This window comes from Blennius ocellaris, assembly GCF_963422515.1.
Source record: "Blennius ocellaris genome assembly, contig: SCAFFOLD_133, whole genome shotgun sequence".
Classification (NCBI taxonomy): Eukaryota; Metazoa; Chordata; class Actinopteri; order Blenniiformes; family Blenniidae; genus Blennius; species Blennius ocellaris.
In genome coordinates, this window is record NW_027662229.1 from 1 (window position 1) to 57,500 (window position 57,500).

Genomic DNA, 57,500 nt, shown 5'->3' on the forward strand with positions numbered 1-57,500 from the left:
ACCAGGACCAGATCCAGAGACCAGGACCAGATCGAGAGAACAGGACCAGATCGAGAGAACAGGACCAGGACCAGATCTACAGACCAGGACCAGATCCAGAGCCCAGGACCAGAGCCCCCCCCCCCCCCCAGTAATGGACCGGGGGGTCCTGCTGGAGGCCGTGTCGGCCCTGACGGGCTGCCGGGTGGAGTCCACCTCGGGCCGGTCCCAGCTCAGTCCTCAGGACCTGGTCAACATCGTGGCTCTGCGGGAGTTCTACAAGCAGGAGGGCTTCCGGGAGCTGGACTACCCCAGTGTCGGGAACCATGTCCCTGCAGGACCCGGACCAGGGAGACCAGGACCTGTACGGCCTGGCCCCCGGCCCTGACCGCCGGTCCCGGTCCCGGTCCCCGGTCCCGGTCCCGCGCCGCCGGAACGGAACCCGCGTGACGCTGAACCCGGAGGACTTCTTCCACCCGCAGTACGACTACGACTTCAGCCGGGTCCAGGTGAGTCCAGACCGGGACCGGGGGACCGGGACCGGGACCGGACCGGGACCGGGACGTTACGTTCACCCGAGTCAGAGTAGCGTTACTTCTACTCGAGTACAGTGCAGACGAAAGCCATTACTTCAGTCAGTGGCTGTGTTGACCAATCAGATGAAGGCTGAGGCTCCACGTCACTCCTTCCTCTGATCACTTCAACTGATCCTCACTGGGTGAGAGGGGTGAACTCTGGGTGAGAGGGTGAACTCTGGGTGAGAGGGGTGACTGTGACTCTGGTGAGAGGGTGAACTCTGGGTGAGAGGGTGACTGTGACTCTGGGTGAGAGGGTGAGTGACTGTGACTCTGGGTGAGAGGGTGACTCTGGGTGAGAGGGTGAGTGACTGTGACTCTGGGTGAGAGGGTGACTGTGACTCTGGTGAGAGGGTGAACTCTGGGTGAGAGGGTGACTGTGACTCTGGTGAGAGGGTGAACTCTGGGTGAGAGGGTGACTGTGACTCTGGGTGAGAGGGTGAGTGACTGTGACTCTGGGTGAGAGGGTGACTCTGGGTGAGAGGGTGAGTGACTGTGACTCTGGGTGAGAGGGTGACTGTGACTCTGGTGAGAGGGTGAACTCTGGGTGAGAGGGTGACTGTGACTCTGGTGAGAGGGTGAACTCTGGGTGAGAGGGTGACTGTGACTCTGGGTGAGAGGGTGAGTGACTGTGACTCTGGGTGAGAGGGTGACTCTGGGTGAGAGGGTGAGTGACTGTGACTCTGGGTGAGAGGGTGACTCTGGGTGAGAGGGTGACTGTGACTCTGGGTGAGAGGGTGAGTGACTGTGACTCTGGGTGAGAGGGTGACTCTGGGTGAGAGGGTGAGTGACTGTGACTCTGGGTGAGAGGGTGACTCTGGGTGAGAGGGTGAGTGACTGTGACTCTGGGTGAAAGGGTGACTCTGGGTGAGACGGTGACTGTAACTCTGGGTGAGACGGTGACTCTGGGTGAGAGGGTGAGTTACTGTGACTCTGGTGAGAGGGTGAACTCTGGGTGAGAGGGTGACTGACTCTAGGTGAGAGGGTGAACTCTGGGTGAGAGGGTGACTGTGACTCTGGGTGAGAGGGTGAGTGACTGTGACTCTGGGTGAGAGGGTGACTCTGGGTGAGAGGGTGAGTGACTGTGACTCTGGGTGAGAGGGTGACTCTGGGTGAGAGGGTGAGTGACTGTGACTCTGGGTGAAAGGGTGACTCTGGGTGAGACGGTGACTGTAACTCTGGGTGAGACGGTGACTCTGGGTGAGAGGGTGAGTTACTGTGACTCTGGGTGAGAGGGTGACTCTGGGTGAGACGGTGACTGTGACTCTGGGTGAGAGGGTGACTCTGGGTGAGAGGGTGAACTCTGGGTGAGAGGGTGACTGTGACTCTAGGTGAGAGGGTGAACTCTGGGTGAGAGACTGTGACTCTGGGTGAGAAGGTGACTCTGGGTGAGAGGGTGACTCTGGGTGAGAGGGTGACTGTGACTCTGGGTGAGAGGGTGACTGTGACTCTGGGTGAGAGGGTGAACTCTGGATGAGAGGGTGACTGTGACTCTGGGTGAGAGGGTGAACTCTGGGTGAGAGACTGTGGCTCTGGGTGAGAGGGTGAACTCTGGGTGAGAGGGTGACTCTGGGTGAGAGGGTGACTGTGACTCTGGGTGAGAGGGTGAACTCTGGGTGAGACGGTGACTGTGACTCTGGGTGAGAGGGTGACTCTGGGTGAGAAGGTGACTCTGGGTGAGAGGGTGAGTGACTATGACTCTGGGTGAGAGGGTGAACTCTGGGTGAGAGGGTGACTCTGGGTGAGAGGGTGACTGTGACTCTGGGTGAGAGGGTGAACTCTGGGTGAGAGGGTGACTCAGGTTGAGAGGGTGAGTGACTGTGACTCTGGGTGAGAGGGTGACTGGGTGAGAGGGTGAGTGACTGTGACTCTGGGTGAGAGGGTGACTCTGGGTGAGACGGTGACTGACTCTGGGTGAGAGGGTGAACTCTGGGTGAGAGGGTGACTGTGACTGGGTGAGAGGGTGAACTCTGGGTGAGAGGGTGAGTGACTGTGACTCTGGGTGAGAGGGTGACTCTGGGTGAGAGGGTGAGTGACTGTGACTCTGGGTGAGAGGGTGACTGTGACTCTGGTGAGAGGGTGAACTCTGGGTGAGAGGGTGACTGACTCTAGGTGAGAGGGTGAACTCTGGGTGAGAGGGTGACTGTGACTCTGGGTGAGAGGGTGAGTGACTGTGACTCTGGGTGAGAGGGTGACTCTGGGTGAGAGGGTGAGTGACTGTGACTCTGGGTGAGAGGGTGACTCTGGGTGAGAGGGTGAGTGACTGTGACTCTGGGTGAAAGGGTGACTCTGGGTGAGACGGTGACTGTAACTCTGGGTGAGACGGTGACTCTGGGTGAGAGGGTGAGTTACTGTGACTCTGGTGAGAGGGTGAACTCTGGGTGAGAGGGTGACTGACTCTAGGTGAGAGGGTGAACTCTGGCTGAGAGGGTGACTGTGACTCTGGGTGAGAGGGTGAGTGACTGTGACTCTGGGTGAGAGGGTGACTCTGGGTGAGAGGGTGAGTGACTGTGACTCTGGGTGAGAGGGTGACTCTGGGTGAGAGGGTGAGTGACTGTGACTCTGGGTGAAAGGGTGACTCTGGGTGAGACGGTGACTAACTCTGGGTGAGACGGTGACTCTGGGTGAGAGGGTGAGTTACTGTGACTCTGGGTGAGAGGGTGACTCTGGGTGAGACGGTGACTGTGACTCTGGGTGAGAGGGTGACTCTGGGTGAGAGGGTGAACTCTGGGTGAGAGGGTGACTGTGACTCTAGGTGAGAGGGTGAACTCTGGGTGAGAGACTGTGACTCTGGGTGAGAAGGTGACTGTGACTCTGGGTGAGAGGGTGACTGTGACTCTGGGTGAGAGGGTGAACTCTGGGTGAGAGGGTGACTGTGACTCTGGGTGAGAGGGTGAACTCTGGGTGAGAGACTGTGGCTCTGGGTGAGAGGGTGAACTCTGGGTGAGAGGGTGACTCTGGGTGAGAGGGTGACTGTGACTCTGGGTGAGAGGGTGAACTCTGGGTGAGACGGTGACTGTGACTCTGGGTGAGAGGGTGACTCTGGGTGAGAAGGTGACTCTGGGTGAGAGGGTGAGTGACTATGACTCTGGGTGAGAGGGTGAACTCTGGGTGAGAGGGTGACTGTGACTCTGGGTGAGAGGGTGAACTCTGGGTGAGAGGGTGACTCAGGTTGAGAGGGTGAGTGACTGTGACTCTGGGTGAGAGGGTGACTGGGTGAGAGGGTGAGTGACTGTGACTCTGGGTGAGAGGGTGACTCTGGGTGAGACGGTGACTGACTCTGGGTGAGAGGGTGAACTCTGGGTGAGAGGGTGACTGTGACTGGGTGAGAGGGTGAACTCTGGGTGAGAGGGTGAGTGACTGTGACTCTGGGTGAGAGGGTGACTCTGGGTGAGAGGGTGAGTGACTGTGACTCTGGGTGAGAGGGTGACTGTGACTCTGGGTGAGAGGGTGACTGTGACTGGGTGAGAGGGTGAACTCTGGGTGAGAGGGTGAGTGACTGTGACTCTGGGTGAGAGGGTGACTCTGGGTGAGAGGGTGAGTGACTGTGACTCTGGGTGAGAGGGTGACTGTGACTCTGGGTGAGAGGGTGACTCTGGGTGAGAGGGTGACTGTGACTCTGGGTGAGAGGGTGATGGTGTGGTCAGTGAATCAGTAATTTCTGAACTGAGGCCAAAATGCTTATGTTTTGTGCATGTGTGTGTGTGCGTGTGTGTGTGTGTGTGTGTGTGTGTGTGTGTGTGTGTGTGTGTGTGTGTGTGTGTGTGTGTGTGTGTGTGTGTGTGTGTGTGTGTGTGCAGGATGGAGACAAGCGGTTCCTGCGGGGTAAGGAGCCATACGTCCGTCCCTGCGGGTGGAACCGCGCAGCCCCTGCGCGTGGCGCAGCGCTACGAGGGGGGGGGACGGCTGGCTGGGGACGGGGGAGGGGTCGTGGCCCGTGTCGTACCAGGGCCACGGTATGGACGGCTCTCTGGGCATCATACTGGTGCGCGGCGCGGCGCAGCAGGACGAGCCGCGCTACCTGGACGCCGCCGCCGCCGCGCTGACGGAGCCGCACACGCAGGGCCGCGGGGTGTACTCCACCCCCGACCCCACCACGGCCCAGAACCACTGCAAGACCTTCAGGTCCCAGCTGGACGGCAAGACCTACCAGGTCCTGCTGCAGAACCGCATCAACCCCGAGGCCAGGACCAGGTGCCAGCGCCAGGACCTGTGGCTGGTCTACATACACCAAGACCTGAACCCCCTCCAGACCAGGGCCACCGTGGAGCAGGCCATCAGGCCCTACGGCCTGCTGCTCAGGCAGCTGTGACTGGGGGGTCCGGGGGGAGGGGGGGGGGAGAATAGGGTGGTGTGGAGGATGATAGGGTGGAGACTAGTGGGGAGGGTTAGGTAGTAGAGACTAGTGAGGGGGTTAGGGGGTTAGGTCGTGGAGACTAGTGGGGGGGTTAGGGGGGTTAGGTAGTGGAGACTAGTGGGGGGGTTAGGTAGTAGAGACTAGTGAGGGGGTTAGGGGGGTTAGGTAGTGGAGACTAGTGGGGGGGTTAGGGAGGTTAGGTAGTGGAGACTAGTGGGGGGTTAGGTAGTAGAGACTAGTGGGGGGGTTAGGGGGGTTAGGTAGTAGAGACTAGTGAGGGGGGTTAGGGGGGTTAGGTAGGGGAGACTAGTGGGGGGGTTAGGTAGTGGAGACTAGTGGGGGGGCCAGGTAGTAGAGACTAGTGAGGGGGTTAGGGGGGTTAGGTAGTGGAGACTAGTGGGGGGGTTAGGTAGTGGAGACTAGTGGGGGGGTTAGGGGGGTTAGGTAGTGGAGACTAGTGGGGGGGTTAGGTAGTAGAGACTAGTGAGGGGGTTAGGGGGGTTAGGTAGTGGAGACTAGTGGGGGGGTTAGGGGGGTTAGGTAGTGGAGACTAGTGAGGGGGTTAGGGGGGTTAGGTAGTGGAGACTAGTGGGGGGGTTAGGGGGGTTAGGTAGTGGAGACTAGTGGGGGGGTTAGGTAGTAGAGACTAGTGGGGGGGATAGGGGGGTTAGGTAGTGGAGACTAGTGGGGGGGTTAGGTAGTAGAGGCTAGTGGGGGGGTTAGGTAGTGGAGACTAGTGGGGGGGTTAGGGGTTGGGTAGTAGAGACTAGTGGGGGGGTTAGGTAGTGGAGACTAGTGGGGGGGTTAGGGGTTGGGTAGTAGAGACTAGTGGGGGGGTTAGGTAGTGGAGACTAGTGGGGGGGTTAGGGGTTAGGTAGTAGAGACTAGTGGGAGGGTTAGGGGTTAGGTAGTAGAGACTAGTGGGGGGGTTAGGGGGGTTAGGTAGTGGAGACTAGTGGGGGGGTTAGGGGGGTTAGGTAGTGGAGACTAGTGGGGGGGGTTAGGTAGTAGAGACTAGTGGGGGGGATAGGGGGGTTAGGTAGTGGAGACTAGTGGGGGGGTTAGGTAGTAGAGACTAGTGGGGGGGTTAGGGGTTGGATAGTAGAGACTAGTGGGGGGGTTAGGTAGTGGAGACTAGTGGGGGGGTTAGGGGTTGGGTAGTAGAGACTAGTGGGGGGGTTAGGTAGTGGAGACTAGTGGGGGGGTTAGGGGTTAGGTAGTAGAGACTAGTGGGGGGGTTAGGTAGTGGAGACTAGTGGGGGGGATTGTATAAAGGAGGATGGGGGGTCGTGGGGTGGGACTGAGTGGGGGTAGGTTGAATGGGGAGTTCAGGCAGGCCCGGGGGGGGCTTCAGATTGAGTTTGAAGAAAAATGTTGGTTAAACACTAAAATGTGAGTTAATGGAAAAAGTTTAGAGAAAAATGTATCTTTTGGGCTGTTTTATATCAGCATTATGGAGACGAGTCATTTTATTAGCTTCTTGCTTTGCTCCATGAAACACACACACACACACACACACACACACACACACACACACACACACACACACACACACACACACACACAGGAAGAGTCGCCCCCTGCTGGCTGATCCCGGGTCATTTCGTCAAGTTTCTGTCTCTTGAACAATCAATTTAAAGTCTATTTCAGTTGAAGACTGTGTGCTGAGTTGATGTATCTGGACTTGTGTCACGCGTTGTGGTCAAACTGCTCCCCCTGTGGCACCAGGAAGAGCTGCAGTCTGTGGTCAAACTGCTCCCCCTGTGGCACCAGGAAGAACTGCAGTCTGTGGTCAAACTGCTCCCCCTGTGGTACCAGGAAGAACTGCAGTCTGTGGTCAAACTGCTCCCCCTGTGGCACCAGGAAGAACTGCAGTCTGTGGTCAAACTGCTCCCCCTGTGGCACCAGGAAGAACTGCAGTCTGTGGTCAAACTGCTCCCCCTGTGGTACCAGGAAGAACTGCAGTCTGTGGTCAAACTGCTCCCCCTGTGGCACCAGGAAGAACTGCAGTCTGTGTGATCAAGATTAAAACTTTACCTTTCTGCTGCCTGACGTTCTGTTTCTTTCAAGTTCTGACAACGAATCCACCAAACGCCAAATCACTGTTTCTGACCTATGTGGTTGTTGACCGGCAAGGTTCCCCTCAAAACCTCCATACTGGCAAGGTTCCCCTCAAAACCTCCATACCGGCAAGGTTCCCCTCAAAACCTCCATACCGGCAAGGTTCCCCTCAAAACCTTCATACTGGCAAGGTTCCCCTCAAAACCTCCATACCGGCAAGGTTCCCCTCAAAACCTCCATACCGGCAAGGTTCCCCTCAAAACCTCCATACTGGCAAGGTTCCCCTCAAAACCTCCATACCGGCAAGGTTCCCCTCAAAACCTCCATACTGGCAAGGTTCCCCTCAAAACCTCCATACTGGCAAGGTTCCCCACAAGGTTCCCCTCAAAACCTCCATACTGGCAAGGTTCCCCACTGGTTCACACTCAGAGGAACATGAGAGCTTCTCTTTCTGCCCTCCAGGGGGCAGAAGAGGCTTGTGGGTAGAAATCAGAGGAAAGTAATCCTACTCAGAGTAAAAGTACAAAGTACAGGAGATAGTGACACACACACACACCTGAGCACAGGTAGACTCCGCCCACACACACCAGGCATCCCAACACGATCCCGGCTGGAAGCACACACACACCCACTGTCCAACATGGCCGCCTCGCCGCCTCAGAGCGTCCTTCAGATCCTGCACACACACACACACACACAGCAGATGATTAGAGGCTCCGCCCACCTTCAACACCTCACACAGGTAACCAATCTTTAATGAGGTGTCAGAGGTCGTCAGTCGGGCTCTGTCAGGGTCAGAGGTCGTCAGTCGGGGTCAGAGGTCGTCAGTTGGGCTCTGTCAAGGTCAGAGGTCGTCGGTCAGGGTCAGAGGTTGTCAGTCAGGCTCTGTCGGGTTCAGAGGTCGCCAGTCGGGGTCAGAGGTCGTCAGTCAGGCTCTGTCGGGTTCAGAGGTCATCAGTCGGGGTCAGAGGTCGTCAGTCGGGCTCTGTCGGAGTCAGAGGTCATCAGTCGGGGTCAGAGGTCGTCAGTCGGGCTCTGTCGGAGTCAGAGATCATCAGTCGGGGTCAGAGGTCGTCAGTCGGGCTCTGTCGGGGTCAGAGGTCGTCAGTCGGGTCAGGAGGTCGTCAGTCGGGCTCTGTCGGGGTCAGAGGTCGTCAGTCGGGGTCAGAGGTCGTCAGTCGGGCTCTGTCGGGGTCAGTGTGACTCACCCTGCACGGCGAGCTTCACCTCATTGTGCTCACAGGAGTTGTCGGTGCAGCGCCCGATGCAGGAGTACAGGCCGCCGTCCTCCTCTTGGACCTCCTGGATGTGCAGCCTCAGCCCTCCGGCCCTCACCTGACCCGTGAAGCTGACCCGGCGGTCGGCGTGGAGGACGTTTACCGTGTCCTCCTGCCCCGCCAGCTTGCTCTGGCGCACCGTCAGCAGCGGTAGCAGCTGGTTGGAGCGCAGCCGCAACCACATCACCTCCTGACTGGAGGTCACGTTACAGTGCAGAGACACGTTGTGACCCGGACGGGCGAGCAGAGTCACCTGACAGCCTGCAGCACCTGGGGGGGGGGGGGGGGGGGGGGGGGGGGGGGCACCTCGTTGATCAGCATCAACTGAACAGGTAAAGCTGATCTAAAAGACTACAAACATGGACAAAATATGAGACTAAAGGACTACAAACATGGACAAAATATGAGACTAAAGGACTACAAACATGGAGATAACATGTGACTACAGGACTACAAACATGGACATAACATGTGACTAAAGGACTCCAAACATGGAGGATAACATGTGACTACAGGACTACAAACATGGAGATAACATGTGACTAAAGGACTACAAACATGGACATAACATGTGACTAAAGGACTCCAAACATGGAGGATAACATGTGACTACAGGACTACAAACATGGAGGATAACATGTGACTAAAGGACTCCAAACATGGACATAACATGTGACTAAAGGACTCCAAACATGGACACAACATGTGACTAAAGGACTCCAAACATGGAGATAACATGTGACTACAGGACTCCAAACATGGAGATAACATGTGACTACAGGACTACAAACATGGAGATAACATGTGACTACAGGACTACAAACATGGACATAACATGTGACTAAAGGACTCCAAACATGGAGATAACATGTGACTAAAGGACTACAAACATGGACATAACATGTGACTAAAGGACTCCAAACATGGAGGATAACATGTGACTACAGGACTACAAACATGGAGGATAACATGTGACTAAAGGACTCCAAACATGGACATAACATGTGACTAAAGGACTCCAAACATGGACACAACATGTGACTAAAGGACTCCAAACATGGAGATAACATGTGACTACAGGACTACAAACATGGAGGATAACATGTGACTAAAGGACTACAAACATGGACATAACATGTGACTAAAGGACTCCAAACATGGAGATAACATGTGACTACAGGACTCCAAACATGGAGGATAACATGTGACTACAGGACTCCAAACATGGACATAACATGTGACTAAAGGACTCCAAACATGGAGGATAACATGTGACTAAAGGACTCCAAACATGGACACAACATGTGACTACAGGACTCCAAACATGGAGATAACATGTGACTACAGGACTCCAAACATGGACACAACATGTGACTAAAGGACTCCAAACATGGAGATAACATGTGACTACAGGACTACAAACATGGAGGATAACATGTGACTAAAGGACTACAAACATGGACATAACATGTGACTAAAGGACTCCAAACATGGACATAACATGTGACTAAAGGACTACAAACATGGACATAACATGTGACTAAAGGACTCCAAACATGGAGATAACATGTGACTGCAGGACTACAAACATGGACATAACATGTGACTAAAGGACTACAAACATGGACATAACATGTGACTAAAGGACTCCAAACATGGACATAACATGTGACTAAAGGACTACAAACATGGAGATAACATGTGACTAAAGGACTACAAACATGGAGATAACATGTGACTAAAGGACTACAAACATGGACATAACATGTGACTAAAGGACTACAAACATGGACATAACATGTGACTAAAGGACTACAAACATGGACATAACATGTGACTAAAGGACTACAAACATGGAGATAACATGTGACTAAAGGACTACAAACATGGAGATAACATGTGACTAAAGGACCACAAACATGGAGATAACATGTGACTAAAGGACTCCAAACATGGAGATAACATGTCACTAAAGGACTACAAACATGGAGGATAACATGTGACTAAAGCACTACAAATGTGGAGGATAACATGAAACTAAAGGACTACAAACATGGACATAACATGTGACTAAAGGACTACAAACATGGAGGATAACATAAAACTAAAGGACTACAAACATGGAGGTAACATGAAACTAAAGGACTACAAACATAAAGGATAACATGAAACTAAAGGACTACAAACATGGAGGATAACATGTGACTAAAGGACTCCAAACATGGAGATAACATGTCACTAAAGGACTACAAACATGGAGGATAACATGTGACTAAAGCACTACAAATGTGGAGGATAACATGAAACTAAAGGACTACAAACATGGAGGGTAACATGTGACTAAAGCACTACAAATGTGGAGGATAACATGAAACTAAAGGACTACAAACATGGAGGATAACATGTGACTAAAGCACTACAAATGTGGAGGATAACATGAAACTAAAGGACTACAAACATGGAGGATAACATGTGACTAAAGGACTACAAACATGGAGGTAACATGAAACTAAAGGACTACAAACATAAAGGATAACATGAAACTAAAGGACTACAAACATAAAGGATAACATGTCACTAAAGGACTACAAACATGGAGGATAACATGTGACTAAAGGACTACAAACATGAAGGCTACATGTAACTAAAGGACTACAAACATGGAGGCAACATGTAACTAAAGGACTACAAAAACGGAGGATACGTGTAACTAAAGGACTACAAACATGGAGGATAACATGGCTAATCAAGTACTCACAGAGGAGGGAGAGCGTCCATGTCAGCTGCAGCATCACAGAGCCGTGAGCTCAGTCACTGGTGGTCTTCAGGGGAGATGAACTGACTGTAGACTGATCAGTTCACTGAGGGTTTCACAGTGTTCTCTGACAGGAAGTGTGTGTGTGTGTGTGTGTGTGTGTGTGGGTGTGTGTGTGTGTGTGTGTGTGTGTGTGAGGTCACTGCAGTGGGAACATTCCCCACCCAGTCAGAATGTTTCACATTCAGAATCTCAAGGTTTCATTTCTGGAGCCAAACCTCAAAAACTCTGAGACTTTAAGTTTTGTTTCCTCAGCAGAGAAACAGGTGAGGCCTGGGTCCAGGTGAGGCCTGGGGTCCAGGTGGGTCCAGGTGAGGCCTGGGTCCAGGTGGGTCCAGGTGAGGCCTGGGGTCCAGGTGAGGCCCTCAGTCTGTCACTGAGGAATCCTGAATCATAGGTTCACCTGTAATAAAGTCCATCATTGAATAATTTGACACAGATCCAGTAAAACGCTCCAACTGGATTATTAGCTGCTAATTAAATAAATAAGTTGCACTTACAACACATTCTACTCTGTGGGCGGGGCCTCTTATATGTGGGCGGGGCCTCTTCTCTGTGGATGGAGCCTCCACTGGTTCTGTTTGGGAGGAAACTGTAAAGAGAAACTTAAGTGTGGACCTGAAGAGGAGCAGAGAGACAAACTTCAGCCTGATGGACTGAGAGCTGCACCAGGACCAGGACCAGGACCAGGACCAGGACCAGGACCAGGACCAGGACCAGGACCAGGACCAGCATCATGAAGAACTCACTGTGGTGAGGACACAAGGATTTTATTCTGAGAGCTTATTTATGTGAAGCTCTTACTGATAGTGATTCATTATTATAACTTGTTTATGTTGTTGTTGTTGTTGTTGTTGTTGTTGTTGTTGTTGTTGTTGTCGTCGTCTGCACTCGCGCTTGATGTCAGTGTTTAGATTGATGCTGCAGAGGATTCTAAGGAGGGTGTTTCTGGATACGAGCGTGTCCGTGCGGGTGCATGTATCTCCGCACGTGTGCATGTGTGCGTGTGCGTGTGTGCACGCGTTTATTTAATATTAGTGACACACACACGCGTGCACACGCGCGCGTGTGTGTGTGTGTGTGCGTGCGTGCGTGCGTGCGTGTGTGTGTGTAAGTTTTGTTTCCCGGGAAGTCGTTTCCACGTCGCGTCTTTTCAGAATAGGAACCGGCGTTGTGACGTCACGCGATAGGTTTCGTTTCCGTTGAAGTGTGTAAAGTTTCAAATTAAAATCTTAATAAAAAACTACGTGAGAGAATTAGAGAAACAGGATCGTGTTTGTAAAAAGGAATTGACAGAGAAATCATTAAATTAGATTTGATTTTGTTATATAGTTTGTTAATATTCACATGTGACTAATAAGCGGTTTTGTTTTCATTCTTTAATTTTTATTTTTGTCATTTTAATTAAAGTTTTTCAGAATTTTGTTAGATTCCTAAAAAAAGAGTAAATCATTAAGAATGAACAGTTTCCTCGCTGATTTCTAGATCCATGCAATGAAATGATTCCAGAAATGTGATTTTAACTGTGATACAAACTTTTTCTGTTAATTTCCTTCCCCCATGCTAATATTAGTGACCTATTTATTTAATATTAGTGACCTGTTTATTTAATATTAGTGACCTATTTATTTAATATTAGTGACCTGTTTATTTAATATTAGTGACCTGTTTATTTAATATTAGTGACCTGTTTACTCCTGTCCTGTACAAACAGTATTCACATCTAACATCCATTCATCTTGTTTAGGTCGTCTCGACCTGCCTGGTTCCCAACACCCAAATAAAACCATTCATGTTTGTCATGAGTGCATGAAAAATGTTCCACTCTCAGACACTCCTGACAAGAAAGAAAGAAAGAAAACAGAGCTGTGAAGTGAAAAATAAAAATAACTGATAGCATAACAGCTGATTTATGATCTCTTTTTAAAAGTTTTTTTCTGATTTATATGACTGAAACAAAGTAAAATTAGATCAGAATGAACAGAATTATGTGGAATCGGTGTAAATTTAATGAAACTTCCTAATGAAACTATTTTTGATTTCAAATAGATATTTTCAGAATTAATCATTTGGTTTTAAGAAAAATGTTGAGATTTTCCTCGTGTGGGTAAAGAAAGGTCTTTAAGGTCAAAGGTTAAGTGGATCAGTCTCAGTGGGCGGCCCCTCAAGGGAAATGGCTTTTTTGCGTCTGGTGTAGAGGAAACTTCATGTTCAAATCTTTGCTTTGCTGCTTCGTCACTTTAGTTTTCTTGTCCTGTCCAGTCAAGTTCATGACGTTTTGACACGAAGACAAAACAAGCAGTCACTTCAGAGCCACGTGGGGCGGCGTCCACAAACGTCCCTCTACAAGTGGGAAAGTCCCAGTGAGACAAGCCTCAGAGGACGTTTTCCCACTGGGACGTGGGACCAGTGTGATGTCATGATGTCATGTGTTTCACAGGACATCCAGACTGACGTGTCACTGTGAGGTGTGACAGTATTTACCTTTGTACGGTCTGTGGCCATCTGATGACGTCAAACAACACGTTGATTCAACTAATTCATTTGAAATGTTTACGGAACCGTATGAATGCAGTTTTGTTTACTTCCATTTGTGATGAGTTTTTGATACTCCTGAGCAGTTGTGTGAGCGCAGCAGCATGAACACAGAGCCACACAGTGCACAGTGGATCATGTGAGAGCAGAAAGTTTCACTAGGAAAAGTTTCCTGACGGCTGATTGACAGTCTGAAAGTCAGTAGTTTTACTTTGAAAAGCAAGTGATTCTTTAGCAAAACAACAGGTTGCCATGTTGGCTGACCAGGAGCCATCAAACTGCTAAAGCTGGAGTATTTATTTCTCCTCTTCCTCTTTTTCCTTGGCTTTCCTGTAGTGTGTGTGTGTGTGTGTGTGTGTGTGTGTGTGTGTGTGTGTGTGTGTGTGTGTGTGTGTGTGTGTGTGTGTGTGTGTGTGTTACAGTATATTTTTGCCACTTTGTTCAACACAATGTTATTAATCACAATTAATTTCAGAAATGTGCACAATGAATTGTATTTTAAGTGACTGAGAGCAGAACTTTAAACTCTCTCTCTCTCTGTCTCTGTCTCTCTCTCTCTCTCTGTCTCTCTCTCTCTCTCTCTCTCTCTGTCTCTCTCTCTCTCTGTCTCTCTCTGTCTCTCTCTCTCTCTGTCTCTCTCTCTCTCTCTCTCTCTCGCTCTCTGTGTCTCTCTCTCTCTGTCTCTCTCTCTCTCTCTCGCTCTCTGTGTCTCTCTCTCTCTCTCTCTCTCTCTCTCTCTCTCTGTGTCTCTGTCTCTCTCTCTCTCTCTCTCTCTCTCTCTCTCTCTGTCTCTATCTCACTCTCTCTCTCTCTGTGTCTCTCTGTCTCTCTGTCTCTCTGTCTCTCTCTGTCTCTCTGTCTCTCTGTCTCTCTCTCTCTCTCCCTCTCTCCCTCTCTCCCTCTCTCCCTCTCTCCCTCTCTCTCTCTCCCTCTCTCCCTCTCTCTCCCTCTCTCTCCCTCCAGGTTCTCAGTCCTCCTCCCCTGGTTCCTGATTGGACAATCAGTTGGTGAGTTTCAATCAGTTCTAATCAAATGTTCCTGGAACTTGTTTCCACTAGAGCAGGGGGGGCAACCCTGGTCCTGGAGAGCCGCAGTCCTGCATGTTTTAGATGTTTCCTGCTCAAACACACCTGTTGTCATGATGAGGCTCTGCAGGAAGCTGGACAAGGAGCCACTCGTTGCTGTATTGATGTGAGGAGACGTCTAAAACCTGCAGGGCTGCGGCTCTCCAGGACCAGGGCTGGCCACCCCTGGTCTAGAAGGTCAATAATGAAATAATGAACCAGGTGGTCATGCCTTCCACCACACATCTGGATCACACACCTGCATGAGGTCCTCTATGAGGTCCTGGAGTCCTCCATGAAGGTCCTCTATGAGGTCCTCCATGAGGTCCTGGAGTCCTCCATGAAGGTCCTCTATGAGGTCCTCCATGAGGCCCTGGAGTCCTCCATGAGGTCCTGGAAGTCCTCCATAAAGTCCTGGAGTCCTCTATGAGGTCCTGGAAGTCCTCCATGAGGTCCTCTATGACGTCCGGGAGTCCTCCATGAGGTCCTGGAAGTCCTCCATGAGGTCCTCTATGAGGTCCTGGAGTCCTCCATGAGGTCCTGGAAGTCCTCCATGAGGTCCTGGAAGTCCTCCATGAAGGTCCTCTATGAGGTCCTGGAGTCCTCCATGAAGGTCCTCTATGAGGTCCTCCATGAGGCCCTGGAGGTCCTCCATGAAGGTTCTCTATGATGACCTCCATCAGGTCCTGAAGGTTCTCTATAAAGGTCCTCCATGAGGTCCTTCATTGAGGTCCTGGAGTCCCCCATGAAGGTCCTCCATGAGGTCCTGGAGTCCTCAGTGGAGTCCTGGAGTCCTCAGGCACTTCCCAGTAGAGTACTAATGGTTCTTCCTCAGGCTCTTCCCAGTAGAGTACTAATGGTTCTTCCTCAGGCTCTTCCCAGTAGAGTACTAATGGTTCTTCCTCAGGCTCTTCCCCAGTAGAGTACTAATGGTTCTTCCTCAGGCTCTTCCCCAGTAGAGTACTAATGGTTCTTCCTCAGGCACTTCCCAGTAGAGTACTAATGGTTCTTCCTCAGGCTCTTCCCAGTAGAGTACTAATGGTTCTTCCTCAGGCTCTTCCCAGTAGAGTACTAATGGTTCTTCCTCAGGCTCTTCCCAGTAGAGTACTAATGGTTCTTCCTCAGGCTCTTCCCAGTAGAGTACTAATGGTTCTTCCTCAGGCTCTTCCCCAGTAGAGTACTAATGGTTCTTCCTCAGGCTCTTCCCAGTAGAGTACTAATGGTTCTTCCTCAGGTTCTTCCCCAGTAGAGCACTAATGGTTCTTCCTCAGGCTCTTCCCAGTAGAGTACTAATGGTTCTTCCTCAGGCTCTTCCCCAGTAGAGTACTAATGGTTCTTCCTCAGGCTCTTCCCCAGTAGAGTACTAATGATTCTTCCTCAGGCTCTTCCTCAGTAGAGTACTAATGGTTCTTCCTCAGGCTCTTCCCAGTAGAGTACTAATGGTTCTTCCTCAGGCTCTTCCCAGTAGAGTACTAATGGTTCTTCCTCAGGCTCTTCCCAGTAGAGTCCTAATGGTTCTTCCTCAGGCTCTTCCCCAGTAGAGTACTAATGGTTCTTCCTCAGGTTCTTCCCCAGTAGAGTACTAATGGTTCTTCCTCAGGCTCTTCCCCAGTAGAGTACTAATGATTCTTCCTCAGGCTCTTCCTCAGTAGAGTACTAATGGTTCTTCCTCAGGCTCTTCCCAGTAGAGTACTAATGGTTCTTCCTCAGGCTCTTCCCAGTAGAGTACTAATGGTTCTTCCTCAGGCTCTTCCCAGTAGAGTACTAATGGTTCTTCCTCAGGCTCTTCCCCAGTAGAGTACTAATGGTTCTTCCTCAGGCTCTTCCCAGTAGAGTACTAATGGTTCTTCCTCAGGTTCTTCCCCAGTAGAGTACTAATGGTTCTTCCTCAGGCTCTTCCCAGTAGAGTACTAATGGTTCTTCCTCAGGCTCTTCCCCAGTAGAGTACTAATGGTTCTTCCTCAGGTTCTTCCCCAGTAGAGTCCTAATGGTTCTTCCTCAGGTTCTTCCCCAGTAGAGTACTAATGGTTCTTCCTCAGGCTCTTCCCAGTAGAGTACTAATGGTTCTTCCTCAGGCTCTTCCCAGTAGAGTACTAACGATGGTTCCTCCCCAGTAGAGTACTAACGATGGTTCCTCCCCAGTAGAGTACTAACGATGGTTCCTCCCCAGTAGAGTACTAACGATGGTTCCTCCCCAGTAGAGTACTAACGTTGGTTCTTCCTGGTACAGTACTAACGATGGTTCCTCCCCAGGCTCTTCCTCCTCCTGGCCTCTCAGCATCTTCTCAGCAGTGGGGAACCAGGTGGTGCTGCCCTGCAGCTGGAGGAACCGGCTGGGGGTCCGGCGCCCGGCCCAGTGCCATGTGCAGTGGGTGAACCCGGCCGACACGGTGTTCGAGCAGCGGGGGGAGGAGCGCTTCGAGGCGGAGGAGTTCAGGGGCCGACTGGAGGTTCCCGAGGACCGGCTGGGGTCCGGGGACTGCTCCTTGATCATCACTGACGTCCAGCTGGGCGACACGGGGAGCTATGAGGGCTTCATGGTGGTGGAGGGGGAGCGGGCCAGACCCACCCGCGTCTTCATCCAGAGCATCAGGCTGTCCGTGCACGGTCAGTGGTTCAATTCCCACTGCCTGCTCACCAGCATATCATGCACACCTCCAGTTACCTCCAGTTCTCACAATTGAGTGATTCCATCAATATTCCCCTCTGTTTGGTCTAAAAAAGTAATTGTTATTGACGACCACAGTTTTTCCTTGATTTCTTTTAGTGTTTCTTAAAGCCAGGAAGTTTCCAGTTTAAATGACTTTAGTTCTGTGGCTTTTATGTCTGTGATCTGCTTTTATTCTGCAAAATCATACTGAATGAAAAACCTCCCAGACTGGTGAGTCCATCATTTTTACCAGAGGTTGTACTTGTTAAATGCTGTAAAGTGTAATTCAGGCTCCGTGTGTAAATGATATGTGAAGGCGATGCGTTCCAGTCAATCTCTTCTACCAGTTGTATCGCAGGGCTTTGTCCAAGTAAGAGTCCTCCGTGCAGTATCAATTAGCCATTAGGGGGCGTGATCTGTTGCGAGTGGGCGTGGCCTGCCGTGAGGGGGCGTGGTCTGCAAGTTGGGCAGCGTCTTACAGAGTAGGAACAGACCTGCTGAACAAACGTTTTTTCCAGCTGCTTGCTGACGTCACTGCCGAACCTTCCTCTTGTTCTTCTGGCTTCCAAAAGGGAGTCAGCAGGGGCCTTCAGCAGGGGCCTTCAGCAGGGGCCTCCAGCAGGGGCCTCCAGCAGGGGCCTTCAGCAGGGGCCTTCAGCAGGGGCCTCCAGTGTAGTTCCACTCCCCTGCTGCAGGCCAGACTCATACCGGGGGCCTTCAGCAGGGGCCTCCAGCAGGGGCCTTCAGCAGGGGCCTTCAGTGTAGTTCCACTCCCCTGCTGCAGGCCAGACTCATACCGGGGGCCTTCAGCAGGGGCCTTCAGCAGGGGCCTCCAGCAGGGGCCTCCAGCAGGGGCCTTCAGTGTAGTTCCACTCCCCTGCTGCAGGCCAGACTCATACCGGGGGCCTTCAGCAGGGGCCTTCAGCAGGGGCCTCCAGCAGGGGCCTTCAGTGTAGTTCCACTCCCCTGCTGCAGGCCAGGTTCATACCGGGGTCCCTCAGCAGGTGGAGACCAGCAGCAGTGTTTGAACATGAAACACACTGTACCTGCCAGGTATTGTCATCTGATTGAAGGTATTGTTGTGGTTTGGCCCTCAGACCATAAGTCCGTCCAGACGGGGCCCCTGGGGGGCGAGGTGGTCCTCCACCTCCACACCCAGCACTCCGTCAGGGTGGTGTTCCAGGGCAGGTGAGACACTCACACCTCCTCAACGCTTCCCTCAGGGGCTGCCGTCCGTCACATGACCTGGTTCTCCACAGGAACAGCTCTGAGTGGTCTGTGCTGTGGGTGAAGGGGGGGGGCCAACAGCCCCCGCCTGGAGAAACCCCCCCTGCTGGAGCAGCTGATTCTCAAGGAACTGAAGCGCTCCGACGAGGGGACGTACAAAGTCCTGGACGAGCAGGGTCTGTCGGTCAGCACCGTGCAGCTCTCGCTGGAAGGTCAGGAGCCTCACCTCAGTAGACGCTCTCTATAACCTCTAGTCTGACCTGATGCTCTCTATACCCTCTAGTCTGACCTGATGCTCTCTATAACCTCTAGTCTGACCTGATGCTCTCTATAACCTCTAGTCTGACCTGATGCTCTCTATACCCTCTAGTCTGACCTGATGCTCTCTATACCCTCTAGTCTGACCTGATGCTCTCTATAGCCTCTAGTCTGACCTGATGCTCTCTATAACCTTTAGTCTGACCTGATGCTCTCTATAACCTTTAGTCTGACCTGATGCTCTCTATAGCCTTTAGTCTGACCTGATGCTCTCTATAACCTTCAGTCTGACCTGATGCTCTCTATAACCTTTAGTCTGACCTGATGCTCTCTATAGCCTTTAGTCTGACCTGATGCTCTCTATAACCTTCAGTCTGACCTGATGCTCTCTATAGCCTTTAGTCTGACCTGATGCTCTCTATAGCCTTTAGTCTGACCTGATTCTCTCTATAACCTCTAGTCTGACCTGATGCTCTCTATAACCTCTAGTCTGACCTGATGCTCTCTATAGCCTTTAGTCTGACCTGATGCTCTCTATAGCCTTTAGTCTGACCTGATGCTCTCTATAACCTCTAGTCTGACCTGATGCTCTCTATAACCTCTAGTCTGACCTGATGCTCTCTATAACCTCTAGTCTGACCTGATGCTCTCTATAGCCTTTAGTCTGACCTGATGCTCTCTATAGCCTTTAGTCTGACCTGATGCTCTCTATAACCTCTAGTCTGACCTGATGCTCTCTATAACCTCTAGTCTGACCTGATGCTCTCTATAACCTTTAGTCTGACCTGATGCTCTCTATAACCTTTAGTCTGACCTGATGCTCTCTATAGCCTTTAGTCTGACCTGATGCTCTCTATAACCTCTAGTCTGACCTGATGCTCTCTATAACCTCTAGTCTGACCTGATGCTCTCTATACCCTCTAGTCTGACCTGATGCTCTCTATACCCTCTAGTCTGACCTGATGCTCTCTATAGCCTCTAGTCTGACCTGATGCTCTCTATAACCTTTAGTCTGACCTGATGCTCTCTATAACCTTTAGTCTGACCTGATGCTCTCTATAGCCTTTAGTCTGACCTGATGCTCTCTATAACCTTCAGTCTGACCTGATGCTCTCTATAACCTTTAGTCTGACCTGATGCTCTCTATAGCCTTTAGTCTGACCTGATGCTCTCTATAACCTTCAGTCTGACCTGATGCTCTCTATAGCCTTTAGTCTGACCTGATGCTCTCTATAGCCTTTAGTCTGACCTGATTCTCTCTATAACCTCTAGTCTGACCTGATGCTCTCTATAACCTCTAGTCTGACCTGATGCTCTCTATAACCTCTAGTCTGACCTGATGCTCTCTATAGCCTTTAGTCTGACCTGATGCTCTCTATAGCCTTTAGTCTGACCTGATGCTCTCTATAACCTCTAGTCTGACCTGATGCTCTCTATAACCTCTAGTCTGACCTGATGCTCTCTATAACCTCTAGTCTGACCTGATGCTCTCTATAACCTCTAGTCTGACCTGATGCTCTCTATAACCTCTAGTCTGACCTGATGCTCTCTATAACCTTTAGTCTGACCTGATGCTCTCTATAACCTCTAGTCTGACCTGATGCTCTCTATAACCTCTAGTCTGACCTGATGCTCTCTATAACCTCTAGTCTGACCTGATGCTCTCTATAACCTTTAGTCTGACCTGATGCTCTCTATAACCTTTAGTCTGACCTGATGCTCTCTATAACCTCTAGTCTGACCTGATGCTCTCTATAACCTCTAGTCTGACCTGATGCTCTCTATAACCTCTAGTCTGACCTGATGCTCTCTATAACCTCTAGTCTGACCTGATGCTCTCTATAACCTCTAGTCTGACCTGATGCTCTCTATAACCTCTAGTCTGACCTGATGCTCTCTATAGCCTTTAGTCTGACCTGATGCTCTCTATAACCTCTAGTCTGACCTGATGCTCTCTATAACCTCTAGTCTGACCTGATGCTCTCTATAACCTCTAGTCTGACCTGATGCTCTCTATAGCCTTTAGTCTGACCTGATGCTCTCTATAACCTCTAGTCTGACCTGATGCTCTCTATAGCCTTTAGTCTGACCTGATGCTCTCTATAACCTTTAGTCTGACCTGATGCTCTCTATAGCCTTTAGTCTGACCTGATGCTCTCTATAGCCTTTAGTCTGACCTGATGCTCTCTATACCCTTTAGTCTGACCTGATGCTCTCTATAGCCTTTAGTCTGACCTGATGCTCTCTATAGCCTTTAGTCTGACCTGATGCTCTCTATACCCTTTAGTCTGACCTGATGCTCTCTATAGCCTTTAGTCTGAACTGATGCTCTCTATAGCCTTTAGTCTGACCTGATGCTCTCTATAGCCTTTAGTCTGACCTGATGCTCTCTATAACCTTTAGTCTGAACTGATGCTCTCTATAGCCTTTAGTCTGACCTGATGCTCTCTATAGCCTTTAGTCTGACCTGATGCTCTCTATAGCCTTTAGTCTGACCTGATGCTCTCTATAGCCTTTAGTCTGACCTGATGCTCTCTATACCCTTTAGTCTGACCTGATGCTCTCTATAGCCTTTAGTCTGAACTGATGCTCTCTATAGCCTTTAGTCTGACCTGATGCTCTCTATAACCTTTAGTCTGACCTGATGCTCTCTATAGCCTTTAGTCTGACCTGATGCTCTCTATAACCTTTAGTCTGACCTGATGCTCTCTATAACCTTTAGTGTGACCTGATGCTCTCTATAGCCTTTAGTCTGACCTGATGCTCTCTATAGCCTTTAGTCTGACCTGATGCTCTCTATAGCCTTTAGTCTGACCTGATGCTCTCTATAGCCTTTAGTCTGACCTGATGCTCTCTATAGCCTTTAGTCTGACCTGATGCTCTCTATAACCTTTAGTCTGAACTGATGCTCTCTATAACCTTTAGTCTGACCTGATGCTCTCTATAGCCTTTAGTCTGACCTGATGCTCTCTATAACCTTTAGTCTGACCTGATGCTCTCTATAGCCTTCAGTCTGACCTGATGCTCTCTATAACCTTCAGTCTGACCTGATGCTCTCTATAACCTTCAGTCTGAACTGATGCTCTCTATAGCCTTTAGTCTGACCTGATGCTCTCTATAGCCTTTAGTCTGACCTGATGCTCTCTATAACCTCTAGTCTGACCTGATGCTCTCTATAGCCTTCAGTCTGACCTGATGCTCTCTATAGCCTTTAGTCTGACCTGATGCTCTCTATAGCCTTTAGTCTGACCTGATGCTCTCTATAACCTCTAGTCTGACCTGATGCTCTCTATAGCCTTCAGTCTGACCTGATGCTCTCTATAACCTTCAGTCTGAACTGGTCCTCTACATAGCTGTACACATTCAGTCTCTCCCCGAAGTCGAGTTTGTCTTTGATACAAATGTTTAATCCAATCAAAATGTTTGTGTCCCACAGAGAAGAAGCTCCAGACTGTCAGTGGAGCTCAGGTGCAGGACAGAGCGCCAGCAGGTGAGGACATGAGCTCTGTGAAGGGTGACTGGATTACAATGAATGAGTTACTCTGGTTCCTTCAGGGTGCTGCTGAGCTCAGTGGGAGCATTACAGTCAAGCTTGTAGCTCCACTTAAAGAACCGCTCGGTTATTTTACACTGACCTCTGAGAATACTAGTAGAATAATACTTGTACAGTAAAGCCTTTGATGTAGGGACACCATAAAATCAAAGAGCATCTGTCCTCAGAAGACACATGTCCTCTCTTCAGAGGGGCAGATCATGAAGACAAATTGTAGGACCAGTTGATAAAGAACAAACACCAAATATGTTATGGAAGAAACATACTTATTTAAAGCACATAGCTGAACCAATGTAAAGATAGATACTATGTAATAGGGGTGTACCCTGGTCCTGGAGGGCCCCTGTCCTGGAGGGCCCCTGGTCCTGGAGGGCCCCTGTCCTGGAGGGCCCCTGTCCTGGAGGGCCCCTGGTCCCGGAGGGCCCCTGTCCTGGAGGGCCCCTGTCCCGGAGGGCCCCTGGTCCCGGAGGGCCCCTGTCCTGGAGGGCCCCTGTCCTGGAGGGCCCCTGGTCCTGGAGGGCCCCTGTCCTGCATATCCTGCATGTTTTAGTTCTTCCCTGCTTCAGCAGACGTGAATGTAATGATGATGTCATCACCAAGGTTGTGAAAAAGCCCAGTAACGAGCTCCTCACTGCAATCAGGTGTGTTGAAGTGGGAGGAGCTAAACCCTGCAGGACAGGGGCCCTGGAGGACCAGGGACCCTGGAGGACCAGGGTCGGACACCCCTGCTATATACAGCAGAACCTCTGAGGAGGGGACCCCCTGTACTGAGTAACCTGCCACTGTGCACCGACACGTGTTTACCTGCTAACACCCCTTCATGAGGACCACCTGCTGAACCAGACCACCTGCTGAACCAGGACCACCTGCTGAACCAGGACCACCTGCTGAACCAGACCACCTGCTGAACCAGGACCACCTGCTGAACCAAACCACCTGCTGAACCAGGACCACCTGCTGAACCAGGACAACCTGCGGAACCAGGACCACCTGCTGAACCAGGACAACCTGCGGAACCAGGACCACCTACTGAACCACGACAACCTGCGGAACCAGGACCACCTGCTGAACAAGGACCACCTGCTGAACCAGGACCACCTGCTGAACAAGGACCACCTGCTGAACCAGACCACCTGCTGAACCAGGACCACCTGCTGAACAAGGACCACCTGCTGAACCAGACCACCTGCTGAACCAGGACCACCTGCTGAACAAGGACAACCTGCGGAACCAGGACCACCTACTGAACCACGACAACCTGCGGAACCAGGACCACCTGCTGAACAAGGACCACCTGCTGAACCAGGACCACCTGCTGAACAAGGACCACCTGCTGAACCAGGACCACCTGCGGAACCAGGACCACCTGCTGAACAAGGACCACCTGCTGAACCAGACCACCTGCTGAACCAGGACCACCTGCTGAACCAGACCACCTGCTGAACCAGGACCACCTGCTGAACCAAACCACCTGCTGAACCAGGACCACCTGCGGAACCAGGACCACCTGCTGAACCAGACCACCTGCTGAACCAGGACCGCCTGCTGAACCAGACCACCTGCTGAACCAGGACCACCTGCGGAACCAGGACCACCTGCTGAACCAGACCACCTGCTGAACCAGGACCACCTGCTGAACCAAACCACCTGCTGAACCAGGACCACCTGCTGAACCAGGACCACCTGCTGAACCAGACCACCTGCTGAACCAGGACCACCTGCTGAACCAAACCACCTGCTGAACCAGGACCACCTGCTGAACCAGGACAACCTGCGGAACCAGGACCACCTGCTGAACCAGGACAACCTGCTGAACCAGGACCACCTGCTGAACCAGGACAACCTGCGGAACGAGGACCACCTGCTGAACCAGGACCACCTGCTGAACCAGGACAACCTGCGGAACCAGGACCACCTGCTGAACCAGGACAACCTGCGGAACCAGGACCACCTACTGAACCACGACAACCTGCGGAACCAGGACCACCTGCGGAACCAGGACCACCTGCTGAACAAGGACCACCTGCTGAACCAGGACCACCTGCTGAACCAGGACCACCTGCTGAACCAGACCACCTGCTGAACCAGACCACCTGCTGAACCAGGACCACCTGCTGAACCACACCACCTGCTGAACCAGGACCACCTGCGGAACCAGGACCACCTGCTGAACCAGACCACCTGCTGAACCAGACCACCTGCTGAACCAGGACCACCTGCTGAACCAAACCACCTGCTGAACCAGACCACCTGCTGAACCAGGACCACCTGCTGAACCACACCACCTGCTGAACCAGACCACCTGCTGAACCAGACCACCTGCTGAACCAGGACCACCTGCTGAACCAGGACCACCTGCTGAACCAGGACCACCTGCTGAACCACACCACCTGCTGAACCAGACCACCTGCTGAACCAGACCACCTGCTGAACCAGGACCACCTGCTGAACCACACCACCTGCTGAACCAGGACGGCCTGCGGAACCAGGACCACCTGCTGAACAAGGGCCACCTGCTGAACCAGGACCACCTGCGGAACCAGGACCACCTGCGGAACCAGGACAAGGGACAGGTTCTCCTGGAACATTTCAAGCTGAGCGACACTGACATGTTCAAAGTACTTGGTCTGGACCAGATGATTAGAATCTTCAAGTCGCGGTGATACATGATGGCCTCCATACTACACTCCTGGTTCTCTGGTTAACGGTCCTGAAGATATCTCCACTTCCGCTGCCCGGCGTTCTCCACCTTTCCTCAAGTACTTTATGTTTCACTGCAGGAGTTCTGAGCCTCTGGCTCTTTATTTCCTATTAAGTTGTGATTGTTCAGACGGGAGACGCAGGATCTGCTCACACCAGCAGCTCTGGAGCATGAGCAGTCAGAATGTACCGATCAACCTCAGAGGGTCAGAGGGTCACAGTGTACCGATCAACCTCAGAGGGTCACAGTGTACCGATCAACCTCAGAGGGTCACAGTGTCCCGATCAACCTCAGAGGGTCAGAGGGTCACAGTGTACCGATCAACCTCAGAGGGTCAGAGGGTCACAGTGTACCGATCAACCTCAGAGGGTCACAGTGTCCCGATCAACCTCAGAGGGTCAGAGGGTCACAGTGTACCGATCAACCTCAGAGGGTCACAGTGTACCGATCAACCTCAGAGGGTCAGAGGGTCACAGTGTCCCGATCAACCTCAGAGGGTCAGAGGGTCACAGTGTACCGATCAACCTCAGAGGGTCAGAGGGTCACAGTGTACCGATCAACCTCAGAGGGTTAGAGGGTCACAGTGTACCGATCAACCTCAGAGTGTCAGAGGGTCACAGTGTCCCGATCAACCTCAGAGGGTCAGAGGGTCACAGTGTACCGATCAACCTCAGAGGGTCACAGTGTCCCGATCAACCTCAGAGGGTCAGAGGGTCACAGTGTACCGATCAACCTCAGAGGGTCAGAGGGTCACAGTGTACCGATCAACCTCAGAGGGTCACAGTGTCCCGATCAACCTCAGAGGGTCAGAGGGTCACAGTGTACCGATCAACCTCAGAGGGTCACAGTGTACCGATCAACCTCAGAGGGTCAGAGGGTCACAGTGTCCCGATCAACCTCAGAGGGTCAGAGGGTCACAGTGTACCGATCAACCTCAGAGGGTCAGAGGGTCACAGTGTACCGATCAACCTCAGAGGGTTAGAGGGTCACAGTGTACCGATCAACCTCAGAGTGTCAGAGGGTCACAGTGTCCCGATCAACCTCAGAGGGTCAGAGGGTCACAGTGTACCGATCAACCTCAGAGGGTCACAGTGTCCCGATCAACCTCAGAGGGTCAGAGGGTCACAGTGTACCGATCAACCTCAGAGGGTCAGAGGGTCACAGTGTACCGATCAACCTCAGAGGGTCAGAGCCCCGACTGATGACGACTTTGATGTTTCACTTGGCCTGAACAGCAGAGAACATGAGGCCCCGGGGCCAAAACCTACCAAGAGGTTCCACTCTGGTCCCACCAAGGAGCTGCTATAGGATTTATACTACTTTATTTGACATTTCATTGATGTATCATTAAAATTGAATATGTTGAGATTGTAATCATTTTCAGTACTTTCACAACTGTTTGATCTTACAAAAATATAGACAGTTTCATTACATACACTTTGGACACAACAAAGAAAAAGTTTGAAGTGTAGATTTAAAGGTTATAGCAATATTTGACCAGTCTGGTCACTCAGGGTGAACCTGGACTGTATGTGGTCCCTGAAGTACATTAATCTTATTTAGTAGTGAGTTTACATAATTCACCCGCGGAACCTAAGTTAGGTAGATGGGTTCCGGGGGGACAGTTGATACTGGTGCACTGGCGGTTGGTGTTTTTACTGTTTAGAAACCGCCAAGTTGAGACTCACTTTCCGTTCCTGTTATTATTACTTTTCTGGATGTCAATAAAACTGCTAACGTTGGCACCGTCTTTTCACACCGCCGACATCGGTGACGTCACGTCAGTCCCGTTGAAGATTCCGAGCCTGAAGTACCGAGCGAAACGTCATGACCAGTGCCGCCATTCTCAGATTGCAGGAGTTTTGGGAAACGTCCGCGGCAACGTGGTTCACACAAGCAGAGGCTCAGTTCGCCCTCCGTGGGATTACAGACGATGCTACGCGCTATTAGCATGTAGTTTCAGCACTGTTAGCTCCACTGCAGCCAGAGCAGGGAGTTTCAGCACTTATCACTTATATAGGTATATACATGTATATACCTATATATATATATATATATATATATATATGTACCTATCTGTGCATATAGGTCCATATATGTGCATAAAATATAGGAAAACGGCCAATTTTATATATGTCACATATATTCAAAACCTATATTAAAACATATATGTTTATATAGGTTCTGTCCATGTGGCACTTTCCATATATGCAGCATATATGCTGCATATATATTCGCATATATATGCAGCCTATATATTGTCATATATGTGCATATATGCAGCATTTCTGTGCATATATGCTGCACATATATGCGAATATATATGCAGCAAATATATTGTCATATGTGCAGCATATATGACAATATATTTGCTGCATATATTGTCATTTATGTGCATATATACAGCACTTATGTGCATATATGCACATATATGCAGCATATATGCACATATATGCTGCATATAGGTTTCATATATGTGCATATATCCTCATATAGGTTCTTTCCATGTGGCTCATTAAGGTGTGTTGAGAGTTAAAACCTGACGATGTGTTCGACCTTCTCTCAACACAGTGTCCATCCGCAACTACACTCCTCACTTCTACTGTCTGTGCTTAGCAGTAGCATGTGTACCCAGTACCTGTGCTTAGCAGTAGCATGTGTACCCAGTACCTGTGCTTAGCAGTAGCATGTGTACCCAGTACCTGTGCTTAGCAGTAGCATGTGTACCCAGTACCTGTGCTTAGCAGTAGCATGTGTACCCAGTACCTGTGCTTAGCAGTAGCCTGTGTACCCAGTACTTGTACTTGTTGGTGTAGTAACGATGTTTCTCTGCTCTCATGTCTTTCAGGAGTCGCAGATCAAAGCAGCAGTTTGGCTCTCCTCCTCCTCCTTCCTGCTCTTGCTGTCACTTGTTTCCTGTGAGGCCGTCCTGCTCTGACCTTTGACCTCTGAGTATCGTTAGCCTGTTTGCTTCTCGGGAGCTGTTGCTAGCTTGCAGTGAAGTTCTTCCCCAGACCTGCAGGTGAGGTCAGACGGGTGAGGCTGCTGAGTGGCAGTGGCCGGTCCGGTTCTGGTGAAGGCACCAGATGACAGAGAATCCTTCACCAGGACTCACCATGGAACAGCTCCAGCTGATCTTCAGACGTTTCCAGACAGATGTTTCAGTACTTCAGAGATTTGAGCGAATATTTAATTCAGGAATTTAAATATTGTAAAACCTTGAAAGAAGATCAAATATTACTAATTCAGCTGAAAAAACTAGCAGCGCTCCCTCATGGTGTTCTTTAGGGTCCCATCTGATCACCGATTACAAGTTACTCCTTTAAAAAGTAACTTACTTACTTTACTGATTCCTTGTTTTAAAAATGAACTAAGGCCCTGTTTACACGACAACGTTTCAGGTGACGACACCTAATCCGTAAAGAAAGACAGAGTGTCTCCACTGCAGCAGAGGACACAGGGACAACCATGTAGTCAGTCTGCCGAGCCACAGGAGGGCGCTGTTGCTTGAATGTGTGATGAAACCACACAGACGTGTGCAGAGAAGAAAACACTATAAAGGTGAAGAAAATGGGAGAAGCCGCCTCCCACACGGACTGATGAGGCATCAGGCGCTATCAGGAGAGTCTCAACTCTAAACTACTGACATGGAGGGTCAAACTAGAATACTGACGGGGAGTCAAACCCCTGCAGGGCGGCCATGTTTGTTTACAAGTGATGAAGAGGAGGGAGGGGAGAGAGCACGCCCAGCAACAGGCTAAATAGCCTCCAGCAGTCTCTGCAGGAGGGATTAAACAATCTTTCCACCTTGGAGCCCATTAAAAACTGGCGGATTCAGAGCATCTGCACACTGGTGCCGCGTCAAAGAACCCAACAGTGAGGAACGTTTTGAGGATAGACTCGTGATCGTTGTGGTGGAACGGGGCCTTAGTGAGAAAACAAGTCACTTTTTAGTTACTTCCAGCAGCTGCAGACAACACCGCCACTGATTTTGCTCAAAGCTGTGAAGAAAGGGGCAGGGCTTCCTGCCAATATGTCATGTGACTCAGAAAAACTGTCATGACGTGTTGGCCAATCATTGGCCTGCTGTCTGGCGCCGTCACGCTGTCTGTACCTCGAGTTGTCTGCACCTCAGTCTGACAGAGTGTGTGTGTGTGTGTGTGTGTGTGTGTGTGTGTGTGTGTGTGTGTGTGTGTGTGTGTGTGTGTGTGTGTGTGTGTGTGTGTGTGTGTGTGTGTGTGTGTGTGTGTGTGTGTTGAATGAGAAGGTAATAAAGTATGGAATGTAAGAGTTGTGTTTGGTTTTGTCCTCATCATCACTAAGGGATCCGGGAGATGGCCTGGTGGCTGGTTGAGTTGGGCTCGTTCACACTCAGGGCTGATGACATCACACTAACACTGATGACATCACACTAACAACAGAGCTTCAGCATCTCTGAAGGTCCATGTTATAGAAACGTAAACATGAAGGCAATTAACTAAAGCTTTCCTGTTTAAATACATAAATGTTTTAATCAATGACCAGAAATAAACCAGATTCATTCAGATGTCTTCGTGTCTCTGCGACTCCTGTTAACCAGCTCAGTTCCAGGCTCTGGTTCAGCAGGATCTCCTCAGGGTCTGTTTAGCAGGTGAGTACATTCACTCAGATCAGAGTCCTGGTCTGGAGGGTCAACCTACAGTGGTCCAGTCCGGTAGTCCAGGTCCTTCATGGTGAGCTCAGAGGACCAGAGGAGTCGGGACCTCCATCCAGACCCTCCTCAGGACAGTCCAGTGTTTGAAGCCACTTCTCTTCCTTCCCGTCACTTTGTACTCGTCAGCTTCTTTATTCCTGTCCGTCTGGGTCCTTCCTGTCTGTCTGGGTCTGTCCCCGTCTGTCTTGGTCTGTCCCCGTCTGTCTTGGTCTGTTCCTGTCTGTCTGGGTCTTTCCTGTCCGTCTGGGTCTGTTCCTGTCCGTCTGGGTCTGTCCCTGTCCGTCTGGGTCCTTCCTGTCTGTCTGGGTCTGTCCCTGTCTGTCTGGGTCTGTCCCTGTCCGTCTGGGTCTGTCCTGTTTGTCTGGGTCCTTCCTGTCTGTCTGGGTCTGTCCTGTCTGTCTGGGTCTGTCCCTGTCTGTCTGGGTCTGTCCCTGTCTGTCTGGGTCCTTCCTGCCTGTCTGGGTCTGTCCCTGTCTGTCTGGGTCTGCAGAGCCTTCGTTCCACACTCACATCCAGGAGAGTTGAAGACAAAACACAGCCTTGGCAACTGGGTGTCTGGGAGTCTGAATGTAGACTAGGTTTGTTTTGGTTCAGGTGCTTCATCTTTATCCGTCGACCTCGAGTGTCTCTGGTCTTCATGCTGCTCCAATTGTGGCCAGATTTTTAGCTTTCCAGCCGAGTTTTAATATCCTCCAAGATGGATCCAATTTCACATAAACGTTCAAGAGTCGTACTCTTGAGTTGGTTTATCACATGAGTCTGAGCATTCAGAGCTCGGCACAGTCCTTCAGTGACGATAGGCAGCCTTCCCAATGCAGCTGCTAGCGTCTTCTACACTTTGATAGATCAGAAAGCCTCCAGCCCCAATCAGCAGCATACCTGCTATCATGAATCCCAATATGTAGAGGTCCTCCACATCCTCCATGGAAAGAATGGCCAAACACAGGGACCTCAGGAACCTCCAGGAACCTCAGGAACCTCCAGGAACCTCCAGGACCTCCAGGAACCTCCAGGGACCTCCAGGAACCTTCAGGGACCTCCAGGAACCTCCAGGACCTCCAGGGACCCCAGGAATCCAGCATGTATCCGGCTGCAAACGTCCCATCAGGACATGCAGACTCTACTTTGCTGATCGTCGTGTCGTGAAGATTTGGTCGATCACATTGAGAGACCAGGTGATCAATTCCATGGTTCTGTTTAAATTCTGATGAGGGTCTGAAGAGATTCTCTTGTTAGATCTGACATGAGACGGTACAGGACGGGAGCAGCAGGCAGGGAAGACGAGGGGGAGAGGAGAGGAGAGGGGAGGAGAGGGGGAGAGGAGAGGAGAGAAGAGGGGAGGAGAGGGGGAGAGGAGAGAAGAGGGGAGGAGAGGGGGAGAGGAGAGGAGAGAAGAGGGGAGGAGAGGGGGAGAGGAGAGAAGAGGGGAGGAGAGGGGGAGAGGAGAGAGAAGGGGGGGAGAGGAGAGGAGAGAGAAGAGGGGAGTAGAGGGGGAGAGGAGAGGAGAGGAGAGGGGGAAAGGAGAGGAGAGAGAAGAGGGGGGATGGAGAGGAGAGAAAAGGGGAGGAGAGGAGAGAAGAGGGGGAGAGGAGAGAAGAGGAGAGGGAGAGAGGGGAGGAGAGAAGAGAGGAGGGGAGAGAGAAGAGAGGAGGGGAGAGAGAAGAGGGAAGAGGGGAGGAGAGAAGAGAGGAAGGGAGAGAGAAGAGGGAAGAGGGGAGGAGAGGGGGAGGAGGGAAGAGAGGAGGGGAGACAGAAGAGGGAAGAGGGGAGGAGAGGGGGAGGAGAGGGGGAGGAGGGAAGAGGGGAGGAGAGGGGGGAGGAGAGAAGAGGGAAGAGGGGAGGAGAGAAGAGAGGAGCGGAGAGAGAAGAGGGGAGAGGGGGAGAGGAGAGAGAAGAGGGGAGGAGAGAAGAGGGAAGAGGGGAGGAGAGGGAGAGAGAAGAGGGGAGGAGAGGGGGAGGAGAGAAGAGAGGAGGGGAGGGGAGAGAGAAGAGGGGAGGAGAGGGGGGAGGAGAGAAGAGAGGAGGGGAGAGAGAGAAGAGAGGAGCAGAGGGGGAGAGGAGAGAGAAGAGGGGAGGAGAGGGGGGAGGAGAGAGGGAAGAGGGGAGGAGAGGGGGAGGAGAGAAGAGGGGAGGAGAGAAGAGAGAAGAGGGGAGGAGAGCCTTTGCTGAGAGCCGGAAGAAGAAATGTGCTCTAATCACCATCAGTCATATTTAGCTTCTAACATCACTACTGTCTGAGCGCCGCAGCTCATTAAAATGTCGTGATGCACCTGAACGCATCACTCAAAGCCGTCAGCTCCTCCAGTTAAAACCAGACCAACATGGCGCTCGTACAAAAACTCTGTTATTACTGAACCAGTTCAGAGAAATGTTTCTGACAGGAGGAGAGAAAGAAACTGGAGTTGAAAAGTGAAAACGAAATGGGTAATAAAGCAAGTAGATTGTTAGCATTTCAGCTAAGGAAAGCTCAATCAAGCCGGGTGGTGCCTAAAATTAAACATCCTGACACAAATAGAATCACTTCCCAACCGAAAGAAATAGCAGAGGCGTTTGCCATATATTATAAGAAACTTTATGAAAGTCAAGAATTAGTAGGGAAGAAGGAGAAGATAACAGAAATTCTGGCTTTGGTCCAACTGAATAGTTTGACACAGGATGAGGCTGAGAGGTTGAGTTCTCCTATAACAACACAGGAAATAATAGATAGTATTAGTAAGTTAAAGAACAGCAAATCCCCAGGTGTCGATGGATACTCTGGAGAATAGTACAAAGTTTTTGTTAAAGACTGAGCCCCAATTTTATGCTGATAAACGATATAACTTGATAACTTTATGCACTAGATGAAAGGGACCCCCAAAAACTTGGTCAGAAGCAATTATCTCGGTCATACACAAAGATGGAAAGGACCCCACTCAATGTATGGGATATCGGCCTATAAGTTTGCTTTGTCAGGATCTAAAAATCTTGACCTCTATATTGGCAAACAGAATACAAACACACATTCGGAACTTAGTTAATTCGGATCAAACAGGGTTTATCACCGGACGGCAAGGCACTAACAATGTTAGATGAGCTCGAAATCTACGATCTATTGCCTCTAATAGACAGACTCCATCATTGCTTCTCAGCTTAGATGCTGAGAAAGCTTTTGATAGACTAGACTGGACTTTTCTAGAGCAAACACGCACTCGTATGGGGTTTAATGAAACTTTTTTGAACTGGATTGGAGTGTTCTATTTGAATCCAGTCAAGAGTCAGAGTCAACGGGCAATGCTCCAAATGTTTTGATGTGAGACGGGGGACAAGACAGGGGGATGCACTTTCACCAGCCCTTTTTGCTCTTAGCATTGAGCCCCTTGCAGAACTGATCAGAAGTAACCCCCTTATAGAGGGAATAAGAGATGAGTGCAGGAACCAACATAAAATAGCCCTATATGCTGATGACATATTGTTGTTTATTGAAAATCCCATTCACTCAATCCCTGCTCTCTTAAAAAATCTTGATGAATATGGTGTAGTGTCTGGCTATAAGGTTATCCCTAACAAATCAGAGGCAATATTGGTGTTGGGGGCGTGGCCTGGCCAGCTGGATAATACAGTGTCTTTTTGCAGAACTAAACAGGGGTTTAAATATTTAGGAATCAAACTCACGCCTCATGTACCTCAATTCTTGTCAGGTTTAGGCTACAGACATTTATTAAATCTGCAAGAAAGAAGAAGACAACAAGAATGAGCTTTGGTTACTCGTGAGGAGAAATGGCTAGGAGAGCGCCCAAGTCCACCTCCTACCCACTCTGGCTCCAGACCATTTCTCCTGTGCTTTTATTTAATTTAACAAAGGGGAGGGTTCACAGCATATACATCATAGAAATAAACATTTTGTATGCTTAGCAGTTTATCAACCATAAGTACAATCTCAGGACATCCCGCGCGCATGGGACGCCGAGACGGCAGCTGTGTGGAAGATGCGGCTTTCTCTGTTTATCAGTCTCGGTTAGGGTTCCCTTATCAAGCTCAGAACATATGATTAGAGAGCAGCGCCTGAGTGACGCTGTTAAATAAGAACACAAGATATAAGACTGAAATTAAGCATGAATATGGTAACTATATATAAAAACATTCTAACATATCCCCCCGTTTATCATATTTGTGCTTAATTTCTCACATCACTTGTAACCAGCCACTTCAATATTGATTTTCAGTTACAAGATCATTTTCGCAAGAACACAAACATTTTTATTGTTACTCGTAATCTCCAGGGTCTGGAAAAAGGTCGGGCAAGGATGGAAAATCATCATCCTCGCTAATTTCAGAGTCATGATCAGCATTCCCCAACAACGGATAAGCCTGCGCCAAGTCCTGTTTCATGGGAGAGATAGCAGTGTTGATTAGGCGGGTGAGAAGTGCGCGGATACATGGGATGCAACAACAGCCACACAGAGTGAGAATGGCGGTGAAGATAGCCAGGGAGACCAAAACAGACATTACAAGAGCTTTGTATCTCCCAAACATGTCAGCCCACCATCCCACATAGATGCGTCGACGCCAGAGTCTTTCATCATTTTATTCAAAGTACGAAGACCCTCCAAGGCTCGTGTGAGTGCTCCATCCGCCGCCGCGCCGCCCGGAACAACAGCACAACACACCGTCACATGCTGACAACGAGACAATGTCCAAAAAGAAATAAAAAAATCAAAAGTACCTCCTATCTAAGGCATCTGTTCCTGTCTCGACAATTATTTTCCCAAAGAATTTAAATTCAAACTAAGTATTTGTTTTTCCTTAAACAGTTATTTAAACTGAATTTATTAATATTAAACAATTTAAGTTGATTTTGTTGGCGGTGCAGCAACATCAGATCAGGATCCACCTGCAACATCTCACATCAGATTAGACAGTTCGACAATTTTATTAATGATCAACCACCAAAGAAATACTGATTTTAAACCTCATTATTGTGATCAGAATTTATTCTATGTGCTCCTTATTATCAAATGTGTCTTTTGGAGATTATCTTTTAACTCTCATCATGATTTTTATTGCTTTTATAGCTATTTATTGCCATTCCCCCTTTTACAAAAGAAATAGAAAACATTAAATAATCTTTTACTTTTAATTTAACAATACTTTTAATTTAAAGTATTTCCCATTTATCCTTTATTCCATGTCAACACATAAAAACATCTCTAGTTGGATCACTGTGCTCCTCCTGTTCTCCTCTGTCAGCGTCTCTCATGAGAACTGTCCTGGACAAAACATCGTCTCGTGAGAAGGTCATGTTTCCACCTCATGCTCCTCGTCTGTGGTGTTTCTGATGTCTCACAACAATCTCTGCAGAGAACCCACGGTCTGTCCTGAACCTTCTTATCAGGCAGGTGGTGTTCCTGATGTCTAGTGTCTCTGCAGAGAACCAGGGTCTGTCCTGAACCTTCTTATCAGGCAGGTGGTGTTCCTGATGTCTAGTGTCTCTGCAGAGAACCAGGGTCTGTCCTGAACCTTCTTATCAGGCAGGTGGTGTTCCTGATGTCTAGTGTCTCTGCAGAGAACCAGGGTCTGTCCTGAACCTTCTTATCAGGCAGGTGGTGTTCCTGATGTCTAGTGTCTCTGCAGAGAACCAGGGTCTGTCCTGAACCTTCTTATCAGGCAGGTGGTGTTCCTGATGTCTAGTGTCTCTGCAGAGAACCAGGGTCTGTCCTGAACCTTCTTATCAGGCAGGTGGTGTTCCTGATGTCTAGTGTCTCTGCAGAGAACCCACGGTCTGTCCTGAACCTTCTTATCAGGCAGGTGGTGTTCCTGATGTCTAGTGTCTCTGCAGAGAACCTGGGTCTGTCCTGAAACTTCTTATCAGGCAGGTGGTGTTCCTGATGTCTAGTGTCTCTGCAGAGAACCAGGGTCTGTCCTGAAACTTCTTATCAGGCAGGTGGTGTTCCTGATGTCTAGTGTCTCTGCAGAGAACCAGGGTCTGTCCTGAACTTCTTATCAGGCAGGTGGTGTTCCTGATGTCTAGTGTCTCTGCAGAGAACCAGGGTCTATCCTGAAACTTCTTATCAGGCAGGAGGTGTTCCTGATGTCTAGTGTCTCTGCAGAGAACCAGGGTCTGTCCTGAACTTCTTATCAGACAGGTGGTGTTCCTAATGTCTAGTGTCTCTGCAGAGAACCAGGGTCTGTCCTGAACTTCTTATCAGGCAGGTGGTGTTCCTGATGTCTAGTGTCTCTGCAGAGAACCAGGGTCTGTCCTGAACCTTCTTATCAGGCAGGTGGTGTTCCTGATGTCTAGTGTCTCTGCAGAGAACCACGGTCTGTCCTGAACTTCTTATCAGGCAGGTGGTGTTCCTGATGTCTAGTGTCTCTGCAGAGAACCAGGGTCTGTCCTGAACCTTCTTATCAGGCAGGTGGTGTTCCTGATGTCTAGTGTCTCTGCAGAGAACCAGGGTCTGTCCTGAACTTCTTATCAGGCAGGTGGTGTTCCTGATGTCTAGTGTCTCTGCAGAGAACCAGGGTCTGTCCTGAACCTTCTTATCAGGCAGGTGGTGTTCCCTTTGTACCACAAACAACGTCTGAGTCTGATGAGGGACTGGACAACGATGGTCGAGAGGACAAGAGGCTGAGGTGACAGTCCCAGGATGCATCAGTAGATTTAAATATCATCATTTGAATTCAAAGGGAATGGCTTTGCCCGTCGCATTAGTTTGACTTTTAACAGGTAAAAAACCGTAAGACTAGTTATTTTCATATCTCCTGGTTGGTTCATTTATTGGTTTATTAACTTTGTTCATACACTTTTTCCTGTAGAAACTTGAATCACTAAATTTGGAGTTTGAAAGTATTGCCCTGGTGGTGGTCTGTTTAAATTACATCTGATGGTTTGTTATTGGACTTTTAGTTCAGTTCTTTGATATAAATTGTTTTGAGACCCACAGGATCTCTTTCTGAAACTTTTACTCCTATTTCCTAAGAATGAACTAAAACCTGTTCTGTTAGTTCTTTTAACTAACCCTGCTGGTTGGAAGTGATAACTTTAATTTAATTTAATCAATTTATATTAACCATGTTTCTTTCATTTGTCTTATTTGTTAAATCAAATCTACATCAGTTAAAAACACTATTTTAGAATAAAGGCTTGGCTCTAATGCAAACTAAGCATGATCCTTTGTCTGGATTTTGTGAAGTTTTTGCTGCTTGTTCTACCATTAACAACCAGTTGTTTTCATCTCCTGAGATTCCTGTGCTAATTTTAAAGTAATCATCAGCTCCCGCATCCTGATCAATCGCCACTATCCCTGCATGTTTTACTGCTGAGGTCATCCAAGCTTTGGTCTGTTTTTTAGTTTGTTTGGGGCAATTATAGTCGCATAGTGTAGCTGGAAAGGCACATCTTTCCCTACTTTGTACTCCCATAAATAGAATCCCCAACATGTCACTGCATTTGCATGTCTTGAATACGTGGGAGGGGTGATCGTCCTGTTTTTTGTTAAGTCTACTGTTATGATTACTGCTGTGCTGGATGCGGTTGGTGCCTGAATCGCGATGATTGACCGGTGATACTTTGCATATGTAGTAGTTGTGTACCCCGACCAGCCTGCCCCCACATCTTCCGCTACTAAAGTTCCCCAGGTGGTGTCTTTTATGTCATTAGTTAAGTACCACCGCGCACCATGACCCCCTTTTGTCCGTTCCACTCTAGGTTTTTTGCTGCAGGATTATGGTGGTCGTTCTGTGTGTTGGTAAATACACTTGCGGTACGTGAAGGTGTGATCCCCAGCTGATATTCCCATCACATCCATCCCTTGTATCTCTAACTGCGGCATGTCTTCTTGGTCTGGTTTGGTTTCTTTCGCTGTGTTGAGGCGGTTCCCACAGGAACCACACTAAGGCAAAAAGCATCATTGTGATTGCTACGACGGTTAGGGTCCGGAGGACTTTGTCATTACTGCTCAGTTCTGCTTCTGCTAAGTCGCTTCACAGCTTGTAACGTCTTCTGCTGACTTTCAGGCCTACCCAGGCTCTAAACGCCTGAGTCCACCGTATTATCAGCCTTTTGCTCGTTAGGCGAGGTCGGTGACTCAGCAGTGATGACTTTTTTACAATGTGATAAAACAAGGTTTCGTATGGTGTTAAACCGTTTGTACTTGTTGTATTTATGTACATTTTTACTAGGTCTAAACATTTAGTCCATGGCCTATTTATTTCTTCCATGCACTTCTTTAGCCCATTCTTTCCACTAGTCCTGCACTTTGTGGGTGATAAGCACAATGAGTTTTTAAATTTTGTTCCTACATTTTCTGTTACCGTCTATATGAATTTGTTTACCGAATAGCTTCCATTATCACAGTAAATTGTTTTTGCTATTCCGTATGTTGGGATTATTATTTGTGCAAAGTGCTTTTGCTACTGTTACAGTATCTGGATGTTTTTGTTGGTATTATCTCTACCCAATTAGAGAATGTGTCTATTATTATTATTATTATTATTATTATGGTTTTGGAATTTCACCTCCTTTTTTGTCTTCTGTTTTAGACAGATTATACATACTGCTCAAAAAAAATCTGTTTTAATTCTTATTATATATATATATATTTTTTTTAGTAAGAATTGATGATGTTATTAGTGTACCATCCCTCCTGTTGAGGCAAGGCGAAGCCCGTGGCTCATTATTGCTCCTATTTATAGAGTGATTTTGGTAGAGTAGGTTTTCCTTCTGGTCAGAAATAGATACTCTCTTTCTGCTGTGCTCCATTTTTTTTTTTTTTATTTATTTATTATTCTATTTTTCTTATCCAATATTGTTTTTCTGTTTTGGAACCGGGTTTTGCACATCTTTTAAAACTTCTTCATCTACTCCTGTATTCTGAAGATTAATATCTCGCTCCTGGTTTAATTTGACCACTTCTTTGGCTGTTTTATCTGCAAATACATTGCTTTTTGACATTTGAACCATCTGTGTTCTTTTTATATGATCTATAAATATTGTTAAATCTGATTTTGTTAGATGCACCTTTTAAATCTGGTCAAGGATGTACGTTTTTGGTAGACAGTCAAACTGTCATGTCTCGCATGATAAGATAGTTTGTTTTGACGTAATATCACAGACAAATACTAGCCAGATTATTTTGTTTCTGCAAAGGTAACAATCTATTATCTTAAAAAATTGAGAATCATTTGATCAGTTTCTTATTTTTTTATTTCTTGTTTGAGGTTTTGTTTTCTTGTAAACTGACTCTTTCCAAACTTAATCTAAATGTTTAGTCTAGTTTTAGTCACCATGTTAGTTTAGTTTAGTTTCACTAATCTATTGTTGATTTTATAAACCATTTAATTCCTGGACCTCTGTAAAAGGTCTTAAATTTCATTGCACACATCAAATTCTAATTTTGATCCTCAAACTCTCAAGTTTAAACTCGTATCTACATGTTCCTACTGAAATGTTCAACACTGTGCATTTGAATCCCTTCATTCTCCCACTGTGTGTGTGTGTGTGTGTGTGTGTGTGTGTGTGTGTGTGTGTGTGTGTGTGTGTGTGTGTGTGTGTGTGTGTGTGTGTGTTCTCATGGTACGACCTTGGCACGCTGAAGTGTATTTTACGTCGCGACACGGCATGTTCGTCATTACGTTAGAAGTTTCCATGTTTGTAGTCCAACCTAGCGCCTCCACAGCCTCTCATTCCTCCATGTTTGTAGTCCAACCTAGCGCCTCCACAGCCTCTCATTCCTCCATGTTTGTAGTCCAACCTAGCGCCTCCACAGCCTCTCATTCCTCCATGTTTGTAGTCCAATCTAGCGCCTCCACAGCCTCTCATTCCTCCATGTTTGTAGTCCAATCTAGCGCCTCCACAGCCTCTCATTCCTCCATGTTTGTAGTCCAATCTACCGCCTCCACAGCCTCTCATTCCTCCATGTTTGTAGTCCAATCTAGCGCCTCCACAGCCTCTCATTCCTCCATGTTTGTAGTCCAATCTACCGCCTCCACAGCCTCTCATTCCTCCACCAGCAACGTCTGGTAGAAGCAGAATGAGATCGGAGCTGTGGATTCTGTTTTCATTCAATGTCCTCGGTCTCCATAACAGCTGTTTGATAAGGAGGAGCTCTGATTCATGCATATACACCCAAAGTATTTGTTCAAGGATTCCTTTATTGATTCATTTACTTTATTCAGTTAATTTAGCAATTTTATTTATAGATTTTTAAGTTTAAATTCCAAATAACTTGATAAGTTTATTTCTTCACTAAACACACTAAAGTAACCCGACACATTACTTAGAGCAGCTTTGTTTTGTTTTTGTGTTATCTCGTCTAAAGCTGTTCAGTGTGGAGACGTGTCTCCTGCACACACACTGAGCACACACACACACACACACACACACACACACACACACACACACACACACACACACACACACACACACACACACACACACACACACACACACACACAAAAACACACACTTGTACTTTAAGTTGTATAACTAATTTTACACACTCTTCTGATTGCAGTTTTTGTTTAAATCCGTATTTCTTTTGCTTTACTATTTTAGATATTGAGTCAAGCGAGGGAGACTTTTACTAATACATTTTGCATCACCAACTTCATCACTAATTAGTTTTTGTACAACAGCTTCCCATTTTTAATTTATGTTGCCAGTGCGATCTCATGGAGAGAAAATGTCTCATGGACCCACTAATTCCTCCTTGAAAGACGAGCTTCTAGGGCAAACCTGTTGTTCGCTCCGGTCTTCCACTGGGTGTTTCTATCACAGGAGGAAGAGCAGTTTTAGATTCTCCCACAATTCCACCTGATGAGTCAGCAATAAGAGGTTATTTTTACTCCCCAGATAGAGCTCAGTTGACACCGTGAGGTTTTACTGATCGTCTGGGTTTCGAAAATAATTTCTCTTCATACACACAGTCTTTTGGTCAGTCACAGTCACTCCAGTACTTTTTGTTTTTATTTATATAACGCATACCATTTCTATGTGCTGTCATAACCTTTTTGCATCTTTTTAGGATCCTTTTTAGTTTTTTCTTCAATCGCATTTTGTAAAACTGTTATTTTTGTGTATTGAGGCTCCCGTCGAAGTCGTATTTTGTAATCCAGTTATCCAAATGTTTTACATTTTCTTCGCTGCAGCGTTCTACATATTTCCAATCTTTACAAGTTAATTTATCGCGCGGTTTAGATTTTTTGGTGTTCCCTTGTCCCATTTTGTTTTAAATTTGGACGGACCGTACTACTTGGGGTAGTCTATGGTTCCGTTGGTCGACCTTTCAACAGGGTAGTGGTTAATCTTTACTGATCGTGGTAATTCTCACTTCAACCCTTTCAGGTGGAGAATTCTTGCCTGTGCATCCACGTCAGCCCACTACTTACTTTCCTGTTGTTTTAAATCAGGAGATGTCTTCAAACAGGAGATGGTAGCTTCTAACAGGAGATGGTAGATGGTAGCTTCTAACAGGAGATGGTAGCTTCTAACAGGAGATGGTAGCTTCTAACAGGAGATGGTAGCGTCTAACAGGAGATGGTAGCGTCTAACAGGAGATGGTAGCGTCTAACAGGAGATGGTAGCTTCTAACAGGAGATGGTAGCTTCTAACAGGAGATGGTAGATGGTAGCTTCTAACAGGAGATGGTAGCTTCTAACAGGAGATGGTAGCTTCTAACAGGAGATGGTAGCTTCTAACAGGAGATGGTAGCTTCTAACAGGAGATGGTAGCTTCTAACAGGAGATGGTAGCTTCTAACAGGAGATGGTAGCTTCTAACAGGAGATGGTAGCTTCTAACAGGAGATGGTAGCTTCTAACAGGAGATGGTAGCTTCTAACAGGAGATGGTAGCTTCTAACAGGAGATGGTAGCTTCTAACAGGAGATGGTAGCTTCTAACAGGAGATGGTAGCTTCAAACAGGATATGGTAGCTTCTAACAGGAGATGGTAGATGGTAGCTTCTAACAGGAGATGGTAGATGGTAGCTTCTAACAGGAGATGGTAGCTTCTAACAGGAGATGGTAGCTTCTAACAGGAGATGGTAGATGGTAGCTTCTAACAGGAGATGGTAGCTTCTAACAGGAGATGGTAGCTTCTAACAGGAGATGGTAGCTTCAAACAGGAGATGGTAGCTTCTAACAGGAGATGGTAGCTTCTAACAGGAGATGGTAGCTTCAAACAGGAGATGGTAGATGGTAGCTTCTAACAGGAGATGGTAGCTTCAAACAGGAGATGGTAGCTTCTAACAGGAGATGGTAGCTTCTAACAGGAGATGGTAGCTTCTAACAGGAGATGGTAGATGGTAGCTTCTAACAGGAGATGGTAGCTTCAAACAGGAGATGGTAGCTTCTAACCCCTTACCAAAAAGAAGTACATTCAAGTATACTTCAAGTATACTAAAAATCAAGGTAGTATACTTCAAGTTTACTTTAAGTGTACTTATCAGAAGTATACTTTACCAAGTACATTTTAAGTATACTAATAATTATACTTATATATATACTTATTCTAAAGCTTACTTACATTTAGACTATACTTGTACTTGACTATACTTATCAGAAGTATACTTTACCAAGTACATTTTAAGTATACTTATATATATACTTATTCTAAAGCTTACTTACATTTAGACTATACTTGTACTTGACTATACTTATCAGAAGTATATTTTACCAAGTACATTTTAAGTATACTAATAATTATACTTATATATATACTTATTCTAAAGTTTACTTACATTTAGACTATACTTGTACTTGACTATACTTATCAGAAGTATACTTCACCAAGTATATTTTAAGTACACTCATAATTATGCCAATGTTATATATGTATATACTTATACTAAAGTTTACTTACATTTAGACTACACTTGTACTTATCAGAAGTACATTTCACCAAGTAAAGTTTAAGTATATTAAAATTTAGGCTATACTTTTATACTTATATGTATACTTACACTAAAGTTTACATTTAGATAATACTTGTTCTTGAGTATATCTTATTAAAATGAAATATGACAAGATATAAAACTATTTGCAGTTGTATTTTTGACTGTAGCCCATTTAATATATTTTCACATTTGCTAGATTGTTTCTGTACTATACTATACTGTAAGATAATCCAAATCATATCGATCCGATATTTGATTTTTTTTGGCAAAAGGTCAGTATGTATGTGGCTTATAAGTTTATAGCCTAAGTGAACCTGGTGTTTCTCATAGTCTACAGTGTCATAACCTTTTTTTTGTTTATTTCAAACAACTTCCAACCCTTAAATGGCACATAAAACCACCTATTTTATAACAATGGAAAAAGGAGAAAAATAACTTATCAGGTAGTTTATTAATGCTCATAAAATGGGAACATTTATTAAAGACAATGAGCTCTTTCAATCCCGTTCATATGGATTTGGCAGAGGTACAACATACAGTTTATCAGTCTCAACAACAACACATTTCTTTAATATCTTATAAGGGCAAATGACATACACATTTCCAGTCTTAACTTCATGAATGAAAGTACTCTCTACATCAATCTTTGAATCTTTACACAATGGCCTGTTAGATTTACTCAGCTTCTCTACCAACACACAAGAATGTTTGCTACATGCACAGTATCCCGGGTTTTCATGTGCACACTTTTCTTTAAAGACAACCGAGTCATTAATTAAACACAATTTACCATCATTCAAAGATACAGCACTGTTTAATCTTTTTTTCAGCCGTTCATAGACTTTCAGACTGTGAAACAAAACAGCTGTAACCAAAATACGCCTGTAATACCAGAAGCAGTTACTTAGATTTTCACATAGTTTTCCAATGGCAAGCCCATGTGAAGCTAGGATGTCTACCTGCCATGGAGGATGACCAAATCCTTATACCCTATAACAAGAATAAAGATCCCTTTTTTCAGGTGTTCATCTGCATCAAGTATCACTTACACGGGGACAGTCAGCTCTAATGCCAAGGTATTTCAAACAGCATTCACAATAAAAGTGTACTTCATATGTAGATGAGCTTCCAAATTCTTTTTGGAACAGGTAATTGGAGGATGGGATCAAACCAGGAAAGGCAATGTTGAGCATTTCAAGCAAATGAGTCACTGCTTCACCAGTCAAATTGTGCCACAACTGGAAGGGCAGGAGCATCAGTAGTCTCTCCTTTAGTTCCCGGAGGACCAGGATACAAGAGCTTGTCACCAGCATCTTCCTCATCTTCATTGACCTAGACAAGAGAGTACACCCAAAATGTTAGTAGTTGACATATTTAAAGTTTGGGCAAAAAACGTTTTTCTTGAATTACCAATCCCACAGAGCCACTCGATTAAAACAAACACTAATAAAATATTTTTATACATCATATTTTCAAATCCCAAAGCATAGTATGACTCCTAACTTTGCTGAAATATAAGTGTATTGAACACATATGATAAAGCATGCCCCTCATGTGTTATGTATAATTAAAGAAACCAGGCGGGTTTTCGTAAGGTACACTTTCTAATGCTTGTATATTAAAGAGGGTCTAACTTTGATTGACATCCCATAAGCATCAGAGCCAAAGGCGAGGTTACGACTGAACTACACGCCCGGCCAGGGTCAAGTCTACAATGAAGATCCCGCCCATATGCCTTCTTCTCGGGGGAGGGGGGTCACTTTGTGAACATATTAGACAAAAAGCCTGCGACATAAATTAAAAAAAAAAGTATGGGCGTATTTTGTTCACTTTGCTTCAGAGTAAAAAACAAAGTAGGCTACACAGTTGCAAGACAACAGTAACCTGTCGTTCATAACTTACCTTTGCTTCCTTGCATCTGTTCCGTGTTCTTTTCGGGATTTGTTCTGTGCCATCCTCCAAGTACTTCTTGTACGGTCCCGAACGTTTTGCCATGATTTCGCTACAAAAATGTACCACGATCCTCCATTACGCTTCACGTTTCTTCTCTCTGCCTTCTCATTTCCCAGCATTCATTTCGACACGGTAGTCTCGCGGTACTACACGTAGTGCGACCCAACTTCGCTGCATAGAGATCTCGCGATAGCTCATTCGCGCTCCTTCAAACGTTCGCGCGCTTGCAGGTGAAGGAAAAAAGAAAAGAAAAACGGGAGCTCGTCGACGAGATAGGTGTGTTAAAACCTTGATATGGCGTATGCTATTTATTACTTTAAAGACAAGGCTGTAGAGGTGGGACCAATACAATGGATGAAGGAGGACGACCAAAAACAACTGTCATCCAAACCTTTTAACGAGTGCCCTAATCTGGAGGATGGAGATGGCAGGTTGAACGTCAAGTGGACAGGTGGACGTAAGGGGAAAAAAGACGGCCAAAGGACGTTTCCAGCGAAGATTTTAATGATCAGCGGTCAGTATATGTATGATTTATCTTTTATATATTTATTTAAGTAAAATACCTTTCCAGAAAAAAATATGTTACAACACCGCGTATTCGGCTTATTACACAGTTTTTGTCAAGTCAATTGCACTTTTGGGCTGAAATCAAGGCCTTAAATGTCATTATAAAGCATTAAATTGCATTCAAACTGGCATAAATGTAGATTTCTGGGAAAATTATGACATTGCTCAATAATTTTTACTGTTTAAGTTAATCAAATATACCAATATGATTGTCTAAAGTTATATGTGTGAACAGTTTATCAAGTTTATGGTGACGTTTTCTTGCATGTGAAAAATTTGAGTTGACATATTCATTATTGTGCATTTTTGTGTCTCATTGCACTCTTTTAATGTTTCTCATAGACAATTACACTGACCTGTGTAAAAAGAGAGAGGACTTCATAAAAGGAGAAGATATCTGGAAAAGACCAAACGATAATGAGAAACGAAAGAGAACGGCCAACAGCAAGTGGATGGAGAAAGAGCAACCGAAAGGCATTCAAAACAGGTAAAACATTATTAAAAAAAAAAAAAGTATGACTACATACAAAGCTCTATAACCGATTAATCATACACCTCATGTCATGAAAATGAAAAGTAAATCTTTCCTATATTCAAGTGATTTTTGAGTCTCTCATGTCATCTCTGTATGGTCTGAGACTGCACATGCAGCGTCTCCAGCAACATGGAGCTGCCTGTGGAGACCTCTGTAAATAATGCAGATCGACATACACAGCAGCCCGCATTGGCTGATGCCGATACACGTAAAAACTACAAAAATCGGCTGATAATATCGGCCGGTCACTCATACTTTCCAAATACTAACATGCAAAATATCTATTTGGCAGCAAAAGACAAAAAAAGCATCCTCATCCTGTCCTGCAAAAGAGGCTGCAAATCAAATGATTGAAGAGTTGAAGAAGGATCTCATGGAACAGCAAGCTTTGGAGGTAATTTGTATATTTTTTGTTTAATTTAGGAAATAATCTGGCAATCTATTGGGGCTGCTAGTAGTTTATATCGGCGACCTTGCTGTGCTTATCTTCGGCAGAGAAACGCTCGCTTGCTCAAGTTTGACCGGAAGACAGTCAGCAGCACATAAAGATGTGGAGTCCAAGCCACAACTTGATGCAGCAAAACTTGATGCCATTGTTGGTGAGTGTACTTAACTACTTTTAAATATCAAAATAAATTGTACTAACACGTTACACCGTTGCTTAGTTCTCCATTGTTGTTTTGATGCAGCACGGGAGGGAAAGGGTTAAGTCTGCAGAATCAGTAAGGAAAACTGCAGCAAAAAGCAAAAAAAGGTGTGAGGAATTCACCTGTGAGTAGCTACAAAAGCTTTCCACATAAAATCATGTGTTGGTAACTGTGTGTACAAGGAGCAGCGAGAACAGGAAGAAGTGACAGGAGACATGCAGACGTTCTCCTCACAATTTGAGAGCCACTGGTCTAAACCAGGAGGATCAAACTGCCATGTGGACTTCTGGAGGTCGTCAGGAAAATATCAATGATACAATATTAGGAGTTCGCTAAAATAGTTGCACTTTTCTATTTTATTATTTGACTATTTATAAACGTATACACATATATATCAAAAGTACCAATGGATGGTTTTCTGATGGAAATCTCACGTTTCTTTCATTGCATACAAAATCTAAGACCATTTTAAGCATTTCAAAGTGCACTAACTTTAACTTTGTACATCCAGACGTTTTGACTTGCTATAAAGAAAAGTGTTAAAAGATAGAAGTCTTGTCTAAAATTAATAAACCCTGCTGCTTGTTTTGCATATTTGACAATCGATACCTTTTTCCATCATGGGTGTACAGTTAAAGCATTATATGCGTACCTATTGTTAATTAATTACATCAAAATTAACTTATCTATTGTGATCAATCAAATTTTAAAAGTCTGCTTAATCTGATATTCAAAAAAATGATTCACAGCAGTATTATTAATTGAAGTATGAACTGTTAAGATTTTGTGGTGTCAGAGTTCACCTAACAGTACAAGTGTTCATTTCTTTTTGTGTGTGTGTGTGTGTGTTCACAGGGCATGCTCAGTCCAAGTTTCCATCTATGAGCGTTCCAGATGTGAGAAAAATAATAAGAAAGAAATGCAACAACGAAAACTTCAAAAAAGCATCAACAAGCAAGCAAGTAAATGCTTAAAACAGACAATTAAAACATGTTCAGAATAGTTTGTGTTCTCAAGTTTGTTTCCTCCTGTTGAACAAATCTGTTGTTATAATGTTCAATTTCTACAATTCTCTATATGTTGAATAAATGTAAACAAAATTGCTTTGCTGTTTTCTTAACTTTATTTTCTCAGCATAAAGGTGAAGTATCACGAAGTAGTGGACTTGAAATGTATTGGTAGTAATAGTAATACCAAGTTTAACTTTAAGTATACTGTAAAGTATACTTTCAAAGAGAGAAGTATACTCAATTTTATCAGAAGTACACTGGAAGTAAACTTAAAAGATTACTTTAAGTATACTTTTGGCATACTTTAAAGTATACTTGTAGTATACTAAAAGTGGGCCAATTTAGTCCCAAGGAGTATACTTGTAAGTATCATTACTTTAAGTATACTGTAAAGTATACTTTCAAAGAGAAAAGTATACTCAATTATATCAGAAGTACACTACAAGTAAACTTGTATTATTACTTTAAGTATACTGTAAAGTATACTTTCAAAGAGAGAAGTATACTACAAGTAAACTTAAAAGATTACTTTAAGTATACTGTAAAGTATACTTTCAAAGAGAGAAGTATACTACAAGTAAACTTAAAAGATTATTTTAAGTATACTGTAAAGTATACTTTCAAAGAGAGAAGTATACTACAAGTAAACTTAAAAGATTACTTTAAGTATACTGAAAAGTGTACTTTCAAAGATAAAAGTATACTCAATCATATCAGAAGTACACTACAAGTAAACTTAAAAGATTACTTTAAGTATACTTTTGGTATACTTTAAAGTATACTTGTAGTATACTACAAGTGGGCCAATTTAGTCCCAAGGAGTATACTTGTAAGTAAACTTCTAGTGCAAATATAAGTATACTTGGTAGAGTATACTATGTATACTTAAGTACACTTGATATTACATACTTGAAGTATACTTCTTTTTGGTAAGGGACAGGAGATGGTAGCTTCTAACAGGAGATGGTAGCTTCTAACAGGAGATGGTAGCTTCAAACAGGAGATGGTAGCTTCTAACAGGAGATGGTAGCGTCTAACAGGAGATGGTAGCGTCTAACAGGAGATGGTAGCTTCTAACAGGAGATGGTAGCTTCTAACAGGAGATGGTAGATGGTAGCTTCTAACAGGAGATGGTAGCTTCTAACAGGAGATGGTAGCTTCTAACAGGAGATGGTAGCGTCTAACAGGAGATGGTAGCTTCTAACAGGAGATGGTAGCTTCTAACAGGAGATGGTAGCTTCTAACAGGAGATGGTAGCTTCTAACAGGAGATGGTAGCTTCTAACAGGAGATGGTAGCTTCTAACAGGAGATGGTAGCTTCTAACAGGAGATGGTAGCTTCTAACAGGAGATGGTAGCTTCTAACAGGAGATGGTAGCTTCTAACAGGAGATGGTAGATGGTAGCTTCTAACAGGAGATGGTAGCTTCAAACAGGATATGGTAGCTTCTAACAGGAGATGGTAGATGGTAGCTTCTAACAGGAGATGGTAGCTTCTAACAGGAGATGGTAGCTTCAAACAGGAGATGGTAGATGGTAGCTTCTAACAGGAGATGGTAGCTTCAAACAGGAGATGGTAGCTTCTAACAGGAGATGGTAGCTTCTAACAGGAGATGGTAGCTTCTAACAGGAGATGGTAGCTTCAAACAGGAGATGGTAGATGGTAGCTTCTAACAGGAGATGGTAGCTTCAAACAGGAGATGGTAGCTTCTAACAGGAGATGGTAGCGTCTAACAGGAGATGGTAGCGTCTAACAGGAGATGGTAGCTTCTAACAGGAGATGGTAGCTTCAAACAGGATATGGTAGCTTCTAACAGGAGATGGTAGATGGTAGCTTCTAACAGGAGATGGTAGCTTCTAACAGGAGATGGTAGCTTCAAACAGGAGATGGTAGATGGTAGCTTCTAACAGGAGATGGTAGCTTCAAACAGGAGATGGTAGCTTCTAACAGGAGATGGTAGCTTCTAACAGGAGATGGTAGCTTCTAACAGGAGATGGTAGCTTCAAACAGGAGATGGTAGATGGTAGCTTCTAACAGGAGATGGTAGCTTCAAACAGGAGATGGTAGCTTCTAACAGGAGATGGTAGCGTCTAACAGGAGATGGTAGCGTCTAACAGGAGATGGTAGCTTCTAACAGGAGATGGTAGCTTCTAACAGGAGATGGTAGCTTCTAACAGGAGATGGTAGCTTCTAACAGGAGATGGTAGCTTCAAACAGGAGATGGTAGCTTCTAACAGGAGATGGTAGCTTCAAACAGGAGATGGTAGCTTCTAACAGGATATGGTAGCTTCTAACAGGAGATGGTAGCTTCTAACAGGATATGGTAGCTTCTAACAGGATATGGTAGCTTCTAACAGGAGATGGTAGATGGTAGCTTCTAACAGGAGATGGTAGCTTCTAACAGGAGATGGTAGCTTCAAACAGGAGATGGTAGATGGTAGCTTCTAACAGGAGATGGTAGCTTCTAACAGGAGATGGTAGATGGTAGCTTCTAACAGGAGATGGTAGATGGTAGCTTCTAACAGGAGATGGTAGATGGTAGCTTCAAACAGGAGATGGTAGATGGTAGCTTCTAACAGGAGATGGTAGATGGTAGCTTCAAACAGGAGATGGTAGCTTCTAACAGGAGATGGTAGCTTCTAACAGGCGATGGTAGCTAACAGGAGATGGTAGCTTCTAACAGGAGATGGTAGCTTCAAACAGGAGATGGTAGATGGTAGCTTCTAACAGGAGATGGTAGCTTCAAACAGGAGATGGTAGCTTCTAACAGGAGATGGTAGCTAACAGGAGATGGTAGCTTCTAACAGGAGATGGTAGCTTCAAACAGGAGATGGTAGATGGTAGCTTCTAACAGGAGATGGTAGCTTCAAACAGGAGATGGTAGCTTCTAACAGGAGATGGTAGCTTCAAACAGGAGATGGTAGCTTCTAACAGGAGATGGTAGCTTCTAACAGGAGATGGTAGCTTCTAACAGCACCGGCAAATGGTCAGAGAACACACTGTCACAGATTTCCACATTTGACACAGACAGACCATGACAGAGGACGAGATCCAGTGTGTGTCCATGTTCATGTGTGGGTCCAGACACACACTGCTCCAAATTAAAAGCGTCAATAATGCTTAAAAAGTCTTTCACCAACAGTTTATCAGGACAGCACACATGGATGTTAAAATCCCCTACAAGCAGGACACGATCATACCTGGGCATAATTTCAGCCAGAAGATCGGAAAAGTCATTTAGGAAGTCTTTGTTGTATTTTGGTGGTCGGTAGATGACGGCACACAGAACCGGTCTGAGCGACCCACCTCAAATATATTAGCTTCAAAGCTAGAGAAAGAGGATGAGACAGCACGCGGTTTACAGTTAAAATCCCTTTTAAAAACAGTGGCCGTCCCTCCTCCACGACCAGACAACCGCGGGGAGTTAAAATAAGAGCAGCCAACCGGTAAAAGTTCGATCATCGGGCTGCAGTCGCCGGCGCCGATCCACGTCTCAGTGACAAAGAGGAAATCCAGGCAGCGGGAGTCTAAGAAATCCCTCAGGATAAACGTTTTGTTCACCAGTGATCTGGCGTTCACCAGGCCAAACCTGGCAGGAGCCGGGGGCTTCGGTTCGGCAGCTCGCGGAGCCCGGGGCAGTGACTTCAGGAGCCGGAGGTTTACGCCACGCTGAGGAAGCCGCGGAGGGCGGGTGCGGCGGGGTCGAGCCGGCGACAGGTACAAGGCAGGCGTCGATTGGGTCCAGGAAACGCCGAGGCAGGGCGAGGGGATGAATTAGTCCATATCCTGTCCAGGAAATGGACGAAGATTTCACCAGCCAGATTTTCAGTTTCGTCAGCCTGCCGCCGCGTTTGCCGCGACGGCAGGCTGACGCTCCACTTCCGCCGAGGAAGTGGAGCAGGAGCCCAACATAGGTGAGTCGGTATCCCCGCTAGTAGCGGGGGCACCGTTCCCTGCCCACTATGGTTAAAAGCATGTAGATTTTCGACATTATGTCGAAGATGCAAAAGAGTCTGGCGATCAAACACCAGCAGAGATCTGGTTAGTGCTGAGTGTTAAAAACAACAGAAATATTAGCCATCGTAGGAGCAGACGGCGGCCAGCGACACACAGCGGCGCCATCTTGCTCGGATGATGATTAGAAAACAGCGCCTGAGTGACGCTGTTAAATAAGAACACAAGAAATAATACTGAAATTAAGCATGGATATGGTAACTATATATAAAAACATTCTAACAATTCTACAAGGCTAATTATGGAAAAATATTTGAAACATTTAGGAAGGAACTCGCTAGATGGGAGGTGCTCCCTTTGTCTCTTCTGGGTAGAGTGGAAGCTATTAAAATTAATCTACTTCCCAGACTTTTGTTCCTATTTTAGTCTCTCCCAGTGATGGTCCCAACACCAGCCTTCACAATGCTGGACAGACTTACGTCTAGGTTCATATGGCAAAATAAGAGACCAAGAGTGAGACTTAAAACACTTACTCTTGAGAAGAGGAGGGGTGGACTTGGCCTTCCCAGCATGAAATCGACTTTTGGGCAGCGCAGCTAACAACGGTGGTAGCCTGGGTTCATACTGATGTGGAGTCAGGATGGGGAAATGTTAGAGTGTTATTCCATTTAGTTACAATATTCATGCTTAATCTCAGTCTTATGTCTTCTGTCTTTATTTAGCAGCGTCACTCAGGCGCTGTTGTTTAACTTTGACTAGTCATGTGTTCTGAGCCTTGGTAGAACCACTCTGAGCAATATGATGAAACAGGAACACTGTGTCTTCCCCGTAGCACCACCTATCCACGTGTAGAGGACGCCCTGAGATTGTGCTTACTCTTGATAACTGTCAAGCTCAACAACTTGTCTATTTCTCTGATGCATATCCTGTAAACCCTCCCATTTGTTAATGGAAATAAAGAGCACAGGAGAACGGCAGAAGCTCAGAGCGGGTCGGAACGGTGACTAGAGCACTTCCTGCTCGTTCTCCTCATGAGTCAAAGAAACTTACCCTTGTTGTCTTCTTCTTTCTTGCAGATTTAATAAATGTCTATAGCCTAAACCTGACATTTAACTTGGTCCCTCGAGCCGGATCATACTGTGCAATATCACACTGTGCAATTATTCAATTTTAATCTATCCATTTCTCATCCTGCTCTTTTATTTAACATTCATATGCACCTTATTTTAAATGTTTGACTGTTTACACTACTTTTTAAAAATATATTTATATACATTTTTTATTAATGCCTTTTTTACCGGTTGCTAAGCAACGACATTTTCTTGCCAGTTCCTCACTGTGTGATGTATTGTGCAATGACAATAAAGAAAGTCCAAGTCTCTCTAAATGGAACAAGAAAAAACAACCCTGCACATTTAGTTTGATGACTCAGCATTTAATGAACATTCAGGTTAAATATCTGTGTGTGTGTGTGTGTGTGTGTGTGTGTGTGTGTGTTAGAAGTTGGGCTTGTGCTTCTTCACCTCCACCATGAGGTGATGCAGGTTGATGAGTTCTGATCGGACGACCAGGCTGCGGAACGTCGGCTGGTTGAGAACTTTGTGGAAGCCGTGGTAGTACTGGATGAGCTGGGTGAGCGCCCCCTGCAGGGCGACAGGGTCAGTACACACACACACGCACGCACGCACACACACACACACACACACACACCTGGATGATGCTGGTTCCATTCTTGAAGTTGGTGAAGGATCTCATGACGTCCTGACTCATGGCCTCCACAGACTGTTTCCAGGTGCTGGAGAACCCTCGGACCAGCTGGGTGATCCGAGCTGCACACACACACACACACACACACACACACACACACACACACACACACACACACACACACACACACACACACACACACACACACACACACACACACACACACACACACACACACACACACACACACACACACACACACACACACACATTTCAGATTGACCACAAACAGTTTCATATTTCCTCAACAAGTGAAACAAGAAGAAACTAAAACTGTGTGTGTGTGTGTGTGTGTGTGTGTGTGTGTGTGTGCGTGCGTGTGCGTGTGCGTGTGTGTGTGTGTGCGTGCGTGTGCGTGTGCGTGTGTGTGTGCGCGAGACCTTCGTCAGTCTTCAGCCGGTCCAGCGTTCCTTTCTCCAGCAGAGCCTCGGCCTCCTTGACGAAGGAGATCATCCCTCCAAACGGTGGAGACAAGATCTCCTCGATGAACTCCTGCAGGACAGACCACATGAGGAGGAGGTCTACCAGAACCACCAGGTCCCCCTCTGACCTGGAACCACCAGGTCCACTAGAACCACCAGGTCCTCCAGAACCACTGAGGATCTCCAGAACCACCTGGCCCTCCAGAACCACTGAGGATCTCCAGAACCACCTGGCCCTCCAGAACCACTGAGGATCTCCAGAACCACCTGGCCCTCCAGAACCACTGAGGATCTCCAGTGTGAATATTCATTGGTTCACTTTTGATCATTTAGAGTATTTTCAATGGAGGGACACTGGGGCAGGTCCTGGACCCGGGACAGGTCCTAGACCCGGGGCAGGTCCTGGACCCGGGGCAGGTCCTAGACCCGGGGCAGGTCCTGGACCCGGGGCAGGTCCTAGACCCGGGGCAGGTCCTGGACCCGGGGCAGGTCCTAGTCCCGGGGCAGGTCTGGAGGAGCTGGGCCTGTCCTGGGCTGTTTGATCCGTTAATAAGAAGTAAAGTTGAAGGAAATAGTTTTACCTGAGTTCGAGCCAGAAGAAGCTGCTGGAAGCCTTCAACCTCCTTACTGTCGTCTGACGCCCTCTCCTGGACACACACACACACACACTGCACTTACACACTGCACTAACACTGACGCCCTCTCCTGGACACACACACACACACACTGCACTTACACACTGCAGTTACACTGACGCCCTCTCCTGGACACACACACACACACACTGCACTTACACACTGCACTTACACTGACGCCCTCTCCTGGACACACACACACACACACACTGCACTTACACACTGCACTAACACTGACGCCCTCTCCTGGACACACACACACACACACTGCACTTACACACTGCACTTACACTGACGCCCTCTCCTGGACACACACACACACACACTGCACTTACACACTGCACTTACACTGACGCCCTCTCCTGGACACACACACACACACACTGCACTTACACACTGCACTTACACTGACGCCCTCTCCTGGACACACACACACACACACTGCACTTACACACTGCACTAACACTGACGCCCTCTCCTGGACACACACACACACACACTGCACTTACACACTGCACTAACACTGACGCCCTCTCCTGGACACACACACACACACACTGCACTTACACACTGCACTAACACTGACGCCCTCTCCTGGACACACACACACACACACTGCACTTACACACTGCACTAACACTGACGCCCTCTCCTGGACACACACACACACACACTGCACTTACACACTGCAGTTACACTGACGCCCTCTCCTGGACACACACACACACACACACACTGCACTTACACACTGCACTAACACTGACGCCCTCTCCTGGACACACACACACACACACTGCACTTACACACTGCAGTTACACTGACGCCCTCTCCTGGACACACACACACACACACACACTGCACTTACACACTGCACTAACACTGACGCCCTCTCCTGGACACACACACACACACTGCACTTACACACTGCAGTTACACTGACGCCCTCTCCTGGACACACACACACACACACACACACTGCACTTACACACTGCACTAACACTGACGCCCTCTCCTGGACACACACACACACACACACACTGCACTTACACACTGCACTAACACTGACGCCCTCTCCTGGACACACACACACACACACACACTGCACTTACACACTGCAGTTACACTGACGCCCTCTCCTGGACACACACACTGCACTTACACACTGCACTAACACTGACGCCCTCTCCTGGACACACACACACACACTGCACTTACACACTGCACTAACACTGACGCCCTCTCCTGGACACACACACACACACACACACACACACACACACACACTGCACTTACACACTGCAGTTACACTGACGCCCTCTCCTGGACACACACACACACACACTGCACTTACACACTGCACTAACACTGACGCCCTCTCCTGGACACACACACACACACTGCACTTACACACTGCAGTTACACTGACGCCCTCTCCTGGACACACACACACACACTGCACTTACACACTGCACTAACACTGACGCCCTCTCCTGGACACACACACACACACACACACACTGCACTTACACACTGCAGTTACACTGACGCCCTCTCCTGGACACACACACACACACTGCACTTACACACTGCACTAACACTGACGCCCTCTCCTGGACACACACACACACACTGCACTTACACACTGCACTAACACTGACGCCCTCTCCTGGACACACACACACACACACACACACACACTGCACTTACACACTGCAGTTACACTGACGCCCTCTCCTGGACACACACACACACACACTGCACTTACACACTGCACTAACACTGACGCCCTCTCCTGGACACACACACACACTGCACTTACACACTGCAGTTACACTGACGCCCTCTCCTGGACACACACACACACACTGCACTTACACACTGCACTAACACTGACGCCCTCTCCTGGACACACACACACACACACTGCACTTACACACTGCACTAACACTGACGCCCTCTCCTGGACACACACACACACACACACACACACTGCACTTACACACTGCACTAACACTGACGCCCTCTCCTGGACACACACACACACACACACACACTGCACTTACACACTGCACTAACACTGACGCCCTCTCCTGGACACACACACACACACACACACACTGCACTTACACACTGCACTAACACTGACGCCCTCTCCTGGACACACACACACTGCACTTACACACTGCACTAACACTGACGCCCTCTCCTGGACACACACACACACACACTGCACTTACACACTGCAGTTACACTGACGCCCTCTCCTGGACACACACACACACACTGCACTTACACACTGCACTAACACTGACGCCCTCTCCTGGACACACACACACACACACACTGCACTTACACACTGCACTAACACTGACGCCCTCTCCTGGACACACACACACACACACACTGCACTTACACACTGCAGTTACACTGACGCCCTCTCCTGGACACACACACACACACACACTGCACTTACACACTGCAGTTACACTGACGCCCTCTCCTGGACTCACACACACACACACACACACACTGCACTTACACACTGCACTAACACTGACGCCCTCTCCTGGACACACACACACACACTGCACTTACACACTGCAGTTACACTGACGCCCTCTCCTGGACACACACACACACACACACACTGCACTTACACACTGCACTAACACTGACGCCCTCTCCTGGACACACACACACACACACACACACACTGCACTTACACACTGCACTAACACTGACGCCCTCTCCTGGACACACACACACACACACACACACACACACTGCACTTACACACTGCAGTTACACTGACGCCCTCTCCTGGACACACACACTGCACTTACACACTGCACTTACACACTGCAGTTACACTGACGCCCTCTCCTGGACACATACACACACACACACACACACACTGCACTTACACACCGACGCCCTCTCCTGGACACACACACACACTGCACTTACACACTGCACTAACACTGACGCCCTCTCCTGGACACACACACACACACTGCACTTACACACTGCACTAACACTGACGCCCTCTCCTGGACACACACACACACACACACACACGCTGCACGTACACACTGCAGTTACACTGACGCCCTCTCCTGGACACACACACACACACACACACACACACTGCAGTTACACACTGCAGTTACACTGACGCCCTCTCCTGGACACACACACACACACACACACACACACACACACACACACACACACACACACACACACACACACACACACACACACACACACACACACACACACACACACACACACACACACACCATGAGGACACTGAGCATCATGTCATAGTTGTTGATGAGGAAGATGAGCTGGTCTCTTCTGGAGGGAAACTCTGCCGCCATCTTCAACACAAAGTT

The 57,500-nt window shown here is 47.3% G+C and overlaps 3 protein-coding genes across 8 annotated transcripts in view; 2 read left to right on the forward strand and 1 right to left on the reverse strand.

The window, feature by feature from the left end:
- Positions 1–6: 6 nt before the first annotated feature.
- On the forward strand, positions 7–4,866 carry LOC308148047 (uncharacterized protein; the record flags this gene model as incomplete). The annotated part of the gene is made up of 2 exons (XM_080521460.1): positions 7–488; positions 4,355–4,866. Exon 2 carries the CDS (start codon positions 4,513–4,515, stop codon positions 4,864–4,866), a length of 354 nt encoding a protein of 117 aa, XP_080377586.1. The 5' UTR covers positions 7–488; positions 4,355–4,512.
- A 6,815-nt stretch (positions 4,867–11,681) lies between these two features.
- Positions 11,682–29,481, forward strand: LOC308148052 (uncharacterized protein). 2 transcript variants are annotated; one of them, XM_080521468.1, is made up of 7 exons: positions 11,682–11,817; positions 14,563–14,606; positions 16,917–17,270; positions 18,411–18,501; positions 18,573–18,752; positions 22,235–22,288; positions 27,901–29,481. In XM_080521468.1, exons 1-7 carry the CDS (start codon positions 11,801–11,803, stop codon positions 27,995–27,997), a joined length of 837 nt encoding a protein of 278 aa, XP_080377594.1. In that variant the 5' UTR covers positions 11,682–11,800; the 3' UTR covers positions 27,998–29,481. The 2 variants fall into 2 exon arrangements, with proteins under 2 accessions (XP_080377594.1, XP_080377595.1); XM_080521469.1 differs by lacking the exons at positions 18,411–18,501; positions 18,573–18,752.
- Positions 29,482–52,730: 23,249 nt separating this feature from the next.
- Positions 52,731–57,500, reverse strand: part of vps52 (VPS52 subunit of GARP complex) — a 22,170-nt gene continuing 17,400 nt past the window's right edge. For all 5 annotated transcript variants that reach the window (XM_080521466.1, XM_080521463.1, XM_080521465.1 and 2 more), the window contains 5 exons: positions 57,405–57,500; positions 54,049–54,114; positions 53,426–53,537; positions 52,989–53,107; positions 52,731–52,921 (listed from right to left, as the gene is read on the reverse strand). The exon at positions 57,405–57,500 is cut by the window's right edge and continues 12 nt beyond it. In XM_080521466.1, the coding sequence (XP_080377592.1) occupies positions 52,775–52,921; positions 52,989–53,107; positions 53,426–53,537; positions 54,049–54,114; positions 57,405–57,500 (540 nt within the window). In that variant the 3' untranslated portion in view covers positions 52,731–52,774. The remainder of the gene's footprint in view (positions 52,922–52,988; positions 53,108–53,425; positions 53,538–54,048; positions 54,115–57,404) is intronic.

Bases quoted from the DNA above. Each gene is read 5' to 3' on its own strand.
- LOC308148052 (XM_080521468.1), top strand. The intron at 14,607-16,916 runs GTGAGTTTCAAT...GTTCCTCCCCAG, and splicing joins CCTGATTGGACAATCAGTTG to GCTCTTCCTCCTCCTGGCCT. The intron at 22,289-27,900 runs GTGAGGACATGA...CATGTCTTTCAG, and splicing joins GCAGGACAGAGCGCCAGCAG to GAGTCGCAGATCAAAGCAGC.